This window comes from Lampetra fluviatilis, chromosome 77, assembly GCF_964198595.1.
Source record: "Lampetra fluviatilis chromosome 77, kcLamFluv1.1, whole genome shotgun sequence".
Classification (NCBI taxonomy): Eukaryota; Metazoa; Chordata; class Hyperoartia; order Petromyzontiformes; family Petromyzontidae; genus Lampetra; species Lampetra fluviatilis.
Window position 1 is genome coordinate 3,251,104 of NC_136351.1, and position 72,089 is coordinate 3,323,192.

Here is a 72,089-nt window from a genome sequence, read left to right on the forward strand (position 1 = left end):
TTACCGTACATAGCAGGGGTTACAAAAAGGATTTCCAAAATCTTCAACAAACACAAGATCCAGATTCGTTTCAACACAGTACACAAAATCCGTGACATAATCCCATCTGTAAAGGATGTGATTCCTGACGTGCAATACCCTGGTGTCTACAAACTGAGTTGTGGTTGCGGCAGCAGTTACATTGGGGAAATGAAGCGACATGTCGCGGACCGCGTTCGTGAACACAAGGCAGATCTGAAACACAGTAGGACCAATACCTCTGCCGTTGCTGATCATTGTTTTAACGCTGTGGGCTCACACGAAATTTACTTTTCCAAGGCGGAGGTGCTCTGCAAACCTACCGGCTACCTTCAGAGATTTGTTCATGAAGCCATCCAGATATATAAACACAGACACAACTTCAACCAAGAGGATGGGTACAAACTGAGCAATCATTGGAAGGACGTTATTAACCAGGTAAAGTCTTAACTGTCTGTGATGTTTCCATCCTACCTGCGTATGTAAGCTGTTATTTCCAACTTTCTCTCTCTCTCTCTATGCCTCTGTCTTAGATCTATCATGCTCACATGTCCTTTGCATTGTACTCTCATGCTCACATGCCCTTTGGAGTGCACTCTCATGCTCACATGCCCTACAGTCCATCTCTCACAATCGCAGGACGTTATTAACCATGTATAGTCATAACTCGCTGTGATGCTTCCATCCTTCCTGCCGTTTGGTTGTAATCTTCGACTCTCTCAGTTGCATTGCCCTGCTGGATGCCTTTGCATTAACGCGCTGGGGTCTCACTAACATGGCCACTTATGCTCCCTTAACCTAGATGTATCGTTAGTTCTTACTGTGTAATGGGCTGTGTGTCTCACTGGCATGACCACTGTTGCGGTGGTTCTCTTGCATTTATGCTCTTGCCTCGTGGAGGCCACTCTTCGATCACCTCACACAGAAACCCATAGACTCATGACAAAGAGACCCATATACTCACATAAACACCCATACTACTCAGTACTTGTGCTGACAGCCTGCTAGAGGCTACCTGGGTGGGAATACACTGCGTGTTTGGCTCTCGGGTCCATTCAGGTTATTTGCTCAGACGTCCAAGAGCTGAGCTCTGTCAATCAATCACGGACGTCCATTCATATCAGAGCTTTATTGACCTCGGGGTCATCTTGATCTACTGAGCTGTCTGTCCACACAAATAAACAAAGAGAGGGGTGAGGTAGACAATGATGGTCCATCCATCACCACCATCATCATCGCCAGACGTTTGGGCCCATAGTGACTCACAGAGTGAACTGTGAGAGCCTGAGTTTGAGTCCTACGTCTTGTTCTCTCTCTCTCCGTGTTTCAGTGTCTCGCTCTCTCTCTACCCCTCTTTCTCGGTGGGTCACAATGGCCGTGTCGGATTCATAATGGCCGTGTCACCGTATGTCTCTTCTATATGTGGTTTCATAATGGTAGTGCTGGGTCTATGGTTCATTGCTTAGTCGATGGTCAGTGTTGAGTCGTTGGGCAGTTCTGAGTTTATGGGCAGTGTTGAGTCACGGGTGAGTAGGTGAGTCAGAAAGTGAATCGGTAAGTGAGTTGGCGAGTATTGGGGTAAGTGAGTGGGCGAGCGATGGAGGGGGTGAATGAGTATGTAAGTGAGTGGGTGAGTGGGCGAGTGAGAGGGTGGGCGAGTGGGAGGGTGAGTCGGTGGGTGAGTCGGTGGGCGAGTGGGTGAGTGATTTCTGTGTGCCCAGGTGATTATCAAGATGCATCATGTGACACTTTGTAGCCTGCACCTATTGGTCATTTCCTGGTCCCCTGTATTGGTGTGGTGAGTTCATAGACTCCACAAAGAGACCCATACACTCACTTAGACACCCATACTTCTCGGTCCTCAACACTTGCACAAACATCATGCTAGAGGTTACCTGGGTGGACAATACGTTGAGTTTTTGACTCTCGGGTTTATTGGGTTTATCTGCTCAGACGTCCAAGAGCCGAGCTCTGTCAATCATTCATTCATCAGAGATGTTTTTTGACCTCGGGGTCATCTTGATCTCTTTTTATCGACACCAATCAGAGAGAGAGAGGCGGGGGTGGGGGTGGGGGAGACAGAGATGATCAGGGCTATAAAGATAGATCGTCGCATTCTCCATTCATCATCATCACCAGACGTCTGGATCCACAGTGACTGCCACACAGTGAACTGTGAGAGCCTGGATTCGAGTCCTACATCTGGGTCTCTCTCTCCGTGTTTCAGTGTCTCGCTCTCTCTCCCTCTCTCTCTCGGTGGGTTCATAATGGTCGTGTAGGGTTTGTAATGGCCGTGTCACTGTATGTATATTTCTATCTAACTATCTGTGATCTCATTATAGCAGTTCTCAGTCTATGGGGCAGTGTTGAGTCTATAGACAGTGTTGAGTCCATGGGCGTCTATGGGCAGTGTTGATTCATGGGTGAGTAGGTGGGTAGGTGAGTGGGTGATTGAGTGAGTTGGTGGGTGGGTTTGTGAAACCGTGGGTGGCTGAGTGGGTGATTGGACAAGTGAGTTGGTAGGTGGGTGAGTGGGTGTGTAAGTGTGTGAGTGGCTAGCTGGGTGGGTGGCTGGATGAGTGAAGGGATGAGTGCGTTGGCAAGTGAGTGGGTGATTGCTTGCATTGGTGGCTGAATGAGTGAGTTGGTGGGTGGGTGAGTGGGTAGGTAGATCGGTGGGTGAGTGGGTCGGTAAGTGGGTGGGTGAGTGAATGGGTAAGTGTGTGATTGAGAGGGTGGGTCAGTGGGTAAGTGAGTCGGTGGATAAGAGGGTGGGTGAGTGGGTTGGTGAATGGATAAGTGGGTGCGTGGGTGAGTGAGTGGGTGGTTGGTTAGGGGGAGTGGGTGGGTGGGTGAGTGTGTGTGTGGGTGCTCGCTAACAGCACTTGCTCCGACAGTCTGTTAAGGCTATACGGGGGATCTTTGTGTGGGTGGCTCGATGAGTTGGTGAGTTAATGGTTTGGTGAGTGCGTTGGCGAGTGAGTGGGTGAGTGGGTAAATGGGTGGGTGAGTGCGTGGGCGAGTGAGTAGGTGAGTTTGTGGGTGAGTGCGTGGGTGAGTGCGTGGGTGAGTGGGTACGTAAGCGAGTGGGTCGGACGAGGGTGGGTCAGTGGGGGTAGTGAGTCGTTGGGTAAGAGGGTGGATGGGTGATTGAGTGGGTCGGTAAGTTAGTAGGTGAGTGGGTGGTTGAGTGGGTGGTTGAGTGGGTGGTTGAGTGGGTGGTTGAGTGGGTGGTTGAGTGGGTGGTTGAGTGGGTGGTTGAGCGGGTGGTTGAGCGGGTGGTTGAGCGGGTGGTTGAGCGGGTGGTTGAGCGGGTGGTTGAGTGGGTGGTTGAGTGAGTGGGGGAGATGGTGGACCAGTGAGTGGGTGGGTAAGTGAGTGGGTGAGTGGTGAGTTGGTGGGAGAGTGGTTGAGCGAGTGAGTGGGTGGGTGGGCGAGTGAGTGGGTGAGCGATTGAGGGGGTGAATGAGTATGTGAGTGAGTGAGTGTGTGGTTGGGTGGTTGAGTAGGTGGGTAAGTGGGGTGGGTAAGTGTGTGAGTGGGTGGGTGGCTCGATGAGTGGGTTAGTGAATGATTTGGTGAGTGCGTGGGCGAGTGAGTGGGTGGGTGAGTGAGATTGTGGTTAGGTGAGTAGTTGGTTGAGCAGGTGGGTAATTGGGTGGGTAAGTTGGTGAGTGGATGGTTAGGTAGGAGGAGTGGGTGGGTGAGTTGTTGAGTGTGTGGGAGCGTGCGTTGGGTGAGTGGGTGGGTGAGTGAGTCGGTAAGTGAGTGGGTGGATGAGTAAGTGGGTGGTTGGCTGGGTCAGTTAGGGAGTGCGTGGGTTATTGGGTGAGTGGATGCATTGGTGAGTGAGTGCGTGAGTTGGTGCGTGAGTAGGTCAGTGAGTGCGTGGATGATTCAGTGGTTGAGGGGGTTATTGAGTGAATGAGTGATTGGGTCAATGGGTGAGTGCATGGGTGAGTGGGTGGGAGCGATGGTTGGTGAGTTAGTGGGTGACTGGTTGGGTAATTAAGTAGGTAAGTGGTTGAGTTTTTGGCAGTGCCGGATTATCCTAGTAGCAAAAGTAGCATATTCTATGGGCCCCGCACTTTCAAGGGCCTCGTGCTAATTACTTTCAAGTTATAAATTCCGGTTGAGTGATTCTGCACTTGTTCTATTACTATAGTACTGTACTGCCTTCAACTTTTATGAACGATTGGATGTTTAGGGTTAGCAATTTGTCGTATTATAGAAAATGACAAAATACAATTACTTTACTATGCAAGTTAAAAGTTTGTATTTTAATATTCATGTGTTTTTATTTAATTTAGTGACCCTTTATAACATATGCTCCAGGCCACACACTAGCTTAATCCGGCACTGGTTGTTGGGTGGGTAGTTGGGCGAGTGAGTGGGTGAGTGGGTGGGTGAGTGGGTTTGTGATTAGGTGGACAAGTAAGTGAGTGAGTGAGTGGATGAGGGGGTGGTTGAGTTGGTTGTTGAATAAGTGAGTGAGCTCTGTGTCCCCAGGTGAATATCAAGATGCATCACGTTACACTTTGTGGCCTCCTGTTGGTCACTTCCTGGCCCTGCGTTTTTGCTACGATTGGTAAGTTAATAGACTCAGCACAAACAGCACCTTAGACTCACCACAAAGATACGCATAGGCTCATCGACTCAAAACAAAGTGAACCATTGACCCATAGACCGGCCACATACAAAACTCAGAGACTCAAAACACAGAGATCCATAGAACCACACAGAGACCTATAGACTGAGCACACAGATAACCATAGACTCACACAAATACTCATAGGCTCACCACTTAGAGACACATAGAATAACCACACAGAGACCCATAGACTCATCACAGAAGAATCCCTAGACTTACCACACAGAGATCCAAAGACTCACAGCGTAGAGATCCATAGATTCGCTACACACAGACCCATAGACTCGCCACAGAAAGATCCATAGACTCACTAAACAGATACCCATAGACTCACTAAACAGAGTCCCATAGACTCACAACACAGAGACCCATACACTCACAACACAGAGACCAATAAAAACGCTAAACTGAGACCCCTGTACTCAGTAAACAGAGATCCAGAGAATCACCACATAGACCCATCGACTCACCACACAGAGACTCTGAAACTCACCGATATAACCCTATTCACCACACACACTCACCACACAGACATTTAGCCTCACAACACAGACTCACCAAACAGAGACCGATAGACTCACTTCAAAGGGACTCATAGACTCGCAACACGAAGACCCATCCACTCAAAACAAAGCGAACCAATGACTCACCGCACAGACACCCATAGACTCACCACACAGATACCTATAGACTCACCCACATAAACGTATCTCACCGAGCCCCATAGACTAACCACACAGAGACCACAGAGACTCACTACACAGAGACTGATATACTTACCACACACACACCCATAGACTCACCATACATATACCCATAGACTCACACATATAAACTTACTACACAGAGGGCCATCGACTCACCACACAGATACCCAGACTCACTGCACAGAGACAATAGACTTATCACACAGAGATCCATAGACTCACCACACAGACACAGATAGATCGACCACATACACTCAGAGAATCACCACACAGAGACCAATAGACTAGCACACAGAGATATATCGGCTCACTACACAGAGACCCGTAGACTCTCCACACCAATACCCATAGACTTACCACATAAACCCCCCTTATACTCATCACAAAAACCCACAGACTCACCACGCAGAGAACCATAGACATACAAAGAGGCCCATTGACTCACCACACATAGATCCATGGAATCACCACAAAGAAACCCATAGATACGCCACTTAGAGACCCACAGACATACCCAGAGACCCAGAGACTCACCACACAGAGACCCATAGACTCACCACACAGACATCCATATAATCACTACAAGAGACACATAGACTCACACAAAGATCCACAGATTAAGCACAAATAGACTCATAGACTTGCATATGTAGTGGTGGTGTTGACGTGCGCCGACTGTGACAGTGATGGATCACGGGGCGGCACGGGGTGCGGGGTTGGGCACGCGTTGTGGGCGTGGTATGGACGCGCGCGCCGGGAGTGACAGATGACGGGGCGGCGCGGCGTGGGTGGTGAGGCACGCTGAGATGTGGGAAAACAGGATCGTAGCCAGCGCCCAGTGATTGGTCGAATAGGATGGGTGCTCGCAGCGACGTCCGCAGGTGGGGTATAAAGGGGGACGCGCGAGAGCACTCGAGGAGAGTTATCCAGTTGAAGATCGAAGACGGAGTTGAAGACCTAGTGCCCCGAGACCCCTAGTCCCGCCGTCCTTGTAGGGACCGGGGCCCTGTGTGGCTCGGAGGCGAGACTGTGGGACCCGGGGTCCGACGCCCACGTGGGTCGGGCTGGGGACCCACAGTCAAGACGGACACCCCGGGCAGGGAGTGTCCAGAGTAGCTCAGTGGGCGTTAGTCGCCAGAGTAGCTAAGTGGGTGTTGGTCACCCGAGTAGCTCAGTGGGCGTTAGTCGCCGAGTAGCTAAGTGGGTGTTGGTCACCCGAGTAGCTCAGTGGGCGTTAGTCGCCAGGGTAGCTAAGTGGGTGTTGGTCACCCGAGTAGCTCAGTGGGCGTTAGTCGCCAGGGTAGCTAAGTGGGTGTTGGTCACCCGAGTAGCTCAGTGGGCGTTAGTCGCCGAGTAGCTAAGTGGGTGTTGGTCACCCGAGTAGCTCAGTGGGCGTTAGTCGCCAGGGTAGCTAAGTGGGTGTTGGTCACCCGAGTAGCTCAGTGGGCGTTAGTCGCCAGGGTAGCTAAGTGGGTGTTGGTCACCCGAGTAGCTCAGTGGGCGTTAGTCGCCGAGTAGCTAAGTGGGTGTTGGTCACCCGAGTAGCTCAGTGGGCGTTAGTCGCCAGGGTAGCTAAGTGGGTGTTGGTCACCCGAGTAGCTCAGTGGGCGTTAGTCGCCAGGGTAGCTAAGTGGGTGTTTGTCACCCGAAATACTAAGTGGGTGTTAGTCACCTGTGAACGAGTTTGGTGAAATAAAGAGTGTGCTACCCGTGAAGTCGTCTCCCGCCGAGTTACTACATTACACATACATGAACTAACCACACAGAGACGCATAGACTCACCACACAGAGACTCATCAAATAACCAGAAAAGACTCATAGATTCACACATAGACGAATAAACTCAGCACACAGAGACACATAGACTCACACAGAGAGCCATAGACTCACCATACAGAAACCCATAAAGTCATCACGCAGAAACCCATAGACTCGTCTCAAAGAAACCCATAGGCTCAATACACAAAACCATTGGCTCACCACACAGATGCCCATATTCTCACCACACAAAGACCCGACGACTTTCCATATAGAGACTCATAGACTCACAAGTGTAACTTACCACACAGAAACCCATAGAATAACCAGAAGAGACCCATAGACTCACACAGAGACCAATAGACTCACCACACAGAGACTCATAGACTACCACGCATAAACTCACCCTACAGAGACCCATAGACGCGTCACACAATGACCAATAGAACCACACATAGACTCACCAAGCAAATACCCATGAACTCACATAGAAACCAGACACTCACCCTCAGATGACCATAGACTCACTACACAGAGACCCATAGACTCGCCACACAAAAAACCCTGAACTCACCACACAGAGCTCCATAGACTTACATCACAGAGACCCATAGACTCACCACACAAAGAACCCTAGACTCACCACACACAGACCCATAGACTCATCACACAATTACTCATAGACCGACACAGAGACTCATAGACCCACCATGCTTGGACCCATAGACTCACATACAAAGGCTCACCACACAGTGGCCCATAGGATCTCCACACCAAGACTCATAGACCTACGACATTGACACCCTGAGACTAATCACAAAGATCCACAGACTCCTTACACAGGGACTCATACACCTACAAAGAGACCCATTGACTCACCACATAAATCCAGAGAATCACCACACAGAGACCCATAGACTCACCATGTAAAGACACATTTACCTACGCAGATGTGCGTAGACTCACCACACAGAGACCAATCGACTCACCACGGAGAAACCCATAAACACAAGCAGAGACCCATAGTTCCTTGGCCTCCCATTCTCACAGTGAATAAGGTGGTGTACAAGTTCAGCACGGAATATGAAGCGATTTGGAACGACAGGGGAAGTGGTGCTGCAGTGGACGTGTCGATTTGGAGACCATCCAGCCTGGAGTCCGGTAAGACTACAAACATCCCTCGATGACAACAACAAGCACAATGCGAACAAACGCGCCTTGATAATAATAGTAATATACCCTTCGTACTCGCATTCATTTTGCGTTTTTGAACATCTTAACACCTCCGGTTGTATTGCCAAAAAGGGTAAAACCTCTTCTTATTTTTCATACTTTGATACTGGCAAAAAGGTCCCATGATGAACATGCCTTGGTAATAATAATCATAATGTCTGTGGGACTCCGTGGGTCTCTTGCTATCCCAGGCTTCTATCCGCTGGGAGACGTCGCAGTTACTCTGCACGAGCAACCGAAGTCCGCGAGTATTCTAGTGAGGGACTTTGGAAACTCGCTGGTACGAGCTCCCATCAGCGTCACGTGAGTCTGTGTGAGTCTGTTTGTGTCTGTGTGTGTATATCTTTTGGTTGGCAGACGGTAACGCTGTGGTGAGCAATGCCATTGGGGTAAGGTCAATTCCAATCGACTCTTCCCCTCCTGTCGCTCGTAGCCATCACAGTGGCAAAACTAGGAGACTGAATTTGTACCCTCGGGGTTCCTTCAAAAATGGCAAAAAGCTACCGCGAGTGGCCACATGGAATGTTCGAAAGCACACTGCAGATGAGAGCCTGCCACTCCTCTCTCGGGAGTTAGACCGGTACCCCCTGGATATCTTCGGTATTCAGGAGACTCGTTGGACTCACTCTGGCAGGAGACTGCCAAATAACAGAGAGTGGCTCTTTCTCTTGACAAAATAATTAACGGGGCATGGGGGTGAAGTGTAGGAAGCTGTAAGCCCCAGACTACTGTGGGCTCATCTCCCGATCATCCGGAGGTGAGAAATGTTGGTGGTGGTTGCTTATGCCTCCAACGAAGATGAACATCAGTGGAGGGATGCAGGCAAGGCCGATGAGTGAGATTCCTGTTTTGACCTCCTGTCACAGGTGCTAGCTAAAGTGGCCCCTCGGGATTAGTCATCCTGTTGGGTGACTTTAATACCCGAATGGGTTATGATGCTGGCACCTGGGCTGAAGTGAGTGGAAGCCATGGGTGAGATCAGCTCAATAATAATGGCAGTAGGCTGCTAGACATCAGACAATGAAGAGGCTTACCGCGAGCTTCACTCGAAGGTTCGGAGAGCTATGTGGCAATGCAAGGATGAGTGTTGGCCGTGGGTTGCTGAGGAGATGGAGTCGTGATCACAATCACGATTTTATTCCTTTAAAAAAAGATTTGCAGCGCCTCACAAATCACCATTATGGTAAAACTATGCGCCCGGGAGTCAAAGCCATTCCCTGTTCATGTCGGGGTGCAACTGGTATGTTATTTAGCTCCTACATTAATTAAAACCACTTTTTTTAGAAGCCTCCACGGATTTACCAGAGGATTGTCCATCTGGTACAGATACAATGGGAGGCTGCTCGATGTCCCGGTGTGGTTGAGGGATGGCTCCCTATTGGTCAGCCATGTTATGTATGCTACTGATCTAGTGATTACTGCTCACTCAGAGAAGGCGTTTGAAGCACTGCTGCTTGACCTGAAGCGTGCTATTAACAGTTGTAGCCATATTATCAGCCCCTTCAAAACTAAGCACCTGCTTGGGTAATTTGTGCAACCAAACACTCCACCTGCCAAACTCCCCTTTGGCGAGGCAGTTGTGGAGAGAGTGGAGAGGTTCCCGTACCTGACCAGTGTGGTTTTTACAGGCTCCGGTTTGACAGCAGAGTTCTCACTCTGAATCAGTCGAACTGCATTAACTTTTCATCGGCTGTGTAACGCTGTGTGGAAGTGATTTCATTGATCAAGGTTTATCGATTGACTGACGATTGATCGATCGATTGACTGACCATCTAGTCATCGTCTATGCCGTTGGCTATCCTCCTCTCCCTCACCGCCCACGTTACCCTGCAGCGAGGTGTGGAACGACAGAGGCAGTGGAGCTGACCGTGATGTCACAGTGTACCAGCTCAACCCGTCGAACGGCTTCACGTGCCTGGGCCACGTGGCCGTGGCGAGCTACAGCCAGACACCCAGCCTCAACGCATACAGGTGAGGGGCGCAGCTCGCCAATCTGTCTATTCGTGTGTGTTGTGTGTGTTGTGTGTGTATATTGTGCGTGTTGTGTATGTAGGCTGTGTGCTTTGTGTGTGCATTGTATGTGTGCTGTGTGTATATTGTGTGTGTTGTGTGTGTATATTGTGTGTGTTGTGTGTGTATATTGTGTGTGTTGTGTGTGTATATTGTGTGTGTTGTGTATGTAGGCTGTGTGCTTTGTGTGTGCATTGTATGTGTGCTGTATGTATATTGTGTGTGTGTGTTGTGTGTGTATATTGTGTGTGTTGTGTATGTAGGCTGTGTGCTTTGTGTGTGCATTGTATGTGTGCTGTGTGTATATTGTGTCTTGATTTAAAGCTTTCGTGACTTCAGGAATTCATATTTTTGGGGTCTTTCAATAAAGTCACGTAGATAGGTTCAGAGAAAATAACAAAAAACTACAACGTTTCGATCGCAACACAAGCGTTCGTCATCAGGAAGAGGGGGTTAGCTTCTAAATGTAAACTGTTTATAAAGGTTTTAAATGGGCTTAGCCCAAATGTCAGCAGGTTACATTTCTCACACTAACACAGCCACCTCGCTTCTCAAGCTCGAGGTTGCTGCTCTGCGATCTCCAATTAACATGCTAATCTCTCACATTAACATAGCCACCTCAGGGCGCTGACCCTGGAGGCTGCTAAACGATACTTACATTATCATGCAAATTTTTACTTGGCAGCCCTTTGATTGGTAGAAAACCCACCACCGTCGCGGTCGCTGCTCACCACTTACATTAACATTGGCTGCTGACATTTGGGCTACGATCTCAATTTTGGAGCTTTCGTGACTGCAATAATAATTCCTGCATTCACGAAAGCTCCAAAATTGAGATTGAACCACTTCTACGGGGAAGTTTTAAGCTTATCTTTTTTCTCTCTCTCTGGCTTTCTGTTTTCTCTCTCTGCCTGTGTCCTCTCTTTGGAATTTTCACACTTAAATTCTAACTTAGCAATCTTTAAAATACGTAATCAACGGGGCTATGCGTTAATTGTGTGTTGACCGACTCTCTGTGTTGCATTACATTACATTTCGATATTTTACTAGGTTATTTAATTTTAGTGTGTCTTTCTCCTAATTTTCAAGCTTGCGTACCGTACCACGTCGTCGTCTTGCTTACCGTACCACGTCGTCGTCCACTCATTGACATGCTAATTTTTTCTCTGCCCCCACCCCCTTTCTATATTTAAGGCCTCGTCACAGAAACGACCTCTCTCTTTCTGCCGATACGTGTTCTCTCTCTGTGTGTCTTTGTGATGTCTGTCTGCTTGTATGTCTGTCTATAGTTTTCTGGTTAGATTTTTGTTGCTATTTCTTTTATACCTGATGATGATTGCTTGTGTTGCAATCGAAACGTCGTAGTATGCTATTATTTAATTTATTATTTTATCTTTATACGTGACTTAACCGAAAGAACCGAAGAATATTTGGGCTACGCCCTTTTCAAACCTTTATAAACAGTTTGCCTTTAGAAGCTAACCTCCTCTTCCTGATGACGAACGCTTGTGTTGTGATCGAAACGTTGTAGTTTTTGTTATTTTCTTTGAACCTATCTATGTGACTTTATCAAAAGACCCAAAGAATATGAATTCCTGCAGTCACGAAAGCTTTTAGTCAAGATGTTGTGTGTATGTTTGTCTATGTTGCGTATATGTTGTGTGTATGTTTGTAGAACTTGTTTTGCACCAAACGTAGCCAACCCTGCTAATCGGAGGTACGAGGGAAGGACAGCAAACTAAACATAACAACAATAACAAGAAGCTCTAAAGAACTTCGTTTTCAATTTAGAGAATTTAAAAGTGCATAGTACCAGTGGCTTCCTAATATCTGAAGGAAGAGCGTTCTAGACAGCTGCAGAAACGCATCTGGAAGCGCTTAATGCAGTGGCCATCTTCTTTCAATAGCTAGCCAAAAGTCTAGCATATAGTGTAGTGTATAGTGGTGACGTGTATAGTGGTGTATAGTAGTGCAGTATATAGTGTAATGTGTAGGGTATAGTGTAATGTAAAGTAGTGTATCGTAGTGGATAGAAGTGTAGTATATAGTAGTGTTGTGTATAGTGCAGTGTATTGTGTAGTATATAGTGTGTAGCGTATATTTCATCTGAAAGTGCATAATGTGGTGGCCGTCTTTGTTCAATGGCTAGCTAAAATTTGCTGCTGCGAATATAACCGCATATATTGTGATAATAATACCGTCAAGTTGAACCCAAGACCCTTGCTGTCAGTGTACAACAAGCAGTTCTAAATAAATTAGTTTTCATCTCTTCCCCATCCTTCGCTCCCGACGCTGCAACCTTCTGGGAAGTCCTGCGAATTGAGGAAAGCAGTCACCTTCCCATTCATCACGAGCACTATAACATTCCGCGTCATTTAAAGTCACGCCAAGCCCTTTTGGCGCCGTGCACTTAACCTAAAACAATGCGAGTTTAACCTCTGATGAAGCTTAGAGAGTTAGCAGAGTTCAAAATTACTCACAAATAAACACCACGTAAAATACCAAATGTAGAAGTTCCCCCCACCTAACCACCCGTGCTGGTTGCATTACAAACAGACTGAACAAGCATGTTATTACTCTTTGGTTCTTTCGGGAAAGTCACGTAGTTAAAAATAAAATAAACAAATCAAGACGTTTCGATTGCAACACAAGCAATCATCATCAGGTGGGAAAACCACAGCAAGAAAAAATTGCTGAAGTGGGAGAGAGAGCTGCCGTGGCAAGAGGTTATAAAGGTAAGAAAGGGGGAGGGCCAAGGGGGGAGAGAAAGAGAGGGGGGGGTGTGGGGTAGGAGGAGGGGAGCGCTGCGTGAGCGCTCGGGGGATAGAGGACGTGAGGCTGGGGGGGGGGGAGTGGGAGGGGCTAGAAGTGGGAAGCGGGGGGAAATTAACTCGGAAAAATAGACTAGTACCCGGCAGATATGATAGACACAACCATAACGCAGTTAAGGTTTTACCTGGTTAATAACATCTTTCCAATGTTTGCTCAATTTGTATCCATCTTCTCGGTTGAAGTTATGTCTATGTTTATATATCTGGATTGCTTCATGAACAAACCTTTGATAGTAGCCCGAAGTATTCTTTGGTTCTTTTCGGTTAAGTCACGTCTAAAAGTAAAATAAAATAATAAATAACATATTACGACGTTTCGATTGCAACACAAGCAATCATCATCAGGCATAAAAGAAACAGCAACAAAAAATCTTGCTGTTTCTTTTATGCCTGATGATGATTGCTTGTGTTGCAATCTAAACGTCGTAATATGTTATTTATTATTTTATTTTACTTTTAGACGTGACTTAACCGAAAATAACCAAAGAATAATTCCTGCAGTCACGAAAGCTCCTAAATTAAGATTAGTAGCCCGAAGGTTTGCAGAGTACCTTGGTCTCGGAAAAAAAACAATATCATGCAAGCCCACATCGTTATAATAATGGTCAGCCACGGCAGACGTATTGGTTCTGCCGTGTTACAGATCTTTCTTGTGTTCGCAAACACAGTCCGAGACATGTCGTTTCGTTTCCCCAATGTAACTTCTACCGCAGGTACAACTCCGTTTTTAAACTCCAGGATATTGCATGTCAGGAATGACATCTTTCACAGATGGGATTATATCACAAATGTTGTGTATTGTATTGAATCGGACCTAGATGTTGTTAATTTTTTAGATTTTGGAAATCTTTTTGGTAACACCTGCTATGTATGGTAACATGATGGTTTTGATTGGCTTCTCATGGGGTTGTTTCTCCATGGTTGGAGAAATAGCTTTGCGAATAATGCGGTCCGAGTAGCCATTCATCTTGAGGGCCTGGTGTACGTGTTCCAGTTCACTGGCTAGGTGGTGTTGGTTGGAAATTCAGTGGGCCCTATGGTGTAGTGTTTTGATAAGGGATTTCTTCTGTGCCGGATGGTGGTGGGAATCAGGTTTCAGATAGGAATCTGTGTGGGTGGATTTCCTGTAGACAGTGTCACAACGAGCCGTCAGGTCTCTTCTCAAACAAAACACCCAGGAATGGTAGCTTACCATCCTTCTCCACTTCCGTGGTAAATTTGATGGATGGGTGTATGGAATTGATGTGGTTGAAAAATTGGTTCAAAGCTTGCAGGCCATGTGGCAAAATGACGAAAGTGTCATCTACATATCTCTTCCGCAAGGAAGGACGTAGGGTGGATGTCTGGATGGCATCTGTTTCAAATTTATCCATGAAAAGTTCGCTATCACTGGTGATAAGGGAGATCCCATGGGGGTACCTTTATTTTGTTTGTTGAAAGTACCATTCCAGGTGAAGTAAGTGTTGGTAAGTATGTTATTATGATGATTATATCGATTTATTGAGTATTCTTCTTCAACAATGCAAGGTATATAGATATATTGACTCTTCTTCTTTGTTTGTGCGACTGATGTTAATGCAGAGTAACAACTAGAATCTGACATTCAGGTGGTCAAGCCCAAACAACAGCTTCAGGAGTAGCGGATGAGTGGATCATCATCACTGTGATATCTACTTCGCATTTGTGGATCAGAAAATTGTGTCTTTCCATGCTGTATGGTCTGTTCTGGATGACCACTTTCATCTCCGTGAGAGTTTTTAATTTTCCATTTGTGCATCAGGAATCCACATCTACTATAAATTGCTGTGCAGTGAATGTAGTTTAGGGTGGACCATGAGCTTCGTAGAAGATCAAACCCAGGGGATGTATGCGTTAGGTCTTTCACAAGGTGTTTCTTTGCGAGTACATTTGAACTCCGTTTAGCTCTACAAGCTTCATTGAGGCTTGAACTCGCTCACATTGTTTCAGGTTAAACTCCAGGTCCCAAAAGGGGCGTGCGTGTTCAAACGACGATGAGGGAAGCTATTGAGGTCCTGGTGAATGGAAAGGCTATTGTTTTCTTCGATTCACACGATTTCCTAGAGGGTTGCAGCATTGTGGAGGATGGGTGGGGTAAAGATGTGGTGACAGCACGGCCAGCCAAGGTGTTGGGGTTGACTTGGGGGTTTTATACATCTGGTCATTCTCGCAGCAGAGGCTTCTGGCTAACCATAGAGCAAAAATGGTTAATGCATCGCACACCTGCAGATGCACTTTTGATATCGTCTGGAATGCACTTCCTTCCGATATTAGGAAGCCACTGGACCTATGCACTACTGGGCATCTGCGAATATTGGACTTTTGTGACCATCAGACATCCGTGAAAGGGAGCTTTATAGATCATCATATTGCTCCAGTAAAATTTATATTTATTTCAATGATTCTGATTTTACATCTAAATTGAAACTCACTTCTTTAGAACCGATTTTTATGTTTAGTTTGTTGTCCTTTCCGCACTTCCGATTAGGACGGTTGGCTACGTATGGTGTGAAAGAAGTTGAATGCACGCGCATGCATACATCAGCAGGGTCTGGGAACAAAGCCACAACCTCTTGCCTACCAGACAACGGAGATAACTTAACCTGGCTGCCGTGGCATTCCCTCCCCTTCCGCTCTCCCCAAGGTGCGTCAATTCGAGCCACGTGACCCAGGGACGCCTCAGCTTCGTGTGGAACGACAGAGGCTCGGGGGCAGAGCACGACGTCAGCTTCTGGAGTGTGGAGAACGATCCGATGTTGACTGGTGAGGCCTGGGGCGGAGAGAGTCACTGGCTCCCTCCTGTTAGTTAACTGCCCTGTCTGGGATGCTGGAGGGCGTGGGTTCAATCCCTGACCCTGATGATGCCTGTTCCTCCGGTTTTTCTCCCTGCACATGTAAAATCAACATCAGGCATTTAGAGTGTTTGGCTGATTCTGTAAATTCCACGCGATCAGCCACTTCACAGAGCCACTATAATTCGTTTAGTAATTGTCAAAAAACTGATTTCACTTTTTGTTGTTCGTCCAATCACCGCTCCCTGTTTCCTCGGTGCTTGGCTTCACGGCGGCAGGCATCACGGCGGGGACCTTCATGTCCCACGCGAGCCACAGCGACCTGCGCATCGTGCCCGCCGTGCTGGACGCGAACAAAGCCATTCTCTCCGCGTTCCTGCCGACCTCGTCAGAGGTGGCGCTCGTCCTGTACAACACGGACAGAATGACGGAGATGTGGAATGATAAAGGTACGGGGTGTATACATAGATAGATAGACATATACAGATGGACACCCATTGACACACACAGAAACACAGAGTTAGACACGCAAAAATAGACACGCACAGATAGACACCTAAAGACACACAAACAAACACACAGAGACAGACACAGAGGGATAGACACATAGAGATAGACACGCATGGATAGACACCCACAGACACATACAGAGAGATAGACTCACACAGATAGACACTCACACAAATAGACACCCACAGACACACACACAAACACGCAGGGATAGGCACACAGAGATAGGCACCCAGAGACACACACAGAGACAATCATGGTTAGACACATAGAGATAGACACACACACAGATTGACATTATAAGATGCAAACACATAGATAGACACCCATAGACATATACAGACACACATGGATAGACACGCATGGATAGACACACAAGGATAGATCCTGTACAACACTGAGAGTGTGACAGACATCTGGAACGATAGGGGTACGGGGTGTACACACAGATAGACACATGCAGATAGACACCAATAGACACACATAGAGAGACACATGGAGATATACACATAGAGATAGATACAGGGAGACATCCTGTACAACAATGAATGCGTGATGGAGATCTGGCATGATATGGCTATGGTAGGGGCACACCCCCCGCCTCCCTATAGACACACAGATACACACAGAGAGACAGACACACAGAGAGATGCCCATAGCCACACAGAAAGAAACACGGATACCCATAGACATACAGAAAAATTCATAGACACACAGATAGATACACAAAGACCCATAGACTCACAACACAGAAACTCACACGCTGACAATTCTCATCGGGTTCATGACTGTCATCGCAGGCAGCAGAGGGAAGTACGACGTTTCAATCTGGAAGGCGGAAGGCTGCTGCTCTCTGGGCGACATTGCCATGCCCAACTATAACCGGCCTAAAGGTATCCTCTTGAGAGAGATCATCCCCGGAACGCTGAGAAAGCCGCTGTCCTTTGAGCGCGTCTGGACTGACCGGGGCTCAGGAGCGGACCGGGATGTCTCCATCTGGAAGCCGATCTGCCCACCATCGTACCACGCTCTCGGCTTCGTCGCCGAAGGGAGCTACGGCCACGTCCCCTCGGTGGACACAGTGCGCTGCGTGAACACCTCACACGTCGTGCGGGGTGACTGGCAGTGGGTCTACGACGACACCAAGACGGGATCGGCGCAGGACGTCACGATATGGAAAGCCGTCGGCAGCGGTCAGACGGCCAACACCTTCAAGGCTGTGACGCGGCACGGCGCAATGGACACGCCGTCATTCATCCTCAACCCGCGGTTCGTGTCGGTGCAGACTGGAGCTCCCGTGGCCAGGGTACGGCTCGTGAACTTCATCTATGACTTCGAATCGCAGGTGGTAAGCAATGTCGATCCACTGGAGCTCACGACACGCACCATCGCCGAGAATTGTCGTGCTCCCCCGGGCAGTCCTCCACTCAACGTGAAACGGAAGATCGACGTGACGGTCACGATGACTTCATCTTGGAGTGTGTCAACATCGCTGGCGGTTGGCGTGGAGGTGACCTTTGAGGCGGGCATCCCGCTTATCGCTAAGAACCAGGTGAAGGTGGCCACAACCTTAACGAGGCAATGGGAGAAGACCATCACCGAATCCAAGTCGGTGACAGATTCGTTGGAGGCAACAATCGACGTCCAAGCCGGGAAATCAGTGTCGTACGTGGTGACCGGCCGGCGCTACATTGGAAGCATCCCCTGGAAGGCCACAATGACGACGACGTTCGAGGACGGGAGTTCAAACATCGACCAAGTGGGAGGCGTGTTCGAGGGCATGCAGGTGTCTGAGATCCGCGTCTCAGCTGACGCACCACTGCCTTGCGGTTAAACTTCCCGTGATGCTTGGCTTCAGGCCTTGTCCCTTGTACGGCGAGACCTCAGCTAATGTGCTAGGGGAGCAGTAGCAGTAGAAAAGTATCCATTGGTTAGGCGAAAACTATTTCTGCCTCTAACTATATTATAATAAAAATAACTGTATGTTGGTGTGTTAAACTTATTTGGCACAATACGGAGCTAACTGTGTTAATATGAGGTGCAGTGAAATGACAACAAACTTAACACAAAAAGCAGTTCTAAAGAAATGAGCTTGTTCTCTCTCTCTCTGTCTGTTATGCAACCGGCACATACAGGAAAAAGACAAAAACAGTTTGGCCCAGGTGGGTAGCAGTGGAGATTTTCTGCGTTGGATTTTTCACGAGGTGTTTGTTTGTTTGTGAGTTCTTATCTGACGGGCACTATTTTACTTCACCGGGTGTTAAAATCCCCAGCGTTTAACAGTACTCTCTTTATTGTCAGCCAACACTGGTATAAACATGAGCATTTTCGTTTCGTTTCTATCATGTGCATCCACAGTGACTTGCGCACAAACACGTCCAAGTCGAGGACGAGTAACCCGTGCCCTGTTTTAGCCCCCCCTCCCCTCCCGATACGTTCCATTCATTGGCTACCACATTCTGATAAGCTCCTCTCCCCCTCTCCTCCCCCCTTTACTTGTATTTAAGAGCTTGCATCTTGTATCGCTGCCTCACTTGATGCAGCAAATCTGGCTGTGACGGTCCCACCTGATGACGGAGACTTGTGTTGCCTCCGAAACGTCGTGATCTTATTGTTTTATTTTTTATTAATTTTAATTTCATTTTTTACCTACGTGACTTTACCGAAAGAACTGAAAGTATAGTTCTTTTGAACGCCATTCAGCTCTCTAAGCTTCCTCACGAGAAGAGGTTGCGCTCGCATTGTTGAAGGTTAAACGTACGGCTCCAGAAGAGCCTTGTTGTCCTTCTGCACCTCCGTATAGCACGGTCGGCTACGTACGGTGCCAAAAATGTTCAACACATACAGACGGTGTGACAGCATAGGCAGCAAGGGTGTTGTGGTCAATTGGGGGTATTATTATTATGATATATCCGGTCATCCTTGCAGCAGCAGCTTTTGACTAGCCATCGAACAAAAATATGGTCACCACATTGCGCGCTTTCAGATGTGCTTATGTGGCCGTCTAGAACGCTCTCCTTCTGATATTACGAAGTCCACTAGAGCTCTGCGCTTTGAAAATGCATTTCTTTAGAACTGCTTTGTGTGTTTCGTTTCTTGTCCTTCCTCCGTACCTACGATTAGTTGGCTATGTATGGTGTGAAAGAAGCTCAATATAGATACATACATGATGCCATCCTGGTGAGGCAAAGGGGAGAGGTTCATTAGGCTCCGTGTACTCTATCACTGCACCGTTCAGAATCCACGCAGCTAAAGAAAGTAGATTGTCGTCGACCACTCAAAAACCACGTTATCACGGTGCACGCATTTCCGCATTGTAATGGTGCATGCGTTATAACGGCAGGCACGTTCTGCATTATAACAATGGTGCGTAAAATATTCCCAAATGGAAGAACTGCATTGTAGCAAAAACACGTGATAGTGTGATCACACTGCGTATTAATCGACGATTCGCAGTATACTGGCGCTGGGCGGTTGATTGGCCACAGAGCAGTTCATTACGTGACATTGCACCAGGAGTAGTTCGATTATAAATAAATAAATGTTTGGTAAATTTTCGTATACATGACGGGAATTCGAATTTACAATCGTTTTTACAATTGTATTTTCAATCCGCAGCTGCCGGAAGATCTTTCATAGGAGGTTGTTTGACGTGTTAGTGGTGTGGTGGAGGAATGGTTTCTAAAAAAAAACACCGAGGTTGCTCACTTCCACAGTGTGGAAGAGAGGCTGCCACTACTCTTTTGGTAGCTGGACCAATACCGCTTGGACCTCTGTAGAATACAGGAGGTTTAGTGGACTGGTTTTGGTGAATATAGGGAGGCTTCCATTCCTGTATCAGAAGCTGTCCCGGTACTGCTTGGACCTCTGGGGCATACGGGATGTCTGGTGGACTGGTTCTGGCTCCAGTCACCATGAGGAGTAAACTGTTCTCCACTCAGTATAGGAAAGTGCCCGGTCAGCGCATGGCACCTGGGTCTATTCCATGACCTTCTCCTGTCAGCAGTCACTTCACATGGCTGCCTCGTAGTGCACCTAGCCTGGCACAAGTGCCGTGGTGACGATACCACCATTTATTGGTGAGTAGCGGCAGTTGTTAGGGGAAGGCGCAGAGCCCTGGGTCGATTAAAACGATCACTCACCGCCGATCTCAGCTACAGCCGGGAATTGATCTTGTGTCGCTGGGTTCATAGTGCAATGCGCTAACAAATGGGCCACCGCTCCAACGTCCGCACTCCATACAACATACATCCCCTTGTGAGACTTTTGAAGCTGTGCACCGCGAAGTGCGCATTTCAGTGATTGTCACTTTTGATTTAATAAACGATAATGAATGTAATCGAAACAAATCACGGCTGAAGTGGTTTCTCAATTATGTTCACGAAGTTCGAGCATGACTGGCTACGTATGGTGCGATATAATTTCAACATATATACGATAAGGAGTCAAAGAGAAACATGCAGACTCCCCATTGAGAAAACAAAGTCACGCAAAGTCACCCAATTTTTCACAACGACACCTTTATGACAATTTTTGAGTACGACGTTTCGCTGGCGAATTGCCCAATGATGCTGGATGCATCATCATTTGCTGGATGCAATTACTAGCGAAACGTCGTTCTCAAAAATTGTAAATGTTGTGGTTTCACTCTTCAACACACCGGTGGGCTAAAGTAGTGAACTATTTGTCTTTTGTCAACGTGACACTTTATTTGCTGATTGGCCTTGTCGGTTGGTGGAGGGTTACGACACATTTATAAATAACGTGATCTAACCCAAAAACGTTTATTATGAAGAGATGATAATGTCATCATCTCAGCCGACAAGGGCAATGTCACTGTCATCATGGATAATACCATATACAACAACTAAATTCAGTACCTTCGTATGGATGGTAGCTACAGTGAGGGAAAAAGGTATTTGATCCCCTGCTAATTTTGTACGTTTGCCCACTGACAAAGAAATGATCAGTCTATAATTTTAATGGTAGGTTTATTTGAACAGTAAGAGACAGAATAACAACAACAAAATCCCAAAAAATGCATGTCAAAAATGTTATAAATTGATTTGCATCTTAATGAGGGAAATAAATATTTGACCCCCTCTCAATCAGAAAGATTTCTGGCTCCCAGGTGTATTTTATACAGGTAACGGGCTGAGATTAGGAGCACACTCTTAAAGGGAGTGCTTCTAATCTCAGCTTGTTACCTGTATAAAAGACACCCGTTTACAGAAGCAATCAATCATATTCCAAACTCTCCACCATGGCCAAGACCAAAGAGCTCTCCAAGGATGTCAGGGACAAGATTGTAGACCTACACAAGGCTGGAACGGGCTACAAGATCATCGCCAAGCAGCTTGGTGAGAAGGTGACAACAGTTGGTGCGATTATTCGCAAATGGAAGAAACAAAAAAGAACTATCATTCTCCCCTTGGCCTGGGGCTCCATGCAAGATCTCACCTCGTGGAGTTGCAATGATCATGAGAACGGTGAGGAATCAGCCCAGAACTACACGGGAGGATATTGTCAATGATCTCAAGGCAGCTGGGACCATAGTCACCAAGAAAACCGTTGGTAACACACTACGCAGTGAAGGACTGAAATCCTGCAGCGCCCGCAAGGTCCCCCTGCTCAAGAAGGCACATATACATGCCCGTCTGAAGTTTGTCAATGAACATCTGAATGATTCAGAGGATAACTGGGTGAAAGTGTTGTGGTCAGATGAGACCAAAATGGAGCTCTTTGGCATCAACTCAACTCGCCGTGTTTGGAGGAGGAGGAATGCTGCCTATGACCCCAAGAACACCATCTCCACCGTCAAACATGGAGGTGGAAACATTATGCTTTGGGGGTGTTTTTCTGCGAAGGGGACAGGACAACTTCACCGCATCAAAGGGACAATGAACGGGGCTATGTACCGTCAAATCTTGGGTGAGAACCTCCTTCCCTCAGCCAGGGCATTGAAAATGGGTCGTGGATGGGTATTCCAGCATGACAATAACCCAAAACACACGGCCAAGGCAACAAAGGAGTGGCTCAAGAAGAAGCACATTAAGGTCCTGGAGTGGCCTAGCCAGTCTCCCGACCTTAATCCCATAGAACATCTGTGTAGGGAGCTGAAGGTTCGAGTTGCCAAACGTCAGCCTCGAAACCTTAATGACTTGGAGAAGATCTGCAAAGAGCAGTGGGACAAAATCCCTCCTGAGATGTGTGCAAACCTGGTGGCCAACTACAAGAAAAGTCTGACCTCTGCGATTGCCAACAAGGGTTTTGCCACCAAGTACTAAGTCATGTTTTGCAGAGGGGTCAAATACTTATTTCCCTCATTAAAATGCAAATAATTTTTTTACATTTTTGACATGCGTTTTTCTGGATTTTTGTTCTTGTTATTCTGTCTCTCACTGTTCAAATAAACCTACCATTAAAATGATAGACTGATCATTCCTTTGTCAGTGGGCAAACGTACAAAATCAGCAGGGGATACAATATTTTTTTCCCTCACTGTATGCCAAAATCAATAGAGATTCTACCAACTGCTTTGTTACGAAAACCAACAATGTCATGACTAACTCGACTTCTCTAATCGAACCAAGCAAGCTGCTCTCTCTAAAACCTTCTGCTGCTAGACCACCCAGATTTTATGGCCTTCCAAAAATTCACAAAGAAGGTACACCGCTCCGTCAAAGGGATTGCAAGTTACCATTCCTGGATGTTTTCATCGAGAAGAGATTGATGGTTCGTTGGAACATTCTGTCTACAGGAAAGCCACCCACACGGATGCCTATCTAAAGCCTGACTCCCACCGCCATCCAGCCCAGAAGAATTCCTTCATAAAAACACTACACCATAGGGCCCATTGCATCTCCGACCAGCACCACCTAGCCAGTGAGCTGGAGCACGTACACCAAGCCCTCAGGATGAATGGATATTCTGACCGTACAATCCGCAAAGCTGTCTCCCCAGCCATGGGGAGACAACCATCTGAGGACCAAATCAAAACCATCACCTTGCCATACATAGCAGGGGTTACCAAAAAGATTTCCATTGCTCACAATACAACACAGCCTCAGGCAGACTATCTCTAGCCCCGCCCTCTTACCCTAAGGCTGCACCCATCTCAGGACTATACAGTTTAAGACATTGTTTCAGTAGCTTTGTCTCCCATACCTGAAGACGGTCGCTGGTGTTGCGATCAAGACGTCGTGATCTATTGATAATTTTCTATCTACATGACTTTACCGAAAGAACCAGAGTATGGATTCCTGCAGTCACCAAAACTTCAAATAAAGATTGACACCAAATACACTTTGATGCGTATATTTATTTATTTGCTTAACTTTCAATAAGGAAGCAAATTTGCATTAAAATATTTTTTTTCTGCTCGACCTGCGGGAGTGTTAAAATCCACCCGCTCGTGATTATTAATGAGGGGGGGGGCTCTTTTGAAGTTACATCATGTACGGATGTAGCACGGTGCTGCGTACATTTATTTTTGACCGTCACTTTCTGTAAAGAAACGTCATATTTGAAGCGACTTTGCCACTAGACCTTCTTCCGCGTGAGTGTAAAACTCTACCCGCTCATGATTATTTTATTATTAATGAAGGGGGGAGGTGCGGCATCTGGAGTGACGTCACGCGCGTTACACACATTTCTGGGCTATTATAGTAGTAATATGAATATTGTAATTACTATCGTGGTACCTTAACCCTGCCCTTCCCCCCCACATCCCAGAGTTGCGTCACCACTCGCTGCAGGCCTAAACCGGCCCGCGCCTGGAGCAGAGCACGTGGCGAGCATGTGGTGAGAATGTCGTCGTCGTCCCTGAACACAGGCGCCGCGGGGATGAACTAGCGCTCCTGCAGATCCTGCTTCCGAAACTACACCCTGGCGTGTGAGCTAAAACCAGACCCTGTGGCAAGGGAGGATATTGGCGTTATTCCCAGATCCGTGGCAAGGGGGGGGGGGGTATTGGTGTTGTGCCCAGCCCCGTGGCAAGCAGGGATATTGGTGTTGTGCCCAGCCCCGTGGCAAGCAGGGATATTGGCGTTGTGCCCCGGCCCGTGGCGGGGGGGGGGAATGTACAAAATCCACTCACTAACAGTTTGCAGAACAGGGTCGAACACGGGGAGATCATGCAAACCCCATTCACTAACTCTTTATAACAGGAGGAGAACATACACACTCCACTCACTGACTCACTCTTTAGCATAGGGGGAGATCATATACACTCCACTCACTGTAGAACAAGGGACGATCATACAAATTCCACTCACACACTACAGAACAGGGGGAGATCATACAAACTCCTCTCACTAAATCATATTCTGCATTACTGGGGTAGAACTTGCAAAGTCCATTCACATTACAGAACAGGGAGACATCATACAAACCCCACTCACTGACTCTCACTGAAAAACAAGGGGAGATCATACAAACTACACTCACTGTAGAACAGGGAGAGAATATACAAACTCCACTCACTTCCTCTTACTATGTAGAACAGGGGTAGATCATACAAACTCAACTCACACACTCATACTACAGAACAGAGAGGCATGCAAACTCCACTCACGCTATTCAGAATGGGGGGAAATGTACAAAATCCACTCACTCGCAGTACAGAACAGGGGGAGATCATGCAAATTTCACTCACATTGTGCAGAACAGGGGTAGAACTTGCAAACTCCACTCACACTACAGAACAGGGAGACATCAAACAAACTCCACTAACTTACTCTCACTGTAGAACAAGGGGAGATCATACAAACTACACTCACTGTAGAACAGGGGTAGAATATCTTCTTGGTTCTTTCGGTAGTCACGTAGAAGGGAAATAATAAAATAATAAAAATAAAACATAATAAAATACAATTCTCACGACGTTTCGGCCACAACGCAAGCAGCCGTCCTCAGGTGAAGAACAGGTCTGTCGGAAAGACAGCGTCTGAATGAGCACCACCAATCTTGGCAGCGTATATTTAAGCTGGGTTAGAGGGGGAAGGGCGCCTTGACAAATGAATTTGCATATGAAGAGGAATTTAGCATATTTATGGGAAATGCAGATATGGGATTAGTCACTACTTGTGGAATGCGTGGGAGGTGGGGGGGGTCTCAAAGTCATATTATGCCCGTGCATTATGTAGGATAAGCAGCAACAAAGGGAGGAAGTAGCAGTAATAAAGGGAAGGAATTTTTTATAAGTAAGGTGCTGCAGCAGCCAGACCACCACGTAAAAAAACTAAAATATAAACTACATCAATATCAGTATACTAAATATACTCTCCAATATGCTGAGCTACTAACAGTAAGTCATATATTACAATTCTATGTCGCAAAAAATATAATATGCCTCCAGCTAAACTTTTTCCTTACATCACACGGATCTACCCCGTACGGGTAGAATATACAAACTCCACTCACTTCCTCTTACTATGTAGAACAGGGGTAGATCATACAAACTCAACTCACACACTCTTACTACAGAACAGGGGGAAATCATACAAGCTCCATTCACTCAATCATATTCTGCAGAATGGGGAGAGAAAATAAACTCCACTCACTCTGTAGAACTAGGGAAGATCATACAATCTCCACTCTAAATCTTTATAACAGACAGAGAAGATACAAACTCTACTCATTCAATCTCACTCTGCAGCACAGGGGAAGATCATACAAACTCCACTCACTCACCTTCTGCAGAACTGGGTGACAACTTGGGCGATATTGGGATTGGGAGAAGATGGGCAGCACTTGTCGGGAGCGCATCAGCAGTCGGCCATTGCTATTGTGGTTCGTGAATGAAAGATGAGGCGAGTAGTCTTTCTAGCTGATGAAACTGAATGTGCCGGACTGCTTTGCATTGTACACCATGTTTAGGTCGTGCATGGAGAACCAATCTGACAGTTGTCCTTGTGCAGTGTTGTTGTTAGAATACCCCCACATGTAGTGTTGGCTGTTGAAGTCGTCAATGTTGACGGTTGGGTGCACTGAAGGCTGCATTGCATATCGGGCCAGAGGTCATTTGGTGGCTTGTAAAAATGTGTGATGATCAGCTTCCCTCGCATTAGCTTTCCCATTGAGAAATTTCATTTAACAGGAGGACCAGTTGAAGGTTGCTGTCTTCCTCCCAGAGACAGTGACAAAGACGCAGATACAGAGTTAGACAAACACCGAGATAGAATCAGACACAGAGAAAAAGTGATACAGGGAGACACTGAGATAGCAAGACAGAAAGGCACATCAACTTTGTGATACAGATACACAAAGACAGAGAGACAGCAAACAGGGAGACAGAGCCACGCAGGAAGACATGGAGAGACCCAGGTAGATACGCAGAGCACAGGAAGACATGGAGAAACAGACACAGGGAAGCACCAGGATACACAGAGAGACTAACAGGGATATGGGGAGAGACAGAGTGATAGTGATGCCAGTAACAGGATATATAGGAGCAACAGAGGACAGTGATCAGCAAGGTCCAGGATATCAAATCGAACTCGAACTTGTGACAGTGAGTCCCAGTGTGAAAACGAACCGTAGTAACTGTGTACAATGTTTATTAGGTTTATTAGGCTAACTCTGTTAACCTCGGAACCATGATTCTATGGGACATGGAGCGGGGAATCCCAGGAATATAGATACAAAGCAGCTTATCACGTTGCTGCATTGTCAGCATAACGATAGACACTTGGCTGAATATATCAGGTTGTCAGGCGTTCGTAGCCACTGCGTGCTTCCAGTCGTATGCGTTGAGACATCGTGACTCCCCTTGGCAGATTCCATACACCCCCTGCTCACACGCATCCATGACTTTCCACCCTGGGCCTGTTCTGCTCACGCTGTGCCCTGGCTACTCGTGTTCTTCAGAGCGAGACACCACAGACTGGACCTCTGTGGGACTGGCATGGCAGGTGCGTACAACCGTGCGGGCGTGTTGTAGTAAATCGTTAGTTGTGTTATTTCCCCTTGTTACTCCGATGCGCCTGGCCATTCAGGATTAGGGATGCCCCAACTATCAGACTGAGTGGTGGTGGTGTTGGAGTTAATAAAAAGGGGTTATTGCATCCAGGGTGAGTGCCGGATGGACCATGTTAGTAGAACAAAAGGGGGAGACATACACCTCCACTACATCTGTGTCTCTGTGCATCTGTCTGTATTTCTGTCTTTGTGATTCTCTCTGTCAGTTTTTGTGTCTCTGTTTAAGCGTTTGTATCTTTGTTTCTTCGTATTTTTTTGCGGTGTTTCTTTGACTGTATGTGTTTCTGCACCTTTGTGTTTCTGTCTTTGTCTCTGTGTCACTGTGTTATTGTTTGTGTCTTCGTGTTTCTGTGTCTGTGTCTCTCTCTTGCACTGAGTGTTCTGCAATCTTTTCACGTGAGGGAAGCTACCCCCTCTCCATCTGAAAACGTCATCATCCAATTAACTCAGCATGTCATACATAATAGCGTAGCATGTGAGGCTTAGACTGGATTCAAATATACAATAGGCACAATAGGCGACGTTTTTGGAAATGGACTTCCCTTCTTTTCATAGCACATGCACAGAGAAGCCAGGAGAGAGGCAGATTGGATGCTAAGAGCTGGAGGCTGCATTGGTTTACACCATGGGCCTGGGGCCCGATGAGAATCACATTTCACACGAGTTTGAACGTTCAGGTTCTCATCAGCGGCAGAGTCAGGCTCGATTGAGCCTGATGAAGGTGAATCTGCTGCTGATGAGACAATGAAAGTCAAAACCGGTCCCGAGTATTGCTGGAACTGAAAAAATGGTTCAAGCAAGCCTGACTCTTGGTGAGACACTGAATGTTAAAACCGGTCCAGAGTTTTACTTGTGTAGAGTAGTAAATAATGACGTTACGTCACGCTCGCCCTCCGGTGCAGTGACCTCAGAGAGTGACGTCATGCACTGCGGGTGGGACGGTGACGTCATGTCCCCCGGGGATATTTAGGGTCGGACCCGTGACGTGTTACGGGGAGCCAGGAACGTGGGAAGTTGAAGTTGGGACCGAGGATATGGGGAAATTAGCACCAGGCTAGGGTAGCCTGTGTGAGTGCTAGCCCCTGTACCCTTCCCCTGGGGTGTGGACTGTAGGCAGAGAGCGTGCAGTACACGGAGTCGTGTGTGAAGAAAAGCCCTTAATAAAACAACTGGCGCAAGCCCTTACCAGAAGCTCTGTCTCTGTGTGGTTCTACAAGATTATCTGGGTGTCAAGATTAACCACACAACACTTGTAAGAACAAATGGTTAAAGTGAGCCAGAGGCCCTCTGATGCTTTGTCTTCATCGGCCTTGATAGCAAGCTGAGTGTTAGAGTATCAGAGGTGGGAGTGTGCGTATTTGCATTTTCGGAGTGGGTGGAATGCTAAGTTTACCAAACTAAAGTGAGTATCCATCGCCCTGCATGAACATAAAGGGCTGTTTGATTCTGCCCACGTATGTATGTTGAACTTCTTTTGAAGCATACGTAGCCAACCGTACTAATTGGAGGTCCACGTGTGGATATAAAAGCCATCACCATCTTAACCACACGTTCATGGCGTTGCGTGAGGCTTCTAGGCTTCATGATTGCATTGTGTAGCTGATAGAGGTTCTTGAGAGGCACCTGGGGCCTAAAGGTGCGGTAGAGGGAATGGACACTTGGACCAGAGGAGAAAACTGCACCTCGTGGTGTGTAAACACGTCATAGTGGTAGTCAAGTTGGGAGGCTGAGTTGATTAATTGCAAGGGCCCTTAATCAGACCATGCCGATAGTGACTCATCGGGGCCACTGCGCATCAGCGTCCACATCGAGTGGAACTGTTCTATGCATGACGAGGAGGCACAAGTCCCACCGTGGGTCTCAACGGGGAGTCGGTGAAGCCCAGACCCAAACCCCCCTCCCCCCGCTCATGTGAACTCCGAGTTGCATGACATACAGACGAGTTTGAGTCGACGTTACCAATATTAGATTTTTTATTACGTCTTTTAAACCAACAATGATAATTATACAACTATGAATAAGATTAATCTTAACTGTTAACAGGTGGCCTTGGTACTTGCCCTTTTTGGCTTCATCTGTTATATCACCAGGCCACCTCAGCTCTCAAATGCTGGTTCAGCTATGCCCTTCCATGTCCTGGAAACCGTGGCGAGGTCATCCTCTGAGGACTGCCCGGATGAAAACCAGGATGGCAGGGCCCAGCGTAGGGCTAACTACACTAATGAGCTAGTCCCATGTGTATGGCGTGTGTAGTGTATAGTGTGTATAGTCAGTTCTGCTATAACGTGTGTTTTGATCACGCTAATAATGTATTAAGGAACACATTCTTTTTATAACGCGATTGAGTGAACAGAACTACGCCGTGCGAGTAGAAATAAGCAGTTGTATGGCTGCCTCGGCATAACATGACGATGCAAGGCGCTTCTAGATGCTACCCATGCACCTCAGTCTTTGTTCAGCCTACATACGCATCTCGCGTGTCATCGCAGACTGTGTTTTACTCTATACAGTATTGCTGTATTTGTCTCGCTTTATCATGCAACTTTGTTGATTTTTTTATTACGATGCAATATTAATGAATTAATTAACCAAGTTTCTTTCAAATATTCTGTGTTTATCATGTTGTTAGTAACTTTATTTGCTAATATAAACATTTTAAACATTATAAAGTACGTTTTTTGGGTGAAAAAGGTGTAACTTTTGATGCTATGGAAACAAATTAAGCCTTTAACATGTCTTTCCTATGCTTGCTTAATAACTAAATTACAGTCAACCCTTCTGCATCACAGCATTCCCCATCGCGGTTTCAATATATCGCGGGGTCGGCATAAGAAATTAAATGGGAATTTTTAGGGAGTTTTTGGGAGTTTTGCGAAAGCCACAGATGACATGCGAAGCTCAGCAGACGACACAAAAAGTTTAGTAACTCATAAATGCATAAAATATATGTACAGTACTGTATAACATTAATCTATTGTATCTTTTAATACCATAAATATACACAATAATTTTTTTTATGTTACATTTTGTAAAAAGTTAAAGTTTTCTAAAAGAACACAAAAGCCATCAGACGACACGCAAAGGCTGAACATGTAGAGATAACTTAAAAAGTTTAGTAACTGGAGGTGCTCGCTTCGCTCGCCAAGGGGACCAAACATTTTATGCGGGTTTTCCAGATCGCGGGGGGCCTGCACCCCTAATCCCCGCGATGTGTAAGGGTCGACTGTACTTGCTTTATTACCAAATTACTTAATGACCGTATTCATGGAACCAATTACCGTCGTTAAGAGCGGTTTTATTGTATTTATGTGGGGTTAAAAAACTCAGTAGATAGGATCCGGAAGTTGCTCATGTATTCGTTTAGAAGAGCGTGTGTGTATATGGTGTGTGGAATGTGTACACGCCCAGGATGAGCATTACGGTCGCATGCGGTGCATTTCTTAAAGCCACGGAAGAATGAGCATACGGCCCTGTACGCACGAACCAGATGTGACTGCTTCTTCTCTTTCTGCAGGGGCTCACGCCACTGTCTCGTCTCCTCCTTGGCGGATGCCTCTGAGTGGATTGATGTGTCCACAAGAGGCACACACGGACTCGGCACTTCCTCATCCCTCGGCATTTCCTCATCCCTCGGCATTTCCTCATCCCTCGGCATTTCCTCATCCCTCGGCACTTCCTCATCCCTCGGCATTTCCTCCTCATCCCTCAGCCAGCTGTGCGCCAGTGCCTCTGCTGGTGTCATCCGCAGAGCTGGATCCCATCTGTTGAGACACAGAAATATGTGGCACACGTGGTAAGGGTGATAATAATGTAAGGATTTATGTGCATTTCTTTCTCTCACTGTATCCATTAACTTAAGTGTGTATGTTAAACTTCTTTTGCACCGTATATAGCCAATTGCAGGTGCGGGTGAAGGACAACAAACTACATTCAATACTGAGTTATAAAAAGATGTAATTTTCAATCTAGAGTTAAAAGTTAATTTCCCAGTGATATTGTGACTCATTTGTGGTAAGCACTTTGTGTGTAATGAGTGCGACCTTAAAATGTATTCGTTCAGCAAATGTAATCTAATGCAGCTCCGTGAACACTGGACGGACATGGTTGAATCTTGCAAAAAAGTTGTACATGCTGCAGCTTCCTAATGCTTTTTCCAGACGTCCCGTAGACTAGTGAGTTGCAATAATCGAATACACCACGATGTTGGCTATGTCATGACTCAATAGTGGCTGATTGTGTCATAGAGCGCTGATTTTAAAAAATTGCAGGACCTGACTATATATATAAAAAAAAAAGAGAAGCAGAAATCCTCCACTATTGGTGATGACTGTCAGATGAACCTTCTCTTCTCCCCACTGTGCCACCTTGATGTATTTGTCCCCCTGGTGCTCCACTCATTGTGAACATCGCTCCACCACCCTCAATTGTTATTGGAGGGCCAATGCTTCCAACTGCCCAGTAGCCTGGCATTGCCCAGTGGCATCCTTCACGAGCCCCCTCCACATAGATGATATACATATATCGATATATGTTCCTTTTAAGGGCTTTTCTGTAAGGGTATGTGAGTCTATGGGTCTCTATAAGTGTAGAGACCATATGAGTGTATGAGTCTGGGTCTTTATATGTGTAAGGACCATGTCAGTACACGTGAGTCTATTGGTCTATTTGTAAATGTATGGCTGATGTAAGTGTATGCAAGTTTGTGGGTCTCTATGTAAGTGTGTGGACATTAAGGGCCTTCATGATGGTGGCCAACCTCAGGTAAAGCTACGTGGCCAGAAGTCAGAGCCATTCCCTGTTTACCTTGGGGTGCGCGAAAGGGATGTCCTCTGCATCCCACATTATTTAACATCTTTTCGTCCATGTAGTTTGTAGAGCCTTTGATGGCTGTACCAGAGAAATTTCCATCTGGTACAGAGATAATGGGAGACTGGGTGGGGTCGAGTAATGGCTCGCTATTGGTCAACCATGTAATGTATGCTGATCTGGTGATTGCTGCTCACTCAAAGGAGGAGTTGGAAGCACTACTGCTGAACCTGGAGATTGCCACTCAGAGGTGGGGCCTCACCATCAGCCCCACCAACACTAAGCACCTGCATGGGTATTTTGTACCATCAAACACTCCACCCCCTCAGCTCCCCGTTGGTCATGGAGCAGTTGTGGAGAGAGTGGAGAGTTTCCCATACCTGGCCAGTGTGCTTATGACCAGCTCCGGTTCGACAGCAGAGGTCTTACTGAATCAGCAGTTGGGCGTCGTTTTTTTATCGGCTGAGCAATGCTGTGTGGAAGCTATCTGGTTTGTCGCTCCACACGAAGCTTCAGATCTTCTCGGGCACAGTCTTGCCTTCTCTTCTCTATGCTTGTGAAACGTGGACCCCTCTAAAGGAATATCTGTGCCTGTTATAAACGTTTAGACTGGCCTTCCTTCGATCCATCCTAGGTTTATCCAGGCTGGATTGTGTGAGGAGCTCACAAATTCTTGAAAGATTTGGACACATTCCCATCAGTGAGCTCCTCCGACAGGTAAGGCTGCATTGGCTGGGTCATGTAGCCCGCATGCCCAGCCACCGCATACCCAAGCAGCTTCTGTTTGGTTGCATCGAGGGGGATAAATTGGCACGACACGGGCTGGAGAAGAGATGGACTGATGCGGTACGGGAGGATGTGGAGCTGAGTTGACTTGCCGAAGACTGCTACCTGCAGTGTCAAGATCGGCCTCTGGAGGAGGCTCATGAAGGACGCTACTGGGCAGGTGGAGACAGCCGCCCTCGGAGGGCAGAGGAGTGATGCTCACAACACTTAGTGGAGCGCCAGGCGGCTAAAATTCAGTAAGTTGGCACAGTAGGAGGTACAGTGGTGCATGTGTCAGTCATTTCAATCAGCCAAACCATGGCACCCGCTGGGTATGTCCCATGACCTACAGTCAGCGAGCCTTCGGCACTCCACGTCTCAAAGTGCACCTAGCCTGGCACAAGCGCCATGGTCACATCACCATCACTTAGGGGCAAATGGCGGTATTGGTATGGACCATGTGAGTGTATGAGAGTCTATAGGTCTCTCTATACACGTGTAGTGTAATAATGCGGGCTGCTGACAAGAAAGCGGTACTGGCAGCAGGGGGCAGTGCACACGTCAGCAGCGGGAGATCTAAAAAGAAGCCCAGGAAGAAATCGATCTGGAAGCCTGAGAACCCACTAGTAGGTTCGAGAGAAAGAGGGCGTAGCGAGGCGGGGCGAGGCCACGCCAGGGGAATAAAAGGGGGCCCGGGACGGGAGCTCGGGGTTGTTGCTGGAAGTGGATCCTCATGCTCTGTCGCCATTCGTCACCTTCGTCGCCGCAGTCTCCGACCACCTTTGACGCCGCTAGCTAGACAGCCTGCAGACTGCTCCAGCTAGGTAGTGCCGTCAAGGACATGGATGTGTGACTAGCGCGTAGACACGCGGGGCACATGTGGTTTCCTGACGTGTGGAATAAGGAAGGTCCCTTAAGAACCCTGTCTCCGACTGAGTCACTACACGTGTATGGACCATGTAAGTGTATGTGAGTCTGTGGGTCTCTATGCAAGTGCATGTTTTACATGCAAGTCTATTGACAAGGTTGTCTAATGGGATATATGGCTTGGAAGATAAAGAATAATCAGAATAGAGAGTGGAGCTAGTGATCAAAGAGGAGCATTCGCCAGTGATGCTAAACTATTAAACTCTTTTCTTTTTACCAGGTGACTGACTGGGAAAAACCACTCTGTGGGGGGGGGGGTTCTTACTCCAGGCAGCGGCTAATGAAGTCGTGGAACTCCGAGTCCTGGCTCCCGAGTGCCAGGTAGAGGGAGTGACTGCCTGGGACCCTGCTTTGTCCGGACATCAAAGGCATCCCCGAACCATCTGCAGGGATGATGCAGACCAGGTAAAACATCATTACAAACCACAGCACCCTTGTACACCCACAGCGCAGAAACACAATCTTATAGTGCTATGACATAGACCAGTGGGAGTACTTTGACCGCTTGTTGCAGAAGTTCATGGTTCAAATTCTGCAAGCCGCCATGGTCATTACTTCAGTAATTACTTCAGTAATAACCATACGATGCTTTGCGCTGTTTGGTTTAAAGTGGAACGTTACAGACCTTGTGAAGTCATAAGATTATCATGCTGGTTTTACGCCCGCTACTGAAAAATGACTGCAGACGGTGTCTGTGAAACACAGCAGGCACCATCCTTTGTGATAGCTTTGCGTTCTAAGAATGATAGTGCAAATACCAAGTGCATTCAATAAGTATTAACTATGATAGATCCTAGAGGTAAAAAAGAAAAGCTCTTTTAACTTTGATTTAACCTCTTTCAAGCAAAACATAGTTTTTTACCAGGTAAAGCCCACTGAACTATTGCCTCTTTTTAAGAGGTGACCAGGCAAAAGGGAGAAGATAAGTTCCCGCAATGTACAGCAACCAGGGTGGGGATCTACGCTACGATCTTCTGCATTGCAGGTGAGGGAGGTAACGTTTCCTCGCCTCTGCAGCATCCCAAAAACGTCTGATCTCATTGTTAAACGTGGTTTTGAACATTACCCTTCACATTACAGGTGATTCAACAAAAATAATTATGATCATAATCACAACTGGCGTCTCTTTAATCGCTTGCACTCGTGGTACTTTAATTTGCTTGCCTTTGTCGGGTGGTTGGAGAACCTTAATGACACAAATTTTGGCAGATCACCATGAGGCCTAACCCTTCCCCAAAAATGCATTACGAATCATATTGACTGCCAAAACACATGTGGAAGTAGTTGAATATACAAAGTAATGCCCCACTAAACTCTTAACGGACCCAGCTCCCCCTCAAACTTAACGCGATTCCCCCGCACGCCCCTTCACTCACCAAAGTACTTGTTTCTCTCAGGCGTGTCATCAATCAAATTCTGAGGAGGCATCCCGAGGATCTACACACAATTCACACAGAGACAATGATCACCCATACAGTGTTGACACTTGTGTGGAAAGTTCTGTTTGTGAGCACCTACTGATGATGGCACAGCACCCAAGGCCACACCACAGCAACTATTTTACAAATCACTCCAGGTATTGATTTAATGCCGAGTCGATATTTGAGAGGCCAAGGACTGGTCCAACATTCAACACCACACGGTCAGGGTGCTAACCACTCGGCTACCGCTCCCGATGGTTCACGCATGCAGGCACGGGGCAGTGTTATTGGCATGGCCCAGCAAAACCGCGAACGCCGCACGTTGCAGAAGTTCACGGATCAATCCCAGTGACTGCCCTGGTCTTTACTGCGGTATTAAACCACAAAATACTATGCACCATCTGCCTCATTCACAGCGGAGGTAATGGGTCCCGTGGCGTCATTTGAAATTGCTTATATGGTTGTGAGAATTTTCTTCATTACAAGCAGTTGAGATGAAACAACAATAATTGGCGCGATAAATGCTCGTTCATCTGACAATTCAAATTATTTGCAGGTGGTGTAGGGTTACATTTGGCCAATCCGTGGCCTCATGCAATAATCTATCACGAGTCATAACACCAGCTCTAAAAATCTATGCGTTCCGCTCACAGTTACCTTGACAGGTCTACGCCTGAGTAATTGGTTCTGTCATGCGGTTGTATGCAACTCAGTAGCTTGTGTGTGAACAACCATGCAACCAGTCGCGAACAGTCGTACGCCTCTTTCTCACAGAAGAGACGACTCAAGTGGTCTGCTCAGGGAATTGTAAGGAAGTATTTCCTGTCGCATGTTCAATTGGTCATACCAATTCTGAATATTATTTTAATACCCTTGATGCGGAAATACTCGATGAGAAGTGAAAAACATGGTTAGAAGCAATGACTGAGTTGCGCGATTTCAAGAGCAAATTGGTCATGACATTTATCACTCAATAACGGAATTGTCAGTGTTACTGCTGTGTGGGCAATACCTCCATATAACACGGGAGCTGGTCGTGTTTGTTGATGGCCTGAAAGAGGATGTGCCCGGTAGCCAACTCGGCCACTGTACACCCCAGCCCCCACATGTCAACCGGGAAAGATGACATGTGGCCCAGGTATGCCTCTGGGGCAAGGTACGCGGGGGAACCAAAAATCTGTGAACCTGTGAATTACAAAATACAAACATAACCAATATAGCCTTTAACAGCAACACACAGGCACGAAAAAACATGTATACAAACACATGTACTCACCCATAGGTCTAGACACATGCACACACAGGTGAAGAGACGCAAACACATGTGCGCACACACAAAACGTCCCCATATAGCCTTTAACAAATTTATCTGGCATTTGCTTTTAGCGAGCACCTAATGAAGGCCTGAACAACACACACGAAGATGGGTGGCCAGCACCACGCCCAGCCACCTTTGTCTTCTAAACTGGTGGTGCCTAGACACCGCACATGGTACTCATTTATGGCTGAGTCGATCTAGGGGAGGCCCAGGACTGGTTCAGATATTCATGAACGCAAATTTTACTACAGTCACCAGGATTGTAGTGCTGTCGACTAACCCCAACACTACGGTTCCTCACTGCATAAACAAAGAAAAGTTCCCCCGTGTAGCCTTAGACATTGTTGGGGCAGGTGCAATTAGTGACCACCTATGAAGTCCAAAACGACACTTGAGGGGGGTGGGTGGCCTGCACCATGCCTTTGTCTCCTGAGTGGCATTGTTTACACACCACACCAGGTACTCATTTGAGACTGAGTCTACCTAGGGGAGGCTCACAACCAGTTCAGAAAATCGCCACTCTCACCTAGGTCACCACTTTCGTAATGCAGTGTGCTAACCACTACACTACCGCTCCATGAACTGCATACACACACATTCTCATACTCAGCCACACACTCACGACTCACGTTGGCGTCCCACCAAAAAGCTGTTTTCAAAACTCATCATCCGGATGGTCCCTGCCCCAGGCTCTTTCATCAACATGTTCCTCTAGACGATAGGCAGCAGAAGATATTCACATTCAGAGGTCATGATAAATAATGTCAACTTGTAATACGCCAATGCCATGCAGTATTCACTCTATCTGGAAGAGAGAGAACCACTCCGAGGCACGAGGAGGGGCCACAGATGATGTTTCACACCATTGGTGTGATCCACCAACCTGCGGCTCTACAGTGCTGGATTACAGGCATGCACAACTATTCAGCCTGCAGCAGATTGGTCATGTAGCAAAATACCACAATAAATATTAAAAGGGGAATCTGAGATGACACGCTTTTGCCAAGGTTATTCATCGCAACTCAAGAGAATGTTTTCTGACGGATGCCACTGGGGTGCCCTTTCAAATGTATTTAGATGAGATTATTCCAATCTCTAATCTCATATAGAGCACTCTGGGGTGCCCGGCGTAAAGGAGGGCGCTCTTATCATACCTGTACGACGATTGTTACAAGAGGGCCGAACGGAGCTTGTAGCTGTGAGTGTTAGTTAGGCAGAAGCATGCACATGCATGAAGTTGGTAACGCATTCTCATGCGCATGAGCAGCATGGAAACAGGTGGGCAGCTGTCAGGTTAAAGCACAGTTGCTTAATTTCAAAGCGTCCTTTTACTTGCACTGGTTTGTGTCTCCATGATTTGGGCAATGCTTTGTTTCGACATGTCTGCTTTTCTCTAGTGCGAGTCCCTAATAGCAACAAAACTTTAAACTCAAGTTTCACCCATATATAACCCTCTCTACGACAGTTATCATGACCCGCAGCTACTGACAGTTGGACAGAGCAGATGCATTAACGCTTTGATCAATGGGTATAGGTTCTACGAAGACGAGCCCCGAACGGGAACTCAAATTAATGCTGCAGTTGTGCGGAACCTGGTGTCCACTCACCGGCTGGATATCCCCATGCACGATTCCCTTTGCATGGAGATGAATGAGGAATTTGAGGATGGACTTGGTGAAGAGTTTCACCATTGTCATCTCAATGTGCTGGGGTGCCGTGCAATCAATGGCACTTAACAGACGTCTTCTGTTAAGGATACAACAACACAAAGTCAGTGCCATCCTTTAAAGGGCTGAGTAAGCAATACAAATTATCAACAATTATTATACTCGTTTATCCATGGAAGCCTCACTAAATGTAAACACTTTTTTCCTGAGGGTCCTGCCAAGTTTCTCCTGTCGGGGTGACATTGTTCCGATGTGTAATCCCAACTGAGTTATTTTTAAGGTATTTTCTCAGCACTGGCAAATTTGGCCGATGCCAATTAAATTATGTGCGAGTGTTTCGCTATTGGAGGAATGCGGAGAATGGGGATAAATTCCATGCAGAACAAGTGGAGAACAAACTCCACACAGACACTTATCCGAGTCAGCAATCGAACCCAAGTTCTTGGAATGATGCACGAGTGTTACCACTGCCGTCACACTGACGGTTGTCGGTGTGGCTATCGAAAAATTAGCAAGGCTGGAGAAGAAAATGGAGTGGAGCAGCCAGCTTTACATGTCTCTGCTCAGACAGCAGGGTACGTACTTCGGTATGAGCTGCATGACGAGGCAGTTGTGACCCCTGAAGGTGAAAAAGTCGAGGATTCTGACAACGTTGACATCATCATTGGCCCAGCCCTGAAGTTGGAGCAAGATGTGGTACTCCATCCACTGGCTGTGGTCTTCCTCGGCACTAAACAGCGGAAATCCACAGCTTCATATTAATTACAATAATTGACCCTTGTAACAGTTTGTCGCTCGCTCTCAAAGACAGTTGTCCTTCACCGCATCTGCGATTAACAGTGGGCTACGTACGGCGCGAAAGAAGTTAAACATAAATCCAGAGAAAACCCACACATATGAGCACCATAACACTACCCACGTAAATATGGAATTGATTTACTGTCCTGCCTTCTCCATGCAAGCCATTGTGAAGTCTTACCTGAATGACTGTCTCCACATCTTCACAGCCACTCGGGTGTTGGTCTTGTGGTCACGGCATTTGAAGATCTGGCTATAAGGTCCGACGACCACCTTTTTCAGCACCTCATATCGGAAATGGAGATGCTCATGCTCGACCTGCGGTGCAATCACATCAACTAAGTATACTGATCCAATCACTGCTCATTCAGTCACTGAGTATGGATGCAATATATGTGTGGCATGTGTAAGAGTTAGTGTGAATGTGTAGGGTATGTTGTCCGCCTGTTCTGCAGATTATTATGGTGTTTGTCAGTGTGCAGACTTTGTGTGTTCTCCACGTGTTACTTGACCTGAGGACAGTCGTACCGAGACATAATGGTTGTAGACATCATCATAGCCATGGTTTTGAGTGCCAAAGCCTTTGTTATGGCCTCCGAAATACCAGACGTTATTCACGTTGAGGACCTCGCTTCTCTCGGTGGGGGTCAGGAAATCCCCAAAGAGCTTCAAGATTTCTGCAAACATAAGAACAATGATGATTAATATTGTCCTATTATAATATTGCTTTGTCAAATAAAACATTTTCGTTTCTTTAATTTGTTCACTAAGCAATGTGGTCGTGTTTTTTTTTTCATTGCATTTTTAACCAGTTCCGTATTCCTGTAACATGTGAAGAACAGACTGATAACGAATTTGGTATCACCACCTACAGTGAGGGAAAAAAAGTATTTGATCCCCTGCTGATTATGTACGTTTGCCCACTGACAAAGAAATGATCAGTCTATAATTTTAATGGTAGGTTTATTTGAACAGTGAAAGACAGAATAACAACAACAAAATCCAGAAAAACGCATGTCAAAAATGTTATAAATTGATTTGCATTTTAATGAGAGAAATAAGTATATGACCCCTCTGCAAAACATGACTTAGTACTTGGTGGCAAACCCCTTGTTGGCAATCACAGAGGTCAGACGTTTCTTGTAGTTGGCCACCAGGTTTGCACACATCTCAGGAGGGATTTTGTCCCACTCCTCTTTGCAGATCTTCTCCAAGTCATTAAGGTTTCGAGGCTTACGTTTGGCAACTCGAACCTTCAGCTCCCTCCACAAATTTTCTATGGGATTAAGGTCTGGAGACTGGCTAGGCCACTCCAGGATCTTAATGTGCTTCTTCTTGAGCCACTCCTTTGTTGCCTTGGCCGTGTTTTGGGTCATTGTCATGCTGGAATACCCATCCACGACCTATTTTCAATTCCCTGGCTGAGGGAAGGAGGTTCCTCACCCAATATTTGACGGTACATGGCCCCGTCCATCATCCCTTTGATGCGGTGAAGTTGTCCTGTCACCTTAGCAGAAAAACACCCCCAAAGCATAATGTTTCCACCTCCATATTTGACGGTGGAGATGTTATTGGGGTCATAGGCAGCATTCCTCCTCCTCCAAACACGGCGAGTTGAGTTGATGCCTAAGAGCTCCATTTTGGTCTCATCTGACCACAACACTTTCACCCAGTTGTCCTCTGAATCATTCAGATGTTCATCGGCAAACTTCAGACGGGCATGTGTATGTGCTTTCTTGAGCAGGGGGACCTTGCGAGCGCTGCAGGATTTCAGTCCTTCACTGCGTAGTGTGTTACCAACTGTTTTCTTGGTGACTATGGTCCCAGCTGCCTTGAGATCATTGACAAGATCCTCCCGTGTAGTTCTGGGCTGATTCCTCACCGTTCTCATGATCATTGCAACTCCACGAGGTGAGATCTTGCATGGAGCCCCAGGCCGAGGGAGATTGACAGTTCTTTTGTGTTTCTTCCATTTGCGAATAATCGCACCAACTGTTGTCACCTTCTCACCAAGCTGCATGGCGATGGTCTTGTAGCCCATTCCAGCCTTGTGTAGGTCTACAATCTTGTCCCTGACATCCTTGGAGAGCTCTTTGGTCTTGGCCATGGTGGAGAGTTTGGAATCTGATTGATTGATTGCTTCTGTGAACAGGTGTCTTTTATACAGGTAACAAGCTGAGAGATTAGGAGCACTCCCTTTAAGAGTGTGCTCCTAATCTCAGCTCGTTACCTGTATAAAAGACACCTGGGAGCCAGAAATCGTTCTTATCGAGAGAGGGTCAAATAATGATTTCCCTCATTAAAATGCAAATCAATTTGTAACATTTTTGACATGCGTTTTTCTGGATTTTGTTGTTGTTATTCTCTCTCTCACTTTTCAAATAAACCTACCATTAAAATTATAGACTGATAATTTCTTTGTCAGTGGGCAAACGTACAAAATCAGCAGGTGATCAAATACTATTTCCCTCACTGTATGAAACCGCGCTTTTGTCATGAAGACTTGTTTAACATCCATACGATTGTAGGACACCCAAGAAACATAGCCTAGCCACTTATTGGGCCCTTCCTGCTGAAATGATAATAAAATATACGATGCTTGTTTACCAAAGAAAGCTCCACTGAGTCCCTGGACTGCATATAATCACTAACACTAATTTTTTTTTTGCATTGGGATGTTTGAATAATTTTCTTTAGCTGTGGGAGGAAAATGGCGATCCCGGAGGAATCCCATGCAGAGCAGGGGGAAATCATCCCGACTCCAAAGAGAAATGCACGAGGAGTGTTCCTGCTGTGCCACCCTGCCTCGCGACATTTTTATTCCATAGCCATTCACATGCTTGTTTTTGTTTTCAACTGTGACCACCATGACTTCTCTGATCATATCTATCACCTCGTGGGGTTTTACTACTGGCGATGGCAATGCTGTCCGATGTGGGCAGCGCACTCCATTGCATGCTGCTCCTGGAGCCCACCTTCTCTTTAGCCTTGGCCATCTACACACAGACAAAGATGCAGGTCACCCGGTATAACCTTCAGCAATCTTTTGGGGAAAGTGCAGCAAGTGAGCAATGAGCCAACATCGCTGAGGGCCCTGGGTTCCATAGTGAGGAAGACCAGGCTCTGGCAATATGGGGCGAAGTTGCTACGTGGTCCAGCCATTGGGAACTCCCAGTGGCATTTGTCCCTGTGCATTAGTCTACCAGTGGACTGTTAGTCTACCAGTGGACTGTTAGTCTACCAGTGGACTATTAGTCTACCAGTGGACTATTAGTCTACCAGTGGACTGTTAGTCTACCAGTTGACTATTAGTCTACCAGTTGACTAGTCCTCCAATAATGTAGACTAAGATGTTATCTCCCTCGCCTGGATGCAGGAAGTTGTGGGTACGATGCCAACCCTGTGTGACTGATTGCATGAAAGTATAAAGTGATTATGAGAGAGTGAGTGAGCGTGAGTGTGAGAGTTTGTAAGTATTAGAGTGAGTGTAAGACTGCATGAGTTTTAGAGTTAGTGAGATAGTGAGAGTGAGTGTGAGAGTGCATGAGTTTGAGAGTGAGATAGTGTGAAGATGAGTGTCAGAGTTAGTGAGTGAGCATGAGTGATTGAGAGTAAATGTGAGTGAATTTGAGAGTTAGTGAGTGTGAGATTCAGTGTGTGAGGGAGTGTGAAAGTGAGAATGAGTGTGAAAGTTAGTGTGAGATTGATGTTGTAAGAGTGCATGGGAGAGTGAGAGAGTTAGTGTTAGAGTGAATGTGTGTGAACGTGAATGAGAGAGTTACAGTAAGTGTGATGGTAAGTAAGTGCGAGTGAGACAGAGTGAGTGAGAGAGTGAGTGAGCATGAAAGAATGTGAGAATGAGTGAGTGGGGGAGTTAATGAGAGTGAGTGGAAGCATGATAAAGTGAGTGAGAGAGTGAGTGTGAGTTAGTGAGTGTGAATGTGAATGCATGTAAGAGTTATTGATCGGGAGAGTAAGAGTGTGTGTGAGAGTGCATGTGAGTGAGCGAGTGAGACAATGAGTATGAGTAAGATAGTGAATGTGAGCGTGAGAGTAAATAATCGTGAGTTATTGAGCAGGAGTGTAAGAGAGTGAGTGTGATAGTGAGTTAGTGTGAGTGAGCGTGAGAGAGTGCATGTGACAGAGAATGAGTGAGTGAATGAGAGAGTATGTGAGAGTGATTACAGTGAGGGTGAGACAGAGTTTGAGAGTGAAACAGCGAGTCTGACAGTGTGGGAGTGAGTGAGCGTGAGTCTCACTGTGCTCCCTCCTCCTCGTCTCCACTCCCCGTAAAGAATGAGACCTCCTTTACCAGTGGCAAAATATAGTAATAGGTTTTTACCCTTTCAAATGGTACAAAAACTGGCACCTTTATACAAGGCATCATGTTTGCAATAACCACAACACAAGCAGTCAAAATGCAAACAAAAAGAAACAACTCTGATGATAATGATATGCACTGTCCTTGAAGTTGATTGGTCCACACCCGAGACAGCTTTTCTTAGAGCCTAGTCTCCATTGGTGTTGGACCAGATGACGCCAAAAGGCGTACAACTCAAAGACAGTGCACTATCAGAGTATTGAGAGCTCGGGGTAAGCATTTACACTATGAGACCTCTTTACCAGTGGCAAAATATAGTAATAGGTTTTTACCCTTTCAACTGTCTCGGGTGTGGACCAATCAACTTCAAGGACAGTGCATATCATTATCATCAGAGTTGTTTCTTTTTGCTTGCATTTTGACTGCTTGTGTTGTGGTTATTGCAAACATGATGACTTGTATAAAGGTTTCAGTTTTTGTACCAGTTGAAAGGGTAAAAACCTATTATTACAAGAGCTCGGCTCTTTTTAAATCCTTTATATTAAGTTCACTTGCTTGCTTGCGCGCTTACGACCGTGCAAATCTTTCGGTCGTTTTTTAACCCACTTCCCGTGATCCAATCGAGCTGACATTTTGCACAGACTCGTTGTGCGTGACAATTTATTTTTGTGAAACATTTTTTCCAAAATTTTCCACTTTTTAGGAAAAAAAATATTTCACTAACACAATCATATATTTTCCCTAAACACAGAAAATTATTCAAGAAAACAACAAAAATGTACAATATAAACAATCATACAAAAACTGAAAACCTTATAATCCTTATATACGACTTTCCTTATATTTCATTTAAAATACCAATGTAATAAAAATGAAACTCTTACTCAAGAAAAACAGAAATGAATAAGAAAATAAAACCGATGCCACGCATATAAAGGATTTATAGTGAAAAACTTTTTTTTACGGGTTAATTTTTTGCTGCTACTGCTGCCAATTTCTCCTCTGCACGTCTCACTACACGCGTGCAGTGACGTCACTCACCTCCACGGCTATGGCCACGCCCTTATCTCTGTTACGTCAGACACTCAAACTCCTCCCACTCAACGAGTGACCACGTGACCGCTCAACGGTTCGTGCTGTGCGTGTCAGACTTGAGCAAAAAAGTTTGTGAATGTCAGTGTCAGAGTCAGTATGAGAGTGAGTATGAGTGAGAGTGAGTATGAGTTAGAGTGATTGAGTGTGAGAGTTGGTGAGTGTTTTAGTGAAAGAGTGAGTGTGAGTGAAAGAGACAGTGAATGTGAGAGTGCCTTTAAGAGTGTGTGAGTGAGTTAGTGAGAGGGTGAGTGTGATATGGAGTCTCACCGTGCCTCCTGCTCTTTTCCAATCCCCGTAAATAATCGCAACAAGAGCTCGGCTCTTTGTGCTGCTACTGCAGTTACCTCCTCTGCACCTTCTCACTACACGCGTGCAGTGACGTCACACCTCCACGGCTATGGCCACGCCCCTATCTCTGTTGCGTCAGACCCTCAGACCCCTCCCGCTCAACGAGTGGCCACGTGACCCCCCAACGATTTGTGGTGTGACTGGTGAGACTTGAGTGAAAAAGTTCGTGAATTTGAGTAAGCGTCAGAGTAAATGGGAGAGTGAGTATGAGTGAGAGTGAGTGTAAGAGTTAGTGAGTGTTTTAGTGAAAGAGTGACATTGAGTGAGAGTGAGTATTCTAGTGAAAGAGTGAGGAGAGAGTGAGAATGAGTGAAAGTGAGTGCATGAGAGAGTGAGTGAGTGTGAGAGTTAGTGAGTGTTTTAGTGAAAAAAAGTGATGAGATCACTGCATGTCGCATTCAAGTGGTGAGTTCACTGCATGTCGCATTCAAGTGATGAGTTCACTGCATGTCGCATTCAAGTGATGAGTTCACTGCATGTCGCATTCAAGTGATGAGATCACTGCATGTCACATTCAAGTGGTGAGCTCCTCCTCCTGCACGTAGCGTGGCACAGCAGTCAACCCAAATGGCACCTGTTAGGTCTGTCCCATGACGTCCTGAATGAGTGGGTAGGCGAATGGGTCATTGGTGGGAGAGTGATTTGGTGGGTGCTAGAGTGAGTTGGTGGTTGGGTGGTAGAGTTACTTGGTGGGTGGATGGGTGAATGAATGAGTGGGTAGGTGGATGGGTGATTGAATGGTTGGATGAGTGGGTGGGTTCCTGCGAGGAGGAGGTGGGAGGTGGAGGAGGTTGAGGTGGAACTGGTGGTGGAGGAGGTGGACTCCTGACAAGGCCATTTTACCCCACCCTACCTGGCCATTATAACCCCACCCTACCAGCCTATTTTAGACCCCAGTGACACGACAAATATGAACCCAGACCCTACACATCACTGACAATTATCACGATTAGTAATACCCCTAGACAACAAAGCCGCACCTAATTAGCATCATTGCATACATTGACATAATTACCTAATTTTGTAAAATTACACCTTTTACATTTTTCATTTGATTTTTATTATTTTTCAAGACAATATATACAACAATCCCGACCCTGATGCCTGTTGTATATTTGGAGTTTACATGTTTCTCTCACTCTCCCCTTTGTCGTGTGAATTTATGTCTGGCTCTTCTATTTGTCCCTCCACATTTATAGTTGCTGATATAAATTTACACGTAAAAAGCCACTTAATTTGGCAATAATATGTGGCCAGGTCACGTCTGAAAAATAGATATATATCTTATGGGCCTTACCTGGTAAAATAAACAAATAAGCAGGTGGCTAGGTGAGTGATTGAATGAGAGTGTGGCTGAGTGAGTGATTGAGTCAGTGGTTGAGGGAGTGAGTGGCTGAGTTAGTGAGTAGTTGAATGAGTGAGTGGTTGAGTGAGTGGGTAGCAGAGTGACTAAGCAGCTGAGTGAGTGGTTGAGTGAGTGAGTGGCTGAGTGGGTGGCTGAGTGAGTGACTGAATGGCTGAGTGAGTGGTTGAGTGAGTGAGTGGTTGAATGAGTGGCTGAGTGAGTGGCTGAGTGAATGGCTGAGTGAGTGGCTGAGTGGGTGGCTGAGTGGGTGGCTGAGTGGGTGGCTGAGTGGGTGGCTGAGTGAGTGACTGGCTGAGTGAGTGAATGGCTGAGTGAGTGGCTGAGTGAGTGGTTGAGTGAGTGAGTGGCTGAGTGGGTGGCTGAGTGAGTGACTGGCTGAGTGAGTAAGTGGCTGAGTGAGCGAATAGCTGAGTTAGTGGATGAGTGGCTGCGTAAGTGAGTGGTTGAGTGAGTGAGAGGTTGAGTGAGCGGCTAAATGAGTCAGTGGCTGAGTGACTGAGTGGTTGAGTGAGTGGCTGATTGAGTCAGTTGGCTGAGTGATTGAGTGGCTGAGTGAGTGGCTGAGTGGGTGAGACACGGGGAGAGAGAAGGAGACACGGGGAGAGAGGGGAGGGAGACACGGGGAGAGAGGGGAGGGAGACACGGGGAGAGAGGGGAGGGAGACACGGGGAGAGAGGGGAGGGAGACACAGGGAGAGAGAGAAGGGAGACACAGGGAGAGAGAGAGAGAGGGGGAGACACGGGGAGGAGGTGAAAGGCAGGAGGAGTCTGTGGAGGAGGAGAGTGCGTGGAGGTGAGAGGGGAGAGATAGGAGGAGTGCGTGGAGGAGGCGAGGGCTCCTATAATGATGACTTCAAGGCATGCTGGGTGACAAGTTCATGTGACCCACATAGCACAGGGGCGACAGTGCCGGCTGGAGCCATCGCTGTTGGAACCGCATGGGAAGGGGACACAGAACGTGGCCTCCAACCCACCACCTGCACCAGCATCACCACCACAACCAACAACCACAACTATAACCACAAATTCAATCACAAATGTAACCACAGCCACAACCATAACCACAAATAAAACCACAACCATAACCACAACTATAACCACAACTGTAACAAAAACCAACAACTACAATTATAACCACACCCACAACTATAACCACAATTATAACCATATTTACAACCACAACTCTCAGCACTAAAACTATGGACAGCAACTATAACCACAACCATAATATAACCACAACTATAACCACATCTCCGGTTAGCACAGTTGGCTAGGGGAAGCTCTGGACTGGTTCAGATGATCGTCACTGGTGTTGGCCGTGAGCGGGAATCGAACTTCCTCGGGTCCGTGGCGTGGCGTGCGAACCGCTACTCTACATATACAACAACCATGAAAGCCAACATAACCATCTTCACCACAACTATAACCCCAAAAAACATAACATAACCATCACAACTTTGACCACAATCACAAATATAATCACAAACCCAAGTATAACAACAAGAACATAACCACCACAGCTATAACTACAACCATCACAACCTCAACTATAACCACAACAACCATAACATAACCACCGCAACCTCCACGTAAACAACTATAGCAACAACAAATATAACCCCCACAACCGCAATTATAATCACAACCAAAAGCACAATAACAACCAACATAACCACCTACACCACAACTAAAACCTCCACTACAACCACCGATACAACCACAACTATAACCGCAGCCACCACAACCAAAACCACCTCAACCACCACAACCATAACAAGCAACATAACCACAACAACCACCTTGATGTTGATACTCAAACACCACCTACACAACCACTGTATCAAGGCTCTATGTCCCCGTGTGTTCATGTGTCTCCACGTGTCCCTGTGGGTGGGTGAATAGATGGGTTAGTGGGTGAGTTGGTTAATGGGCAAGCGAGTGGGTGGATGTGCGGGCGATGGAATCGAACCTACACCTCTGGAGTGCAAACACAGCGAGCTAACCACCCGCAACGTGGGGGTAAAGTGTGGGTACGCCCACCTTGCTCTAACACGTGTAGATCAGCGTGGAAGAGTAGACCAAATACCCTAATTAGCGGCGTCTAGGGGAGGCCTCCTCCGCCAGCAGGCGATTCGCCTCCTTCACAATAAACCCTTCCTTACATTTTTATTTAAAGCTTTCGTGACTGCAGGGATTCATCTTCTTGGTTTTTTCGGTAAAGTCACGTAGAAGGGAAGTAATAAAATAATAAAACATGATAAAATAATTCTCACGACGTTTCGGCCATAACGCAAGCAGCCGTCCTCAGGTGAAAAACAGGTCTGTCGGGGCGACAGCGTCTGACCTGGTTTTCACCTGAGGACGGATGCTTGCGTTGTGGCCGAAACGTCGTGAGAATTATTTGATTATGTTTTATTTGTATTATTTTATTACTTCCCTTCTACGTGACTTTACCGAAAGAACCAAGAAGAAAACCCCTTCCTTGCAAAGATAAAACAAAGTCTCTTTGACTCATCCCATCAGCCTCTCATCAGCAGCAATGGCTCAACTCGAGCGCCACTCTGGGCCGGTTTCCACCTTCAGTGCCTCAGCAGCAGCAGCAGAGCCGGGCTCTGCTTGAACCGATGCCGCGAGCCCAGCAGCTGTTTAGAAGCTTGCGGCTGTGGGCCGCCTTTGTCTCTCCCCCGCCACTGCTGAGGTGTCCACACCATGCGAGGTTCTCACCTTCAGGCTGAGTCGACCTCGAGGAGGCCCAGACAGCGAACCGTTTCAGAAGTTGGCGCCACTCGCCCCGGCGGAAGCGGAAGTAGCAGCGGGGGAGGGGGTATGGGGGGGAGGGGGTATGGGGGGGGTATGGGGGGGAAGAGGGTATGGGGGGGGGAGGGGTATGGGGGAGGAGGGGGTATGGGGGGGGAGGGGGTATGGGGAGGGAGGGGGTATGAGGGGGGAGGGGCATCAGGGGGGGGGGAAGGTGCTGAGGGGGAGGAGCTCCGGACTGCTACGTCACGGAGGGCGTGGTTTCCTGGCCCCACCCCCCACGTGCCTCTGGCAGTTTGGGCGAAAGGCGGCGATCGAGAGGCGCGGAGAGACGACATCGTCCAGCAGCTTAAGCCATCGGAGCGAGACTCGACGAGGTGAGGATTATGTGAGGGTGTGAGTCTGTGTCGTGGGTTCGCGGTGAGGGTGTGAGTCCGTGTTGATGTGGGTTCATGGCGAAGATGTCAGTGTTGATGATGTGGGTTCATGGTGAAGATGTGAGTCTGTGTTGGTGACGTGGATTCGTGCCGATTGTGGGTTATTGCTGATGATGTGGTTTCATGTTGAGTGTATGAGTCCGTATTGATGATACGAGTCCATGATATTTACGTAGGTTCATGGTCATGAAGTGAGTCCATGTTGTTTCTGTGGATTCGTGGTGATGTTCTGAGTCCGTGCTGATGATGTGAGTTCGTGTTGATGCGAGTCCGTATTGATGAGGCAAGCCCATGTTATTCATGTGGGTTTATGGTGATATGTATGTATGTTGAACTTCTTTCGCACAGTACATAGCCAACCGTGCTGATCAGAGTCGGTGTTGATGATGTGAGTCCGTGCTGTGACCTGATTCGTGTTGTGACATGGGAACCAGTTACGTCACACACCCTCGACTCTGTGAGACACTCTCCTCTCTCCCCCGCTCTCCACGCAGACCCGGACGACGCGAGGAACGACGTGAGCTCTGTACACAACGCTGCTCTGCAAGTCGCTGCCATGGAAGTAAGTGTGAGTCCCTCGACTCGCGCGGTGAAGTATGAGGTGAACGTGTGTTCTCCACTCTCCATCCATGTGCCTGTTGTCTAGCTGTCTACCTGGGTGTGCATCTGCTTGCCTACCCGTGTGTATGTGTGTGTTTCTATCAGAATGTATTTCTGAGATCCTGTCTGTGTACCTGCCTGTCTATGTATAAACATTTAGAGCAGTCTTATCTATCCACTGTTGGATGAAGGCCTCCCTCATCGAGCCACTGGCACCTCTCACAATCTAGCGATGGAATAATCTGGCCAGCGCATGCTCTGCATTCTATGATATTATTTCATAGCTCCATCTCGATGGCGGACGTTTTCTCAGATGCGTTCCTGCCACTCCGTTATTGGCTGTCACTTCGTTATTATTCTTAACGATCAACCAATCAACCATCACCATCCCCCTTCTGGCCGTGGCGTGTCCTGGCCCAGCCCCACTCAGTTTTCTTAACATTTTGAATGATCCCATTAACCTGTGTGTCTTCCAATCCACGTGTTCCTCTTTCTGTCTCAATGCAAATCCAGGTGTAGCATCTTGATATCAGACAAACATCCCAATGCTGAGATTTGACATCAGAATCAGAATCTTTATTTAGACTGTACGAATCCAATGACCTACGAAGCTTGTTTTCACAGATGTCCAGTATGGGAGGGTCAGCAAGTTACAACAGCAAACAATATAAAATAGGAGTGCAAAGTAGAAAAATGGAAAGCAAGTCAGTAACTTTCAATCAATAATTAATTATACAAGTCTTATTTATCAATATTGGGAAACCATATTCTTTAGGTCTTTCGGTAAAGTCACGTAGATAGGTTCAAATTAAAAATAAATTAACAAAAAATGACGACGTTTTAATCATAACACAAGCGATCGTCATCAGGAGGAAAACAGAGGGGGAAAACTGCTCAAACCAGACTGTTTTAAAGGTTTAAAATGGGTGTAGCCACGTACCGTCGGCTCTGCGATCTTACATTAACATGCTAATCTCTCACATTAACATAGCCACCTCAGCGTGCTCGCCGTGGAGGCCACTCTCCGATCTTACATTAACATGCTAATTTCTCATTAACATCACTAGCCCCGCCCACTTCGTTTATGACCCTTGGGCTTGCACCCATTTTGAACTTTTAAAGAAGTCTGTTTTTAGCAGCTTCGGTGCTTGCTCAGTACTCACCTACTGCACTTAACTCAACACCTTGTTGAATCCTATGTGGGGAACCTTTGTCTTTGTGTAGATGAGCAACGTTGAAGGTGGAAGCAATGGCGGGTCTTGCGACACTGTGGTTACTGCCTCCATCCGGAGAAGATCACCCAAAGGTAATAATAGTCATGTGAGACGTAACAGTGGCCATGTTGCAGGGGTGATGTCATGTCGACTATGTTGCATGGGGGGGATATGTATTTTTCTTCTGATTAGCAGCTGAATGACTGGTACAGTGAGAGTGATAATGTAGAGCCTAGCAGTCGCTCTTTTGGAAGCTAGAGTTTGGAGTTAACTAGAACTCCAATATTTACTTTGATCTCTTTTCTCACATGATGGTTACAATAATTGTTCAATCCTAGTCTGCCAGACTTTCTACAAACTGATGATTATCTATGCACTGGCCTCAGTACTGTAACAACAGAAACACATCAATAGCCACATAAGCCAGTGTGGCATCACAACTTTACGTGGCAGGGTGTAAGCATAACGGCAACACTCGTGTCTCACAGCAGGAAGGTCCTGGGTTTGATTCCTGATTCGAGCACCTTCCTGTGTGTAGTTTCTATATTATTCCCCAGTTCTGAAGAACGTGAGGGAGTAAGAGTGTGTGTGAGTGTGTGTGTGGGCATATGGGTATCCCAGTTTCATCCCATCGCTACAAAAATAACCACACAATGTATTGGCCAAAACATTCCAATCCTGAAATATTTACCTGACAAATTCCTCAACTTAGGATCACACATATCAGCACCAGCACTGCTCCCATTCTGCAAAAGATCTGCAGGAACCTCCTGAAAAGGAGTCTTGAGACTGAGTGAGGCTGTCCTATATAAAACGCGCTTCGATGATAAAATATTACGTACAGTTCTTCTTCTAGGTTCTTTCGGTAAAGTCACGTAGAAGGGAAATAATAAAAATACAACATAATAAAATACAATTCTCACGACGTTTCGGGCACAACGCAAGCAGCCGTCCTCAGGTGAAGAACAGGTCTGTCGGAAAGACGCTGTCTTTTTATTATTTTATTATTTCCCTTCTACGTGACTTTACCGAAAGAACCAAGAAGATGAATCCCTGCAGTCACGAAAGCTTTAAATCGAAATCACTTACAGTTATTGTTTTTCTCATGTCCGCAGAAATCCTGGGTCTTATTGGCCCTCAACTAACTCGCCAAGAGAAGGCAGAACTTGCCGCCATGAAAGACATCTGGTACTATACGTTCCACAACGATTCCCGGGGCACCAATAACTATGGCTACGACGACGAAGAGCATAATTACATTCTGGTGAGACTCACAATAACTATGGCTACGACGACGAAGAGCATAATTACATTCTGGTGAGACTCACAACAAAACTGCCCTGATTGCTACTTCAGGCCTCATTATCATCTTCATCATGCACAGCATCATCACACGCAGTATCTTCACACAGTATAATCACTCACTGCGTGATGACGTGCAGTGTCCTTGCACACAGCATTATCAGACAGCATGACAGAGCTCTCCCTCCTACCAACACACACACACACACAATGAAAATGTATCATGCTTCAGTTCGTCACAACTGTGAATCAGGTTATTAAATTGTACCCGCGACATTCCTGTCCAACCGAGCACTGAATTAACAGGGGGGGTGAATGAGTGTTGATGATGGAGTTGGTGCCCTCACCCCTGACCTCTGTTTGATTGTCGCTCAGGACCCACATGTGCACCTCAACTACCGTTATGAGGTGCTCAAGACAATTGTGGTGGGAGATCAAGGCCAGGTCATCGAGTGTCGTGACCACAAGACAAATAACATCGTGGTCGTGAAGATGTTGGTCAAACCCTTAAGGTAAGACTCCACAGAGGCACCGTAATGAGGCCATGTGGAAGTGAAACTCGTGCCTCACAGCGAGAAGTGGGCCTGGGTTCGACTCCTGAATTGGGCGCCCTCCCGTGTAGAGTTAGTATGTTCGCCATCTCTTCTGCATTGGTTCCCTCCGCGTTCTCCAGTTTCTCGTGGCGAGATTTTAACTCCCTCGCCTGGTATGCAGGAGGTCGTGGGTTCAATAACACCTATATATTTGTAGTGATCTCCCCGTGGCAGCATGGATTTTCTTCGGGTCCTCCAGTTTTTTACTCTACATTTAGAAACATGCGTTTAGAGTATTTGGCTGCTATAACGTGATAAGCCACTTGGTGAAGCTATCATCTATGGCCATGTCGCCTCTAGAAAATAGCTATATAGGTCAGTGGGCCTTACCTAGTAAAATTTAAAATAGTTTTGTTTAATGGTTTCAGTTTCTTCCTCAAGCTTAAAAAACACATACAGTGTAACTGGTATTGGACCAAACATCCCAATACTGAAAAATCACCTCCACATGACTCAACTACTGTGATTATAAATAACATTGGTGCCAACTGTGCAACTACTGCAGACTCTGTCAGTGAAACATAGCGCCTTCCTGAGTTGTGCTCGCCTTGCAATATGAGACCCACATTCAGAGCCATGGCTCAGCTCTAGCTCAGCCTCGAACTCTCAGTCTTAGGCTCTGGCTTGAGTCACTTGGCTGCTATTAAATATGCTTGAGCAGCTCAGCCATAGCTCGGCACAGGTTCAGCTCCTACAAAATCCTGAGCATTCCTTGGACCACGCTCGGAGCTGGCTCAAGTTAATCACAGTCACACATCAGGGAATTACTCTATTCAGGCAGCACCCCAAACCCCCTTTGCTCCCTAGCTAATTTTATCCTCTTCCCAAACCTTTCTGGAACTGTCCATGGTTCTCTACCACCAATCCCTCTTAATTTGTTCAGTCTCTCCCAATTTAATCCCCTTATTTGCATTAAGTTTCCTCTGACGACCAATCTTTGCAGCGGCTTTTGGCTAGCCTTTGAACAAAGAGGGTCACTGCATCTCACGCTTTCAGATGCACTTATGTGGCCGTCTGGAACGCTCTTCCTTCCGATATTAGAAAGTCACTGAAACTATGTACTTTTAAATCTAAATTGAAAACAAATTTCTTTAGAACTGCTGTTCGTCTTAAGTTTGTTGTCCTTCCCACGCATCTCCGATTACCATGGTTGGCTATGTACAGTGCAAATGAAGTTCAGCATACATATGTACAATCCTATTTGAATGGCTCTCTACCTTCAAATCCGATTGTGTGCCATATGTCGGCCACTTTTCCCGTGATAGCTCCTCGGTAATGAAAGTGGAGCACTTCAAACTCACAAAGCCGTTAGACCCAGTGAATGTATATGTATTTATTTATTTCCGAATAGGCGTTACTTCGGGGCATCCTTTACACAAGTCTAAGTGATTAACTTGTGGACTTCCTCTGTGCAGCTCCACGGATGAAATATTGGAGATGGGGCTCAAGAGGGCTATGGAACGTCAACGCAAGGACTATAACCAGGACTCCAATGTTGTCAAAGTCCTGGATGATTTCACTTTCAGAGGGCACTACTGCATCGTGCTGGAGCGGTTGAAGTAGGTACCACATGTTCCTCCATAGCGTGGTTACTTTTGACACTTGTGCCATCGACACATTGTAATACCGTGGCGCTGCCCTGTGTCTGCGAGGCTCAACCAGGACACACACGTGGTTGCACTGGAGGCCCCTCCTCTTTTCTCTATCAACCCTTCCCCTGTTCACCTAGCCACACCCCATTCCATCAGCAGGATGGTGACAGCGCAGTGGTGACGCTCATGCCTTTCGGCGAGAAGGGCCTTGGTTCGATTCTCAACTCGGGTGCTTTTCTGTGTTTAGTTTGTGTCTCCCCCCCTGTTCTGGAGAATATGAGTAAGGGAGCGGTAGTGTAACAATTAGCACGCTGCACTAGAAACCGAGTGACCCAGGTTCAATTTCCACTCACGGCCAACACCAGTGACAATTATCTGAACCGGTCCTGGGCCTTCCCTAGGTCTCAGCCTCAAATAAGTAGGGATGTGCAAGATGCACACACCCTCCTCCCATTCCCCAGCTAAGATCAGGTCTACCCCAATCACTATCACTACCCCTATCACTTACCCTTTCTGCTAGGACCAGGCTGTCTCCAACAACTATCAATATCATTATCTCTATCACTACCCCTACAGCTACAAGCAGGCGTACCACAACCCCTCCTTAACCTGTCGCATGTTGTCCTGTCACCATAACCACACCACCACTTTTTACAACCCCACTCTTTATCTAAACCACAATCATGGCATGTACAATTTTTACAAATGCTGGAATAAGGTGCAATATAAATCGATATAATATACAAAATATAAGTGGGCAGATGTGCCATCTGATTTGGTTTATCAGCAAATAGACCTAAACCCAAACAGGATTAATGATGAATAATAATATCGGTCATGAACGTGCATGGACAATAGTATTATTGTCCTTATCAGAATGAGCATAGCATTGCAGGATGGTACTGACGCTACAAACGTCGTTGTTGTTGCTGCTGCCGCTGCCTCTCTCACAGGGAGAGTCTCCAGCAAGTGATTGAAGAAGCAGGGCTCCGGGGCTTGGACATGGCGTTAATTAAAGCATACACCAGGGAAATCCTCACATTCCTGAAGCATATGGAGTTAAAGGAGGCCGTCCACGCAGCCATCAGGCCAGTAAGTGAACATGGTGTTCAATGCGTCTTTGGAGAAGAGTCGTGTTGTACCTCACAAGGTTCATGTGTTAGGCCTGTGTCTATTTGGAAGGAGGCAGGGTCACAGTAAAACTGGTGAAGATGATCCGGTATAAATTATGACTTTGGTGAAGAGGCATGTCTCTATTGGGGACTCACCACAGAGAAAACTGGCCACATTGATCACGGCGTTGGCCAAAACTTGGGAGACATGAACCGGAGCTAAAACGACAATTTTCAAAAAATATACCTAATGCGTATTTTGACCTGTTGGTTGCCCGTCAGCTTCGATTTTGCGAATGGAAAACTATGAAAGGCAAATGCATGGTGGAAAGCATCACAGAATCCATGCACGTTGTCGATGATTTTTTCGGGATTCATAAGCAGGCTCTCATACAGCTGTGCACTTCATTCAGCTCTACTGTTGGAGCAATGGTGATCAGTTGTCGATAACACCATCCCCTTTTACTTCGACAATATCTCAGTTATTAACACGCGTAAGCCACTCGCATCTCTCATCTTAACGAACTTGAAAGGGGCACCCCCAGTGATAGCTGTCAGAAAACAGCGATTGTCGCTGTGACTGACGCTTGGCAAGAGCGCGCCACCTCTTCTGATTCCCCTGTTTAATCTGTATTGTGGTACATGATCGATCCACTGCTGGTTGAATTCTATCAACATAACCTCTGTGTGTGAATCCCTTCTGCCTCTCTTCTAGAACAACATCATGGTCAAAGACACCGTGGCTGGCACCATTAGGGTCATGGATTTTAAGACCAGCTTTACTGTGGGAAGTCAACGTGAGTGACCTCATCTGCGTGTGCCCAGCCACCGCATTCCCAAGCAGCTTTTGATCAGCCAGATAGATAGGGCTAAACGGGCATTGCACGGGCTAGAGCACATATTGACTGATGTGGTACAGAAGGATGTGGAGCTGATTGAACTTGCCAATGACTGGTACCAGCAGTGTCAAGATCAGCCTCTATGGAGGAGGCTTGTGAGGGACCCTGCTGGGTAGTTGGAGGCAGTTTCCCTCACAGCATTGAGCGGAGCACCGGGCGGCTTAAATGTAATGAGGTGGCACAGTGGAGAACACAGTTGGTGCATCTGCCAATTATCTCAGTCAACCCATGGGACCTGGGTCTGTTCGGTGACCACCTACCAGTGGGCCTTCGACACTTCACGTCTTACAAGTACACCTAGCATGGCACAAGCACCATGTTGACGTCACCACCACTTCGTGGTGAATGGCGGTTGTTGTAAATGTGCATACCTATGTCTGTCTGTGTATGTGTTTGAGTGTCTGCGTGTGTCCGTTGTGTATGGGGTCTATGTCTGTCTTTGTGTGAGTGTCTGTGTGTGGGCATCTGTGTATGAGCATCTGTGTGTGCGTATCTATGTGACTGCATGTGTGATGACGATGCTGTTAAAGGCTAAGCGAGCACAGTGCATGTATTTTTTGTTGTTGTGATTGTGCAGCCAGACACGGTGATGCCCTGCCATACATAGCTCCAGAGATGTTGCTGGGCTATGATTTAACCTGCACTGCCGACATTTGGTCACTGGGCTGCATGGTAGCAGAGATGGCCACTGGAAAGCAATTATTCCAGCCCAACAACGAAGACGATTTTCTTCTGTCCTGCATGGAGGTATTTCGCACAATGTCCGCTCGTGGGTTAGGGGGGGCCGTATGGTGATTTGGCGAATTATAGCTGTTTGTGCTGTGTGCGTGTTTACACGTGCGTGTGTGTGTACATGTGTATCTTGTACATGTGTGTACACGGTAGTGTAGCGGTTAACACGGTGCGCTACGAACCTGGAGACCCAAGTTCTATTCTGGCTCTCGGCCAACACGTGACGATTATCTGAACCGGTCGTGGGCCTCCCCTAGGTCGACTCGGACTCCAATGAGTACCTGGTGCAGTGTAAACATCACCACTAGGGAGAAAAAGGCGGCCAGGAGTGGTGTTGGCCACCCACCCCCCTCGTGTGGCATGTCAGCCTTCAGAGGTGCTCCTCGCTAACATCACTTGCCCCAAGTCTGTTTAGGTTATACCGGGGATCTTTGTCTTGTACATGTGTGTACACGTGTTTGTCTTGTCTATGTGTGTGACCAAAAGTATGTTAAAGCTATATGGGGGATATTTGTCTTTGCCTTTGTGTATAGATTGTGTGGTGCAGTAGTTAGTGCACCGCGCTGTGCTACAAACCCCAGCAGAGACCCGAGTTTGATTCCCACTCATGGCCACTGCCACCACCAGCACCGGTGGCAGCAATTGATCCTCATGGTGGTACACCAGGGTATCAAATAATACAAAATGGCCGAGGCAATTAAATATTTTATTTCTGAGACACTTTTTTTTCCAGGGGTGTACTTAACTCCGCGACTGGGGTACCAATCAATGTGAAATCAGTGTTACTCCGCGATGTCGAAACACCAAATATTAGCATTAAAAAATCCGTTTTCGAAAAAGTAAACTTTTAAGAGTGCATTGTGTACAGCTCGTTGAGATGAGTCGATTACCGCATCGCCTACCATCACCAGACTAAAAATGACTGCATCACGGACATTATGCGAGAGCCGGGGAACTATGGTACCCTGGGGTACCGCCCTGAGGTTCAATTATCATAACTGGTCCCGAGGCCTCTCCTAGATCAACTCTGCTTCAAATAAGTACCTAGTTTGGTGTGTGACGTACCTGGGGCGATGTGATCAACCATGCCCTCGTATGCCACAGTTCCAGCCTCAATACATGCTGCTACTTGCTTACAGCACTTGCCCCAACAGTCTACTGAGGCTTTATGATTGACCTCTGTCTTTGTCTGAACCGTGTGCAGAGGCTGGGTGTGCCCCCAAGAAACTTCATACGTGCCGCTCCTTACGGATTGATATACTTTAGTAAGTTAAAAGGGGTGGCTTGGGGCTGTTATTGCGTAATTCCAACGGAGTGATGTTTTTTTTTCTGAGTAAAAGGGTTGGTAGGTGGATGGGTAGATGGATGGGTAGGCATGTGCGTGGCTGTGAGGGGGTGGCGGGGATAAGTTGCAAAACAACACCCTACCTCAAAGGTGGTGCCGGTCGGTAACGCTGTGGTAAGCAATGCCAAGGGAGGGAAGGTCAATTTCAACATGCAATTCCCCTCATGGGGCTTGTAGCCACCACTGAGACCAATGGGTGCGAGAGGCTGGTAACCCCTCCACCTTAAATTTAATTACCACAACCAGTCATCTCAATCAGTCAACCCATGGTACCGGAGTCTGTCCCATGACCTCCTGCCAGTCAGCTTTTGACACTTCAGGTGGCCTTAAAGTGCACATAGCCTGGTACAAGCGCCATGGTGATGTCACTGCCACTTAGTGGCAAATGGCGGTTATTGTTGTTGAGTAGGCCGTGGGGGGATGGTTAGGTGAGTGGGTTGGCGAGTGGGTGGGTGGATAGGTGGGTGGATAGGTGGGTGAGTGATGTGGTTTGTAACTATGTATATCTCTCTCTTCCGCTGTGCATGGCCCCTACAGGTGGTTGGAAGAAACCATACAGCCTACCGGGGAGCTTCCCACTACACTCTGTGCTCAACAGCCAGGACACGGAGTTTGTGGACTTTATCAGCCGCTGCCTCCAGTAAGAACTGCCTCCTCTCCCTCTTCCCCCTGCTGCCCCCCACGAGGATTCCCCATCACTCAATCTCCTACAAATTATTGGTGATCACTCTCCATCGATCACCAGCTCCACCCTCTCATTCTTACTCATCTCCTGGGCCCAGAGTTGGTGGACTGTGTCCATTGTTGCCTACAGTAGATACAGTAAGACAACCTCCTGCCTGCCCATTCCCCTCTTCCACGCCTCCCCACAAGGATTCTCAAAACAGTCACTCTCCTTCAAGTAATCGTTATAGACACCCATAGGCCCCCATTTTTTTCTTCGTCTGATCCGAAAGTCCAAAATTTGAATCACAAAACTCTACATGTGGAGAATGTGGTATGTCTGGGTCACGTCGTCACCGCTGAGCCATATCACAAGAGGTGGAGCTGATGTGGTACAGGAGGATGTGGAACTGAGTGAACCTGCCGATGACCTGTGCCAGCAGTGTCAAGATCGGTGTCTGTGGAGGCCCATGAAAGATGCGCAGTGGCAGGCTAAGTGCATTTTTAGGCTACTGGGCAGTGGAGTACTCCCCGCTGCTGGTGAAAATTCCTGGACCTCGTGGAAGAAGGGAAGAAACGTAAATCCTTGAAACGTGCCTCTCACCACGTGTGCCCCCACGTGCCTCTCAACAGATGGGATCCAAATCTTCGGATGACTCCCACTCAGGCGCTCGCACACAGTTGGCTTCAGGGCATGGCCGAGGTCCATGATCAAGGGGCAGCCACGGCCACAACCAGCACCACCATTACCACCGCTACCACCACCGCTACCACCACCGCTGCTAGCAGTGTGCAGGGCCTGATAGCGCTGAAATCCAGAGAAGAGGGCTCCGGAGAATACGATGCAAAGTCTGGAGCCGCTGAGCCACGGTAAGCAACTCTGCATGTGTCCTGTGTATGTGTTTATTATTTTTTATCGTTATTACTACGCTTGTTTATCCAGAATGAACATCATTGAGTCTCAAGACAAAATATTCAAGAGGGCCCTGCCAAGTTTTGTTCGCAGTAGGGAACAAAGTTGCTGTGTGTGATCCCAATTGAGTGCTTTAGAGGTCGATTTTGATCCAAGACCAGTGGTATTGTATTTGTGGGTTCAGTTTCGGGGAAGAAGCTGCTGAACCCAGAGGAAACCCATGCAGAACGGGGGGAGAACCCAAGTGCATTCCAGCCTACCCCACGTGTACATTCATCTGTAGACCGATTTATTTTCCATAATTGGTTTGTGGGTGAGCCCACATAACCATGTGGCCAAATCTTCACCATCTCACCCTTCATTCACCGTAAAATGCGTTGAGGTGCGAGATGTGATATGTAAGTGCCTCATTGCGTTGTAAAGCACTCTGAGATGCCATCGAAGTCAAGATGGGCAGCTTTATCTAACACGAATCACCATCAGATATTTTTACAACAATCATGCATGGGTGATGCGGCCCAGCGGCAGCACTCTTGATGGTTATTACTGCCATGACAGGATGTCAATACATGATGCACCCTCTCCTTTGCAGTAGATGTTGAAGATCTCCCCTAAGTTCGTTCAAAACGAGTAGGCTATTGTGTGCCAGGGGTCATATTTGCCCCAATTAGAATATATCATGAAAACAAAAAGAAATCATGACAAATGACTTAGTTGTATTTACAAAGCAACGCTGCCTGCTACTGTGACACTACAGCAGACTGTATGAGACAGTGGCACATTCCTTCGTGATAATCTTGTCCCATCAGAATGACAGCTCTGACATGAAACGTACTCAATTTTTTTCATTGTTATTAAGCTCGGTTTAATCTGCCACACCAATGGGAGATGGGGAGGTGACTGCAATCTCTGTCATAGCAAAAGGTGGAGTCGTGTCGTGCGTGTGTCTTCACAGAGTGAAACCGGTGCAGCCCACCTCACTTGCCCAGACCTCTGAAGAGGAAACAGAGGTTGTGGTGGAAAATGAAGGACACCAAAAGACTGAGGTGGAGGAGGAAGAGAAAACGGAGGAACAGGATCAGGAGACAGAGGAGGAGACAGAGGAGGAGATGGATAAGGGGGCAAATATGGTGGAGGAAGAGAAGATGGTGGTGGAGATGATGGTGCAGGAGGTTGAGAAGTTAGAGAATGAGGTGACGGACGTGGAGGAGGAAGAGGAGACGGAGGAGACGGCGGAAGAGGAGCCGGAGGAGGAGGAGCCGGAGGAGGAGGAGCCGGAGGAGGAGGAGCCGGAGGAGACGGAGGAGCCGGATAAGGGGGGAAATATGGTAGTGGAGGAGATGATGGTGCAGGTGTTTGAGAAGTTGGAGGAGGAAAAGGAGATGAAGGAAATAAATAAGAAGCGAGGGTGCATGGCTCGTGTGGGGAGAGCAATACGCTCACTCCTCCGCCGCGTGCTACTGTGCGGTGGCCGGTCCACCCCACAGTAGGGGTGGTAGTGGTGGTGGTCGTACATTTGTGTAAACCACGAATGCTATCACCACACCACCCACCCTCCCCCCGTGATACACATTTTTAGTCTATTAGTGTAAATATTTTTAGTCTATTTCTGTATATATTTTGTCTATTGCTGTACATATTTCCTTGGATACAAAGCATTTAATAAACCGTCCTAATTTATTCACATTTTTGTTCAGTTACATTATTGCTTTACTTGTGGTGTGGTCAATGGATATTGTTCGGTGGATCAAACCGAAACAAGGTTTTATTCGAAAATCTGTGGCTGCTGATTCTCTGGCTGGCTGGAGACTGCAAACTCACCCAGAAGCCAGGCCACAAGGACTTGGGCTCAGGGTTAGCGGCAGTAACAACCGACTTGCTTTAAATATTGCTCCAGAAGAACACCGTCATACTTTGGTTCTTCAGATGGTGCAGGTTTTAAAAAGACAACTCAATGTGTGCTGTCTTGTCTGAAGTATGGCAACAGTTTCCGACAATGCCTGTGCATACAGTGAACGTCATGACACATCCAGAATGGGTTCCTTTGAGCTTGGTGCAACAATTATTGACGATTGAGAAATGCAACATTTGTCATCATCGCGTACAGTGATTAAGTAGAATATGCTGGCAAATATCTCCTTAATGTCGTACATGTTTTCCCAACTGTGAAAAATGTATGATTGAAAGTTGCCTCCATGTGCAGATGGTAATGTTTCTGGTTCTGGTCCAACAGTGACCACTATTGGATGCTGCGTGTAAAAAACGTGTTATGGGAGCCAATAGTGGTTTGGATAACAAACATTGCATTGTTTCAATCCAGGAAATCACTGTGTGGGTTTCTCAGTGTTGATAATGGTTTCAAAGGAACAGCACATCGCAACAGCGCATTCCAAATGGTGTCGAACGCACTGCCTGTAATCTGGTTAGTAAGAAACACGTTTGGTTTTAAATGGATAGAACTCGACCTTCTGCCATATTCATCATTATGGACCCCGATTTGTAAGCATTAATCACACAAACCTAGCACCTGATTTATTTGAGTCGCTAAGCTCACGAGCAACAGGGCTTTTGTGGCGAGGTTTTAATGTACACCCGGTTAGCACGGTTGGCTATGTACGCTGCAAATGAAGTTGGAGAAGGCGAGGGCTCCTAAAATGACTGCAAGGCAAGGTTTTGTGACCCACATAGCACAGGGGCGACAGTGCCGGCTGGAGCCATCGCTGTTGGAACCACATGGGCAGGGGACCCAGAAGGTGTCCTCCATCCCACCATCTGCGCCAGTAGAACCACCACAACCAACAACCATAACTAAAACCACAACTAGAACCACAAATTCAACCACGAACATAACCACAACTAGAACCACAACTAGAACCACAACTAGAACCACAAATTCATCCACAACTAGAACCACAGATATAACCACAACTGTAACCAAAACCAACAACTACAATTATAACCACACCCACAACTATCACCATAATATATAACCACAATTCTAAGCACTAAAACTATGGACACAACTATAACCACAACCATAATATAATCACAACTATAACCATAAAATAACCACTACAACTATAACCACACCTCCGGTTAGCACAAGTGGCTACGTACGGTGCGAAATAAGTTAAACACACCTACAAAGACAAAATAAAAAGATCTCCCGTACAGCATTTAACAGACTGTCGGGGCAAGTTCTGTTAGCGAACACCTATGGAGGCCGGCAGTGTGGCACACAAGCGGGTGGTTGGAAAGCCCCATACCCGACCGTCTTTGTCTCCCGAGTGGCGATGTTTATTACACACAGCAACAGGTACTCATTTGAGGCAGAGTCGACGTAGGGGAGGCCCTGGACTGGTTCAGATGATCGTCACTGGTGTTGGCCGTGAGCGAGAATCGAACTTGTGTCCACGGGTTTGTAGCGCGGCGTGTTGACGGCGACTCTACCGCTCCCTACACATACATAAACGACCATGACAGCCAACATAACCACCTTCATCACAAATATAACCACAAAAACATAACATAACCATCACAACTTTGACCACAACAACCACCAACAACAATCAATTATAACCACAACCATAACCACAAAAACCATAACATAACCACCTTCATCACAAATATAACCACAAAAACATAACATAGCCATCACAACTTTGACCACAACAACCACCAACAACAATCACAAGTATAACCACAACCATAACCACAAAAACCATAACATAACCACCATAGCTATAACTACAACCACCACGACCTCAACTATAACAACTATATCCATGACCACCGCAACCACCACGTACACAACTATTGCCACAAAAAATATAACCCCCACAACTATAATATCCACCACCTACACAACCACACTTAACCATAACCAAAAGCACTATAACCAACATAACCACCTAAACCACAACTAAAACCTCAACCACCACAACCATAACAAGCAACAAAACCACCACAACAACCACATTGATCCTGCTACTCCCACACCACCGACACAACCACTGTGTCAAGGCTTTATGTCCCTGTGTGTCTCCGTGTGTCTCCGCGTGTCACTGTGTGGGTGAGTCGATGGGTGAGAGTGGTGAGTTGGGGGGTGGGTGGGTGTGTGGGCGATGGAATGGAACCTGCACCTCTGCCGCACGTGGTGGGGTAAAGGGTGGGTACGCTCACCTTGCTCCAACACGTGTAGATCAGCGTGGAAGAATAGACCAAATACCCTATTTAGCGGCCTCTAGTGGAGGCCCATTCCGCCAGCAGGCGATTGGCCTCCACAATAAATCATTCCGTGCAGAGATGAAGCAAAGTCTCCTTGACTCATCCCATCAGCCGTACGGCCGTCTGGGAGTGCCTCTCATCAGCAGCAATGGCTCAACTCGAGCGCCACTCTGGGCCGGTTTCCACCTTCAGTGCCTCATCAGCATCAGCAGAGCCGGGCTCTGCTTGAACCGATGCCGCGAGCCCAGCAGCTGTTTAGAAGCTTGCGGCTGTGGACCGCCTTTGTCTCTCCCCCACCACTGCTGAGGTGTCCACACCATGCGAGGTTCTCACCTTCAGGCTGAGTCGACCCTGAGGAGGCCCAGACAGCGAACCGTTTCAGAAGTTGGCGCCACTCGCCCCGGCGGAAGCGGAAGTAGAAGCGGGGGAGGGGGTATGGGGGGAGGGGCTGGAGGGGGGAGGAGTTGAGAGATAGTGACGTCATGTAGGGCGTGGTTTCCTGGCCCCGCCCCCACTTGCCTCTGGCAGTTTGTGCAAAAGGCGGCGGTAGAGAGGTGCGGAGAGCAGCAGCAGCAGCCGCGAGTGGAGATCAGCTGAGGAGTGGATCCCCGCTGTGGGTTAGTGGTGGTGTGTTCGTGGTGGTGGTGTGTTCGTGATGGTGTGTTCGTGGTGGTGTGTTCGTGGTCGTGGGGTTGTTGTTAGTACTGGTGTTCGTGGTGTTGTTGTTAGTGGTGGGGTTGTTAGTAGTGGTGGGGTTGTTAGTGGGGTTGTTAGTGGTGGTGTTAGTGGTGGTGTTAGTAGTGGTCTGTTTTCGTGGAGGTGTTAGTGGAGGGAGGGGGGCATCGGGGGGGGGGGGGGGGGTGCTGAGGGGGAGGAGCTCCGGACTGCTACGTCACGGAGGGCGTGGTTTCCTGGCCCCGCCCCCCACGTGCCTCTGGCAGTTTGGGCGAAAGGCGGCGATCGAGAGGCGCGGAGAGACGACATCGTCCAGCAGCTTAAGCCATCGGAGCGAGACTCGACGAGGTGAGGATTATGTGAGGGTGTGAGTCCGTGTTGATGACGTGGATTCGTGCCGATTGTGGGTTATTGCTGATGATGTGGTTTCATGTTGAGTGTATGAGTCCGTATTGATGATACGAGTCCATGATATTTACGTAGGTTCATGGTCATGAAGTGAGTCCATGTTGTTTCTGTGGATTCGTGGTGATGTTCTGAGTCCGTGCTGATGATGTGAGTTCGTGTTGATGTGAGTCCGTATTGATGAGGCAAGCCCATGTTATTCATGTGGATTTATGGTGATATATGTATGTATGTTGAACTTCTTTCGCACAGTACATAGCCAACCGTGCTGATCAGAGTCGGTGTTGATGATGTGAGTCCGTGCTGTGACCTGATTCGTGTTGTGACATGGGAACCAGTTACGTCACACACCCTCGACTCTGCGTGACCCTCTCCTCTCTCCCCCGCTCTCCACGCAGACCCGGACGACGCGAGGAACGACGTGAGCTCTGTACACAACGCTGCTCTGCAAGTCGCTGCCATGGAAGTAAGTGTGGGTCCCTCGACTCGCGCGGTGAAGTATGAGGTGAACGTGTGTTCTCCACTCTCCATCCATGTGCCTGTTGCCTAGCTGTCTACCTGGGTGTGCATCTGCTTGCCTACCCGTGTGTATTTATATCAGAATGTATTTCTGAGATCCTGTCTGTGTATCTGCCTGTCTATGTATAAACATTTAGAGCAGTCTTATCTATCCACTGTTGGATGAAGGCCTCCCTCATCGAGCCACTGGCACCTCTCACAATCTAGCGATGGAATAATCTGGCCAGCGCATGCTCTGCATTCTATGATACTATTTCATAGCTCCATCTCGATGGCGGACGTTTTCTCAGATGCGTTCCTGCCACTCCGTTATTGGCTGTCACTTCGTTATTATTCTTAACGATCAACCAATCAACCATCACCATCCCCCTTCTGGCCGTGGCGTGTCCTGGCCCAGCCCCACTCAGTTTTCTTAACATTTTAAATGATCCCATTAACCTGTGTCTTCCAATCCACGTGTTCCTCTTTCTGTCTCAATGTAAATCCAGGTGTAGCATCTTGATATCAGACAAACATCCCAATGCTGAGATTTGACATCAGAATCAGAATCTTTATTTAGACTGTAAGAATCCAATGACCTACGAAGCTTGTTTTCACAGATGTCCAGTATGGGAGGGTCAGCAAGTTACAACAGCAAACAATATAAAATAGGAGTGCAAAGTAGAAAAATGGAAAGCAAGTCAGTAACTTTCAATCAATAATTAATTATACAAGTCTTATTTATCAATATTGGGAAACCATATTCTTTAGGTCTTTCGGTAAAGTCACGTAGATAGGTTCAAATTAAAAATAAATTAACAAAAAATGACGACGTTTTAATCATAACACAAGCGATCGTCATCAGGAGGAAAACAGAGGGGGAAAACTGCTCAAACCAGACTGTTTTAAAGGTTTAAAATGGGTGTAGCCACGTACCGTCGGCTCTGCGATCTTACATTAACATGCTAATCTCTCACATTAACATAGCCACCTCAGCGTGCTCGCCGTGGAGGCCACTCTCCGATCTTACATTAACATGCTAATTTCTCATTAACATCACTAGCCCCGCCCACTTCGTTTATGACCCTTGGGCTTGCACCCATTTTGAACTTTTAAAGAAGTCTGTTTTTAGCAGCTTCGGTGCTTGCTCAGTACTCACCTACTGCACTTAACTCAACACCTTGTTGAATCCTATGTGGGGAACCTTTGTCTTTGTGTAGATGAGCAACGTTGAAGGTGGAAGCAATGGCGGGTCTTGCGACACTGTGGTTACTGCCTCCATCCGGAGAAGATCACCCAAAGGTAATAATAGTCATGTGAGACGTAACAGTGGCCATGTTGCAGGGGTGATGTCATGTCGACTATGTTGCATGGGGGGGATATGTATTTTTCTTCTGATTAGCAGCTGAATGACTGGTACAGTGAGAGTGATAATGTAGAGCCTAGCAGTCGCTCTTTTGGAAGCTAGAGTTTGGAGTTAACTAGAACTCCAATATTTACTTTGATCTCTTTTCTCACATGATGGTTACAATAATTGTTCAATCCTAGTCTGCCAGACTTTCTACAAACTGATGATTATCTATGCACTGGCCTCAGTACTGTAACAACAAAAACACATCAATAGCCACATAAGCCAGTGTGGCATCACAACTTTACGTGGCAGGGTGTAAGCATAACGGCAACACTCGTGTCTCACAGCAGGAAGGTCCTGGGTTTGATTCCTGATTCGAGCGCCTTCCTGTGTGAGTGTGTGTGTGGGCATATGGGTATCCCAGTTTCATCCCATCGCTACAAAAATAACCACACAATGTATTGGCCAAAACATTCCAATCCTGAAATATTTACCTGACAAATTCCTCAACTTAGGATCACACATATCAGCACCAGCACTGCTCCCATTCTGCAAAAGATCTGCAAGAACCTCCTGAAAAGGAGTCTTGAGACTGAGTGAGGCTGTCCTATATAAAACACGCTTCGATGATAAAATATTACGTACAGTTCTTCTTCTAGGTTCTTTCGGTAAAGTCACGTAGAAGGGAAATAATAAAAATACAACATAATAAAATACAATTCTCACGACGTTTCGGGCACAACGCAAGCAGCCGTCCTCAGGTGAAGAACAGGTCTGTCGGAAAGACGCTGTCTTTTTATTATTTTATTATTTCCCTTCTACGTGACTTTACCGAAAGAACCAAGAAGATGAATCCCTGCAGTCACGAAAGCTTTAAATCGAAATCACTTACAGTTATTGTTTTTCTCATGTCCGTAGAAATCCTGGGTCTTATTGGCCCTCAACTAACTCGCCGAGAGAAGGCAGAACTTGCCGCCATGAAAGACATCTGGTACTATACGTTCCACAACGATTCCCGGGGCACCAATAACTATGGCTACGACGACGAAGAGCATAATTACATTCTGGTGAGACTCACAACAAAACACCTAATTGGGGTGGTCACATAACCCAGCAGTAGCAGGGTTCGTGGTTTCTTGTTATTACACCTGAAGTAGCAACTAGGGCAGCTGCCCTGATTGCTACTTCAGGCCTCATTATCATCTTCATCATGCACAGCATCATCACACGCAGTATCTTCACACAGTATAATCACTCACTGCGTGATGACGTGCAGTGTCCTTGCACACAGCATTATCAGACAGCATGACAGAGCTCTCTCTCCTACCAACACACACACACAATGAAAATGTATCATGCTTCAGTTCGTCACAACTGTGAATCAGGTTATTAAATTGTACCCGCGACATTCCTGTCCAACCGAGCACTGAATTAACAGAGGGGTTGAATGAGTGTTGATGATGGAGTTGGTGCCCTCACCCCTGACCTCTGTTTGATTGTCGCTCAGGACCCACATGTGCACCTCAACTACCGTTATGAGGTGCTCAAGACAATTGTGGTGGGAGATCAAGGCCAGGTCATCGAGTGTCGTGACCACAAGACAAATAACATCGTGGTCGTGAAGATGTTGGTCACACCCTTAAGGTAAGACTCCACAGAGGCACCGTAATGAGGCCATGTGGAAGTGAAACTCGTGCCTCACAGCGAGAAGTGGGCCTGGGTTCGACTCCTGAATTGGGCGCCCTTCCGTGTAGAGTTAGTATGTTCGCCATCTCTTCTGCATTGGTTCCCTCCGCGTTCTCCAGTTTCTCGTGGCGAGATTTTAACTCCCTCGCCTGGTATGCAGGAGGTCGTGGGTTCAATAACACCTATATATTTGTAGTGATCTCCCCGTGGCAGCATGGATTTTCTTCGGGTCCTCCAGTTTTTTACTCTACATTTAGAAACATGCGTTTAGAGTATTTGGCTGCTATAACGTGATAAGCCACTTGGTGAAGCTATCATCTATGGCCATGTCGCCTCTAGAAAATAGCTATATAGGTCAGTGGGCCTTACCTAGTAAAATTTAAAATAGTTTTGTTTAATGGTTTTAGTTTCTTCCTCAAGCTTAAAAAACACATACAGTGTAACTGGTATTGGACCAAACATCCCAATACTGAAAAATCACCTCCACATGATTCAACTACTGTGATTATAAATAACATTGGTGCCAACTGTGCAACTACTGCAGACTCTGTCAGTGAAACATAGCGCCTTCCTGAGTTGTGCTCGCCTTGCAATATGAGACCCACATTCAGAGCCATGGCTCAGCTCTAGCTCAGCCTCGAACTCTCAGTCTTAGGCTCTGGCTTGAGTCACTTGGCTGCTATTAAATATGCTTGAGCAGCTCAGCCATAGCTCGGCACAGGCTCAGCTCCTACAAAATCCTGAGCATTCCTTGGACCACGCTCGGAGCTGGCTCAAGTTAATCACAGTCACACATCAGGGAATTACTCTATTCAGGCAGCACCCCAAACCCCCTTTTCTCCCTAGCTAATTTTATCCTCTTCCCAAACCTTTCTGGAACTTTCCATGGTTCTCTACCACCAATCCCTCTTAATTTGTTCAGTCTCTCCCAATTTAATCCCCTTATTTGCATTAAGTTTCTTCTGATGACCAATCTTTGCAGCGGCTTTTGGCTAGCCTTTGAACAAAGAGGGTCACTGCATCTCACGCTTTCAGATGCACTTCTGTGGCCGTCTGGAACGCTCTTCCTTCCGATATTAGAAAGTCATTGAAACTATGTACTTTTAAATCTAAATTGAAAACAAATTTCTTTAGAACTGCTGTTCGTCTTAAGTTTGTTGTCCTTCCCACGCATCTCCGATTACCATGGTTGGCTATGTACAGTGCAAATGAAGTTCAGCATACATATGTACAATCCTATTTGAATGGCTCTCTACCTTCAAATCCGATTGTGTGCCATATGTCGGCCACTTTTCCCGTGATAGCTCCTCGGTAATGAAAGTGGAGCACTTCAAACTCACAAAGCCATTAGACCCAGTGAATGTATATGTATTTATTTATTTCCGAATAGGCGTTACTTCGGTGCATCCTTTACACAAGTCTAAGTGATTAACTTGTGGACTTCCTCTGTGTAGCTCCACGGATGAAATATTGGAGATGGGGCTCAAGAGGGCTATGGAACGTCAACGCAAGGACTATAACCAGGACTCCAATGTCGTCAAAGTCCTGGATGATTTCACTTTCAGAGGGCACTACTGCATCGTGCTAGAGCTGTTGAAGTAGGTACCACATGTTCCTCCATAGCGTGGTTACTTTTGACACTTGTGCCATCGACACATTGTAATACCGTGGCGCTGCCCTGTGTCTGCGAGGCTCAACCAGGACACACACGTGGTTGCACTGGAGGCCCCTCCTCTTTTCTCTATCAACCCTTCCCCTGTTCACCTAGCCACACCCCATTCCATCAGCAGGGTGGTGACAGCGCAGTGGTGACGCTCATGCCTCTTGGCGAGAAGGGCCTTGGTTCGATTCTCAACTCGGGTGCTTTTCTGTGTTTAGTTTGTGTCTCCCCCCCTGTTCTGGAGAATATGAGTAAGGGAGCGGTAGTGTAACAATTAGCACGCTGCACTAGAAACCGAGTGACCCAGGTTCAATTTCCACTCACGGCCAACACCAGTGACAATTATCTGAACCGGTCCTGGGCCTTCCCTAGGTATCAGCCTCAAATAAGTAGGGATGTGCAAGATGCACGCACCCTCCTCCCATTCCCCAGCTAAGACCAGGTCTACCCCAATCACTATCACTACCCCTATCACTTACCCTTTCTGCTAGGACCAGGCTGTCTCCAACCCCTATCAATATCATTATCTCTATCACTACCCCTACAGCTACAAGCAGGCGTACCACAACCCCTCCTTAACCTGTCGCATGTTGTCCTGTCACCATAACCACACCACCACTTTTTACAACCCCACTCTTTATCTAAACCACAATCATGGCATGTACAATTTTTACCAATGCTGGAATAAGGTGCAATATAAATCGATATAATATACAAAATATAAGTGGGCAGATGTGCCATCTGATTTGGTTTATCAGCAAATAGACCTAAACCCAAACAGGATTAATGATGAATAATAATATCGGTCATGAACGTGCATGGACAATAGTATTATTGTCCTTATCAGAATGACCATAGCATTGCAGGATGGTACTGACGCTACAAACGTCGTTGTTGTTGCTGCTGCCGCTGCCTCTCTCACAGGGAGAGTCTCCAGCAAGTGATTGAAGAAGCAGGGCTCCGGGGCTTGGGCATGGCGTTAATTAAAGCATACACCAGGGAAATCCTCACATTCCTGAAGCATATGGAGTTAAAGGAGGCCGTCCACGCAGCCATCAGGCCAGTAAGTGAACATGGTGTTCAATGCGT

At 46.9% G+C, this 72,089-nt stretch overlaps 1 protein-coding gene across 3 annotated transcripts; it reads left to right on the forward strand.

Moving 5' to 3' along the window:
* Positions 1-2,156: 2,156 nt before the first annotated feature.
* Positions 2,157-20,868, forward strand: LOC144953505 (uncharacterized). 3 transcript variants are annotated; one of them, XM_078884051.1, is made up of 8 exons: positions 2,157-2,193; positions 4,528-4,606; positions 8,185-8,295; positions 8,559-8,670; positions 10,201-10,338; positions 15,871-15,989; positions 16,297-16,467; positions 17,329-20,868. In XM_078884051.1, exons 2-8 carry the CDS (start codon positions 4,540-4,542, stop codon positions 18,360-18,362), a joined length of 1,752 nt encoding a protein of 583 aa, XP_078740177.1. In that variant the 5' UTR covers positions 2,157-2,193; positions 4,528-4,539; the 3' UTR covers positions 18,363-20,868. The 3 variants fall into 3 exon arrangements, with proteins under 3 accessions (XP_078740177.1, XP_078740176.1, XP_078740175.1); XM_078884050.1 differs by having other exon boundaries at positions 2,173-2,274; XM_078884049.1 differs by lacking the exon at positions 2,157-2,193 and adding an exon at positions 2,304-2,441.
* Positions 20,869-72,089: the final 51,221 nt, after the last annotated feature.

Bases quoted from the DNA above. Each gene is read 5' to 3' on its own strand.
- LOC144953505 (XM_078884049.1), top strand. From the start codon at position 2,421: ATGGGCAGTGTTGATTCATGG. The intron at 15,990-16,296 runs GTGAGGCCTGGG...TCACGGCGGCAG, and splicing joins GAACGATCCGATGTTGACTG to GCATCACGGCGGGGACCTTC. The intron at 16,468-17,328 runs GTACGGGGTGTA...CTGTCATCGCAG, and splicing joins GGAGATGTGGAATGATAAAG to GCAGCAGAGGGAAGTACGAC.